Genomic DNA, 72,089 nt, shown 5'->3' on the forward strand with positions numbered 1-72,089 from the left:
AGCAAGGATCTCATTCAGATTTCATGGAGAAATTAAAACGTTTACACACAAGCAAAAGCTGAGAGAGTTCAGCACCACAAAACCAGCTTTACAACAAATGCTAAAGGAACTTCTCTAGGAAAGAAACACAACAGAAGGAAAAGACCTACAATAATAAACCCAAAACAATTAAGAAAATGGGAATAGGAACATACATATCGATAATTACCTTAAATGTAAATGGACTAAATGCTCCCACCAAAAGACACAGATTGGCTGAATGGATACAAAAACAAGACCCATATATATGCTGTCTACAAGAGACCCACTTCAGACCTAAAGACACATACAGGCTGAAAGTAAGGGGATGGAAAGAGATATTCCATGCAAATGGAAATCAAAAGAAAGCTGGAGTAGCAATTCTCATATCAGACAAAATAGACTTTAAAATAAAGACTATTAGAAGAGACAAAGAAGTACACTACATAATGATCAAGGGATCAATCCAAGAAGAAGATATAACAATTGTAAATATTTATGCACCCAACATAGGAGTACCTCAAAACATAAGGCAAATACTAACAGCCATAAAAGGGGAAATCGACAGTAACACATTCATAATATGGGACTTTAACACTCCACTTTCACCAATGGACAGATCATCCAAAATGAAAATAAATAAGGAAACACAAGCTTTAAATGATACATTAAACAAGATGGACTTAATTGATATTTATAGGACATTCCATCCAAAACAACAGAATAGGGCTTCCCTGGTGGCGCAGTGGTTGAGAGCTCACCTGCTGATGCAGGGGACACAGGTTCATGCCCCGGTCCGGGAAGATCCCGCATGCCGCGGAGCGGCTGGGCCCGTGAGCCATGGCCGCTGAGCCTGTGCGTCTGGAGCCTGTGCTCTGCAATGGGAGAGGCCACAACAGTGAGAGGCCCATGTACCACAAAAAACAAAACAAACAAACAAACAAAACACAATACATATTTTTCTCAAATGTTCATGGAACAATCTCCAGGATACATCATATCTTAGGTCACAAAACAAGCCTTGGTAAATTTAAGAAAATTGAAATTGTATCAAGTATTTTTTCAGACCACAATGCTATGAGACTAGATATCAATTACAGGAAAAGATCTGTAAAAAATACAAACACATGGAAGCTAAACAATACACTACTTAATAACGAAGTGATCACTGAAGAAATCAAAGAGGAAATTAAAAAATACCTAGAAACAAATGACAATGGAGACATGATGACCCAAAACCTATGGAATGAAGCAAAAGCAGTTCTAAGAGGGAAGTTTATAGCAATACAATCCCACCTTAAGAAACAGGAAACATCTCGAGTAAACAACATGACCTTGAACCTAAAACAATTAGAGAAAGAAGAACCAAAAAACCCCAAAGTTAGCAGAAGGAAAGAAATCATAAAAATCAGATCAGAAATAAATGAAAAAGAAATGAAGGAAACGATAGCAAAGATCAATAAAACTAAAAGCTGGTTCTTTGAGAAGATAAACAAAATTGATAAACCATTAGCCAGACTCATCAAGAAAAAAAGGGAGAAGACTCAAATCAATAGAATTAGAAATGAAAAAGGAGAAGTAACAACTGACACTGCAGAAATACAAAAGATCATGAGAGATTACTACAAGGAGCTCTATGCCAATAAAATGGACAACCTGGAAGAATTGGACAAATTCTTAGAAATGCACAACCTGCCAAGACTGAATCAGGAAGAAATAGAAAATATGAATAGACCAATCACAAGCACTGAAATTGAAACTGAGATTAAAAATCTTCCAACAAACCAAAGCCCAGGACCAGATGGCTTCACATGCGAATTCTATCAAACATTTACAGAAGAGCTAACACCTATCCTTCTCATACTCTTCCAAAACATAGCAGAGGGAGGAACACTCCCAAACTCATTCTACAAAGCCACCATCACCTTGATACCAAAACCAGAAAAGGATGTCACAAAGAAAGAAAACTACAGGCCAATATCACTGATGAACATAGATGCAAAAATCCTCAACAAAATACTAGCAGACAGAATCCAACAGCACATTAAAGGATCATACACCATGATCAAGTGCAGTTCATTCCAGGAATGCGAGGATTCTTCAATATACGCAAATCAATCAACGTCATACACTATATTAACAAATTGAAGAAGAAAAACCATATGATCATCTTAATAGATGCAGAGAAAGCTTTCGACAAAATTCAACACCCATTTATAATAAAAACCCTGCAGAAAGTAGGCACAGAGGGAACTTTCCTCAACATAATAAAGGTCATATATGACAAACCCACAGCCAACATTGTCCTCAATGATGAAAAACTGAAACCATTTCCACTAAGATCAGGAACAAGACAAGGTTGCCCACTCTCACCACTCTTATTCAACCTAGTTTTGGAAGTTTTAGCCACAGCAGTCAGAGAAGAAAATGAAATAAAAGGAATCCAAATCGGAAAAGAAGAAGTAAAGCTGTCACTGTTTGCAGATGACATGATACTATACATAGAGAATCCTAAAGATGCTACCAGAAAACTACTAGAGCTAATCAATGAATTTGGTAAAGTAGCAGTGTACAAAATTAATGCACAGAAATCTCTGGCATTCCTGTATACTAATGATGAAAAATCTGAAAGTGAAATCAAGGAAACACTCTGATTTACCACTGCAACAAAAAGAATAAAATATCTAGGAATAAACCTACCTAAGGAGACAAAAGACCTGTATGCAGAAAGTTATAAGACACTGATGAAAGAAATTAAAGATGATACAAATAGATGGAGAGATATACCATGTTCCTGGATTGGAAGAATCAACATTGTGAAAATGACTCTACTACCCAAAGCAATCTACAGATTCAATGCAATCCCTATCAAACTACCACTGGCATTTTTCACAGAACTAGAACAAAAAATTTCACAATTTGTATGGAAACACAAAAGACCCTGAATAGCCAAAGCAATCTTGAGAACGAAAAATGGAGCTTGAGGAATCAGGTTCCCTGACTTCAGACTATACTACAAAGCTACAGTAAACAAGACAGTATGGTACTGCCACAAAAACAGAAAGGTAGATCAATGGAACAGGATAGAAAGCCCAGAGATAAACCCACACACATATGGTCACCTTATCTTTGATAAAGGAGGCAGGAATGTACAGTGGAGAAAAGACAGCCTCTTCAATAAGTGGTGCTGGGAAAACTGGACAGGTACATGTAAAAGTATGAGATTAGATCACTCCCTAACACCATACACAAAAATAAGTTCAAAATGGATTAAAGACCTAAATGTAAGGCCAGAAACTATCAAACTCTTAGAGGAAAACATAGGCAGCACAATCTATGACATAAATCACAGCAAGATCCTTTTAGACCCACCTCCTAGAGAAATGGAAATAAAAACAAAAATGAACAAATGGGACCTAATGAAACTTCAAAGCTTTTGCACAGCAAAGGAAACCATAAACAAGATGAAAAGACAACACTCAGAATGGGAGAATATATTTGCAAATGAAGCAGCTGACAAAGGATTAATCTCCAAAATTTATAAGCAGCTCATGCAGCTCAATAGCAAAAAAACAAACAACCCAATCTAAAAATAGTCAGAAGACCTAAATAGACATTTCTCCAAAGAAGATATACAGACTGCCAACAAACACATGAAAGAATGCTCAACATCATTAATCATTAGAGAAATGCAAATCAAAACTACAATGAGATATCATCTCACACCAGTCAGAATGGCCATCATCAAAAAATCTAGAAACAATAAATACTGGAGAGGGTGTGGAGAAAAGGGAACATTCTTGTACTGTTGGTGGGAATGTGAATTGATACAGCCACTATGGAGAACAGTATGGAGGTTCCTTAAAAAACTACAAATAGAACTACCATATGACCCAGCAATCCCACTACTGGGCATATACCCTGAGAAAGCCATAATTCAAAAAGAGTCATGTACCACAATGTTCATTGCAGCTCTATTTACAATAGCCCGGAGATGGAAACAACCTAAATGTCCATCATCCGATGAATGGATAAGGAAGATGTGGCACATATATACAATAGAATATTACTCAGCCATAAAATGAAATGAAATTGAGCTATTTGTAGTGAGTTGGTTGGACCTAGAGTCTGTCATACAGAGTGAAGTAAGTCAGAAAGAGAAAAACAAATACCGTATACTAATACATATATATGGAATCTAAAAAAAAAAAAAAGAATAAAATGGTTCTGAAGAACCTAGGGGCAGGACAGGAATAAAGATGCAGATATTCACAATGGACTTGAGGACACAGGGAGAGGGAAGGGTAAGCTGGGGTGAAGTGAGAGAGTGGCATGCACTTATATATACTACCAAATATAAAATAGATAGCTAGTGGGAAGCAGCTGCATAGCACAGGGAGATCAGCTCGGTGCTTTTTGACCACCTAGAGGGGTGGAATAGGGAGGGTGGGAGGGAGACACAAGGGAGAGGAGATATGGGGATGTATGTATACATAAAACTGATTCACTTTGTTATAAAGCAGAAACTAACACACCATTGAAAAGCAATTATACTCCAATAAAGATGTTAAGAAAAAAAAAAGGGTGAAGATGAAAGGAATTTTCCTAATGGCAGAAGGCACAGCAGAAGGTTTAGGAAGCCTGTGAGATGCAGAAGACTGGGTCAAACAATGGAGGCACATGGACAAGGGAACAGTATAGTAATGAGTCCTGGTGATGGACGACATAGGTAGTTGAGGTTCTAAAGGTGACTAATCAGAAGAGGGATGTGAACCATGATGGGATTAGTCCTGAGAAGGCCTTGAGAGACATCAGGTATGTTCATGATGGATGTTTTGAGCCCAAGGAATGAGTGAACACCTTCTCAGAAGACTTTGGCCAGAACCCCCAGTCACTCAAGGGCCTCTTCTCTCTCAACAGCAAAGCAGTGGTGCAGTCTAGGAAAGGACAGATCCTCGTGGACTAGGAGGCCAGGACCTATTACTTTCCTTAGTGAGCGTGGTGTGATACCTAAAGAACTTACATCATAAAAGTGATGGAGGGCTTCCCTGGTGGTGCAGTGGTTGAGAGTCTGCCTGCCAGTGCAGGGGACATGGGTTCGAGCCCTGGTCTGGGAAGATCCCACATGCCGCGGAGCAACTGGGCCCGTGAGCCACAACTACTGAGCCTGCGCGTCTGGAGCCTGTGTTCCGCAACAAGAGAGGCCACAATAGTGAGAGGCCCGCGCACCGTGATGAGGAGTGTCCCCCGCTTGCTGCGACTAGAGAAAGCCCTCGCACAGAAACGAAGAGCCAACACAGCCATAAATAAATAAATAAATAAATAAATAAAATTTTTTTTAAAAAGTGATGGAAAAACTAAACCATTGCAGGATGTTTTGTCCTTGTGTTAATGGATATATTATTTTCACTAATATAGGATACTAAAAGAATCTGTTATTGTTCTCTTCCCTTTCCCCCAAAAGTGACTAAAACTTGGTACTCTACCTCAGGCCTCTCCGCCTCAGAGAATCTGAGATTTGAAAGTAAAATCGGCTATGCATAAGCAATAACTCCCCCACAGGTTAAATCTGAGGTGAAGACACTTGGATGAACAGGATAAAGGCTGGTGCTGGGAAAGAAGACCAGTGAAAGAGAAGTTTCCTCAGGCAAGGTAGGCTCTAGGGGCTTGGGGAGATGCCATGAATGCAGGTAATATCCCTGATGGTAATGCCTTGTGGGATACCCATGGAGGCCAAGAACTGGTCAGAAAAGGTCTTTAGAGACCAAACATATGGTCCATGCATCCTCCCTAGGATTGCTGGAGAATGCATTTTGAGCTTGCAGAAAGCAACAGGGCTTGGTAGGTGGTGGAGGGAAAAATGTAAAGTAGCTTTTCCAGAAAAAGGAGCTACATGAACAGGGAGGGCCATTCCACCTCCCACATCTTTCTATATGCACGTAAGTATCCTTCTTCCCCCTTCCAAATTTGGAATCCAAGGAGTGAGAAGACAATTAAAACACGTGACTGAGATTTCATTTCTCACCTCCTTAGAGAGTAGGGGCACGGAGACTGATTTTATTTGAGTTAGAAAATTAAACCAAAATAACATTTCCTGTACTGATGTGTGAGAAGGAAATACTTATCACTTCCACATATAAAAAGTCCTTGCAAGTTATTTATGTTGGTTATTAGTCCAAATCCTCTCAATCTTCCAAAGTTGCTATCAAATCAGGATGTGCTGAAAGCCTACCATGTGCCAGGAGCAGTACATATATTACATGATTTAATCCTCACAACTTTTCCAAATAAAGAGCATCACCCTTATTTTTGAATTGAGGAAATGAACTCAGACAGATTAAGAAATTTGACCAAGCCCTCATAGATGGTAAGATGCTAGTCAGGACTTAAGTCTAAGGTTGTATAAATCCAAAATTCTTGTTCTTTTATTTCACCATGCTGCTACAAAAAACATACATGGAAGGTTTTTTTGTTTTTTGGTTTTTGGGTTTTTTTTTTTGCGGTTCACAGGCCTCTCACTGTTGTGGCCTCTCCCATTGTGGAGCACAGGCTCCGGACATGCAGGCTCAGCAGCCATGGCTCACGGGCCCAGCCGCTCCGTGGCATACGGGATCTTCCCGGACCGGGGCATGAACCTGTGTCCCCTGCATCGGCAGGCGGACTCTCAACCACTGCACCATCAGGGAAGCCCGGAAGTATTTTTTAATGCATAAAATGATATATAAATGAAGGCATCATTATTATGTTAAAGACTCTGGGGATCAGAGAACATAGGCATAGTATTCTCAGAGCTTTTTCTCATTTCCAGGCATAACAAGGGTACATGCGATTTTGAAGCAAATAACTTTGGGAGTAAGATGTAAAGAAATTATAATTCTCTCTTAAAATATTGTTTCATAATGGTCAAATGTGGTTTTATAAAGAGTCAGGTATTCAGACAGGCTGTCATTAGAGTAGCTTCAATTCTCTTTTAAAAGTGATCAGATCATTAGAGCAAGTAATAGAACCAAGGTTATGTAAAATTAAATTTACTAGTAAAAAATCAGTTTTTAACCCAAGCTAAAGGGGAAAAAAAGATAAAAGTCACTCACTTCTGATTGGAAGAAAGTTCAGGGAACTGTACGTTGATCCATGTGAGGGATACATGTAAGATCTATCGTTGTCCTTAATTCAGCACTGAAAAGAAGACCCTGACTTCAGAAAAGCTCATGAAATTGACATAACTTCAGTGAAAGTAAATCTGAGCCTCAGATAGGGATTTAAAACTGTGTTCCACTCAAGTCTGGAAGTTAAAATTTGGTGGTACTTAAAATCAGATTTTTATAATAAATGAATGTTAGTGTGTTTATACTTTATTAACTCAAATTATTGTGTAATTACTCAACAGATGGTTGAAAAACAACAATGTGCCGGAAGGGAGGTGAAGAGTTGGGAGAAAGGGCAGAATAAGGACAAGACTGAGACTCAAACAAGAAGAAGGGAGTCAGGGAACAGATTCCCAGATCATTCCATAGAGGAGGCCCATGGTCAAGACACAGTGTTTTAGGACCCAACTCTCACAACAGAGGTTCTGGAACTAGTTAGCAGCATGGTTTTCAATCAAGAAGGTAGGATGGAGTAACCAGGAGATTGCTGCACAGTAGATTCCCAAGCAAGAAATATTTGCTTTACAAGAGATCAATAAATATGACCCCCGCAAACAGAAGATTGGTTCAGTCTTAGGGTAATTGGTCCAGCTAGTCAAATAGTTGAAGTCAGGACTCCAGTTCTGGAAAGAGGGGGAGACAAGACAAGGACACTACTTAGACTGAATGAGAATGGAACCTGGGTTGATACCCAGACCTGGGGATTGGACCAAAAATGTAGAAAAGAATAACAGATGAGGATGTTTGGATGTTTGGTCTTCTGAGCTGGTCAAAACCCCAAAGTTCTTCCCTTGTGCACCAGATACCGAGTCTATGGATGGAAAAGAACGTAGTGGGACAGGGTAGGGAGCACTGTACAGAGGTAAAGAAGTTGAAATTGAGTGCAGTAGTCATTACTAGAACACCAGATTTATTCCAATCATCTCCCATCAGCCATGTCAAACATGAGGAGGGTAGAGAAAGGGAAGCTTTGTTGAAGGCTTTTAAGTCATGCACAGGCCCTGTGAAAATTAATTCCTTTTCCAGGGAAAATATGAGTTTATAGCCAGACTCAGCTTGGAATAGCTGGAAAGACAGAGGCTAACAAATATATCATACCAAATGAAATGAACACATTTTAAAACACCTATCACCCCTTCGGAAATTGCTCACATTAGGCACGATATTCATTTAAACTAAGCTGCGTTGTTTTCTCCCATTCAAATGTAAAAGTGTCCCAAGAGATTTAAAGGCAACCATTCAGCTGCTGTGACACAGCTGCTGTGTCGCTAAGCAGGTTAGCAAAGAGTTAGCTAAGAGAAGGGAAGGTTAAGAGGCACCTTGCAGAAGCCAATGTCAAAAGCCACTTATGTGGCCCAGGCTCCTGACTTCAATCCAGATGTCAAGTTCAGTTCATTACTGGGGATTCTCCCTGCCCTGTATCTTGTCCAAAATGGATTAGCACCTTCAGGGCATTATTATGCCCTCTTTACTTTCTTATCATATCATATTAACTTTCTTCCACAAAATAAAACTCTTGCTGACATAAATGTTTGATTAGAAGCTTTCATATATTCCAATATGAAATATTCCCTCTCAGCCAGGGCTCATGAAACATACATCAAACAAGTTCTTTGTGCAGCATAAAACAAATTTCAATACTCCTCTTCAAATAAAATAATAACAGCATTAGACTACTTCTAATTCCTATAATTGGCTTCTGGAGGCAGTTATTATAACACAAAGATATACATACATGCAAATTCGATTTTTCAATAAACCTAACCTGCCAGCCTGTGAATTCCAAAGACCAAGGATAATGATATTTTTGGCTTTTGCTCCAATTATCTTACTAGGAGACATTAGATTGGGGTAGTTTTCAGTCACCTTACTTGTAAAATTTTGCTAAACAATTCTTCATAATCCATTTTATTAATAATAACCTTAGCTTTTAATTACATTAAAAGCTGTGGTACTATGGTGTTCAGCCCCAGATCTTATCTCTTTTCTATCTGCACTCATTCTTAGGCAATCCCCTCCAGTGTCAGAACTTTAAACATCATCTGTGAGAATATTACTGAGAATATAAATATAAGATTTATATTGAAAGATTCCATTATGACTCCATTTTTAGCAATTGAATAGTGTCAGTCCCTCAGATAAGAAACAAAAAAGAAGGCATGTTTGAGAATAAAGATTTATTTAATAATTTATCTGGGAACTGATGGTTTGGGGGAACTAATGATATTGTCAAATGAAAATACCCAATAGAGTCTGGATATCTGGAGAGAGCCTGGACTAGCGATGTAATTTTGAGAGTCATCAGGAGATGATGAAAACCGTGGCTTTGGTGACATTACCAGGGAGTTTATGTCTCATGAAAAGAGAAGAACCAAGGTAGAAAACTCGGGAATACTAAAAAGTAAAGGGAGGGCAGAGGAAAGGCACACACTGTTATGCTATGAACGTTTTGATTCTAATGTTGAATCCTGACCCCCAAAGGTGATGGTTGGAAGAGTGGGGTCTTTGGGAGGTGATTGGGTCATGATGGTGGAACCTTCATGAATGGAATTAGCTTCCTTATCAAAGAGATCCCACAGAGATCCTTAGCCTCTTCTACTATGTAAGAATACAGCAGGAACATGCTGTCTAAGAACCAGGAAAATCACCCTCACCAGAACACAACCATGCTAGCACCTTGATCTTGGACTTTCCAGCCTCCAGAACTGTGAGAAATAAATTTCTGTTGTTTATAAGCCACCCAGTATATGGTATTCTGTTATAGCAGCCTAAACAGACTAAGAGAGAAATTGGTACCAAGAAGTGGGGTACTGTTGTAACAAATATCTAAAAATGTGGAAGCAGCTTTGGAACTAGGTAATGGGTAGAGGCTGGAAGAATTTTGAATTTCATGATAGCAGAAGTCTCCTTTGCCATGAACGGACTATTAAAGGCAATTCTGGTGAGAGCTCAGAAGGGAAAAAGGAGAGCTGTCAAGAAAGCCTCAACTTCTTAGAGAATACCTAAGGAATCATAAACAGAATGTTGATAGAAATATATGAACCATAAAGGCCATTTGGATGAGGTCTCAGATGGAAATGGGGAACATGTTATTGGAAACTGGAGGAAAGGTTATCCTTGTTATAAAATGGCAAAGAATTTAGTTGAATTGTGTTCATGTGCTGGTGTTTTATAGAAGGTAGAAATTGCAAGCTCTGAAATATTATCTTTAGCCAAAGAGATTTCTAAGCAAGGTTTGAAGGTGCGACTTGACTCCTACTGATTGCTTATAGTAAAACGTGAGAAGAGGGAAAATTACTTAAAGATGGAACTGTTAATCAAAAATGAAGCAGATAAAGCAGAAACTAATTTAAAAAAATGAAGCAGAGGGCTTCCCTGGTGGCGCAGTGGTTGAGAGTCCACCTGCCGATGCAGGGGACACGGGTTCGTGCCCCGGTCTGGGAAGATCCCACATGCTGCGGAGCGGCTGGGCCCGTGAGCCATGGCCGCTGAGCCTGTGCATCCGGAGCCTGCGCGTCCGGAGCCTGTGCTCCGCAACGGGAGAGGCCAAAACAGTGAGAGGCCCACGTACCGCAAAAAAAAAAAAAAAGAGGCAGAACTTAGACATTTGGGAAATTCTCAGCCTATCCATACTGCAAAAAATAAGAACACTGAGGGTGTGGGCAAGTGACCTTTTCTTTTCTTTTCTTTTTGACAAACATATCAACACAATTTATTTTCTCCTAGGTTTCAGCTCTTAAGAAGAATGACTGCCAAATAGATACTGAAACATTGCTTATTTTTCTATTTAGGTAAATATCACCACCCAAGTGACCTTTTCATAAGGAGATTAGTATTGATCAGTCAGCTCTATAGAAACCAGGTGTCATTCTTTGCAACAATGGAAGGATGACTCTGAAAGCAATTCAGAGATCTTCAGCGCTGCCACTTCCATCACAGGTCAGAGTGCACAGGCTTGGGTGCTGTGGATGCCTTCACCTAGGTTTCAAAGGGCCACCTGGCAGAGCCATGGGAATAGGACCCCAAACTGCCAGAGCTTCGGAGCCCCAGCAGAGAGCCATGGCATGTGTGGAGCCCCACCAAGTGGTGGGGGTGAAATTGCCACCCCCTGTGGGTCCGGAAGGCAGAACACTGAGTTCAAGAGGACAGTTCTTGAGACATGGTCTAATGGAATTTGCTCCATTAGATTTTGGACTTGCTTGGGACCTATCACTCCCTTCTTCTGTTAGAAGATAAACTGAGGCATATTAAAAATTTTCAGAGTTTATTTGAACAAAAATTAGTTGGAATCAGGTGGCACCAAACCAGAAGTAGTTAGAATCACTTCACCAACAGAAACTAGAGGGAAAACTTTTATAGAGAAGATGCAGAAGCAAAGCATAGCAATTATTTGATTGGCTACAGTTTAAGCAGTTGCCTTATTTGGGAAAGCCTAGTTGGCTGTTTGTGATTGGTAGTCCTTAGGTTTCAATTTCTTAACCCTGAGGCGTTACACATTTAAGTTTTGGTCCATTTATGTAGGCTACTATGGCATTAAAGCCACCTCAGTCTCATGGCTTCTTTAATTGATTTAATACTTCTTACCTATTTCCCTCTTTTTAAATAGGAATGTCTATCCTATCTCTGTCCCACCAGTGCATTTTGGAAGCATATACAGTAAGTCACCTACATAAGAAGCTTCAAGTTGCGAACTTTCAAAGATGTGAACGTGTGTTCGCATGTCCAATCATGTAAGTTAGTTCACGTGTCTGGCGTACATTGTCACGTGTGTGCATCCTCTACAAGTGGTTGCTGCAATGAAGCCTGCAGCAGCCGTTCAGAATGCAATCCAGTGCTACCGTGTCATCTATGATGAGGGAAAAAGAGCTACTACCCAGACATCACTAGATCGTTTTTCAAGAGTGTAGATAGAATTGAATGCCAGCCATCAACATCAGGCATGAGTGAAATTGCAGCTTGCCCTCCGTCTCCTGTTGCTGAGGATCCTCCAGCTCTACCATCTCCCACCTCCTCTCCCTCCTCCAGTCAGTAACTCTTCTTGCCTGTTCACTCGATGCCAGCCCCTGTATGCCAGCTGTTGTACTGTACTACCGTACTTTTCAAGGTATTGTACTGTAAGATTAAAAATGTTTTCTTTATTTTTTGTGGTTTTTTTAATGTATTATTTGTGTGAAAAGTATTATAAACCTGTTACAGTACAGTACTATATAGCTGATTGTGTTAGTTGGGTACCTAGGCTAACTTTGTTGGACTTAGCGAACTAATTAGACATACGAATGCGCTCTCGGAACGAAACTCATTTGCATGTAGGGGACTTACTGTAATTTGTTTGGTTTCACAGGTTCAGAGCTGGAGAGGAATTTTTCCTCTGGATAAACCTTACCTCAAGTCTCACCCCTATCTGATTTAGATGATATTTAAATGAGACTTTGGACTTTAGACTTGAGCGTTGATGCTGGAATAAGTTAAAACCTTTAGGGTTGTTGGGGTGAAATGAATGTATTTTGTACGTGAAAAGGACATGAATTTGGAGGGTCCAGGGGGAATATTCTACAGGCTGAACATTTGTATCCATCCCCCAAAATTCCTATGTTGAAACCTAATCCCCAGTGTGATGATGTTTGGAGGTGGGGCCTTTGGGAGGTGATTAGGACATGAGCATGGAGCTCTCAAGTGTTAATTCCTTCTGTTTCTCTATCTGGGGCTTTTTCCAGTGCCAGAAGAGCTTGTTTGATGTGTATGCAAGGTAGTCCAAGATGCCAGGTAACCCTCAACCAATGAGGGATGAGAGTTGTCGAATAAATAAGCCAGTTTCCTCTTCCACTGATGAGATAACACTGAAGTACATTCCACATGATTTCTCAGAAGATCCTCAGAATTGAGCCCCAGTTATCCACGCTGGTAACCCACTCATTCATGCTCTCTTCATTGGCTTTTCTACTTTTTCTCTCTCAGTTTCCCCACACCATCTCTTGTGATTTCTAGAATCACCTTCCAAATAAAATATGTGTAGTTATTTTACTGTCTCAAGGTCTGATTTGGGGTAAACCCAAACTAAAGAAAGTATCCTTCCTTCCTTAATATACAACTTAAGTATGTTTTAGGACTAGAAGTTAGAGAAAAGGAAAATATCCTGGGACAGATCCAGAAATAGGCAGGCCTGACACAGTACCTAAAAGCAGATAGCTTTAGTGATAGCTTCATCTTTGTATCAGATGCCTGCTTGTAGACAAAATCAGTTCTATTCAGATATAAGGATCTTAATCTCTGACTTTTTGTTTTTTAATTTGTAAAGTGTAAGCCACTGCTCTGCTTTGGGGAACCAGATGACTTTATGTTGACTTCTGTATGTCTCTGCTTCGATCATTTTAGGGGGCATGTCATTTTCTGAGGGACGTGTCATTGCTCTGATAAGCTTCTCCCAAGCCAATGGAAAATGGGGACCACTTTAAATTTTCATTAGCTTCGTGATGCTTCATCCTACTTGTCATCCTGCTTGCCTTCTATTAGAGGGCAATTACTTGATGAGTTCTTTTAGAGGAATGAAAATGCTAAATGGTGTTCACTTAGTGGTAACTTAAAAATCTGACCTCATTAGAGACCCAGAGATCCTGCTATAGGAGAAGCCCAGAGAGAGGTTGAATACACTTCATCAAGTGGAAAGAAGCTAGTTCCTGCTGGGATGGGCATTGTAAAATATTCCTAATGGCACCTTCTCTCAAAAAGTTGACATTTGTTAGCCTCAGAGTTCAAGTGAGTGATTCTCTCATTGATTTCTAGATTATTTGAACCACCTTCTACTGTTAAAGTGACAAGACTTCATTTCATAAATTCAAATGGCTAAACCATATCTTCATTCTATCCCTACTTCAAATAGACCTACTCTTAGGTTTGTGATGCCATGTTTACAACTCAGAATTTTTACTCATATGACTTTCTGTGGCTCTTCCAGAACACTGCTCATAGATTTTACTGTTGAAGTGATGTCTCTTCTCCTTTTAAAGCATAATAAATATAATAGCTAAACCAAGTGACAACAGAGAAATCAAGCAGAAAACTCTAAGAAGACTCCACACAATCTGCTCAGCTAGAATGAAGACATTGCTCTACCAAGTTGGACAGATTCTATAAGCCATTAGCATGTTTAAACTTTGGGGAAACTCATTTCAGCATTTGCTGCTTGCTTAAACTTGCCTAAGAGACTCAAAATGAAAAGATCACACACAATGAATAGCCACCCCAGTTGGCAAGTAGGTATTATGCACCCAGAAGAGGAAATAAAATCAGGGTTGGACCCATAGAATAAGCTTTATGAGCAAGGTGTATATCAGTAGGGAGACTTCCTTATGGAGACAGCACTCATGATACTACACAAAGAAGAGAAATTATATTAACCATGTGTCTTTCCAACCTGTCTGCTCCTCCCAGAATTTCCAGTCAACGAAACATGAGAAGGATCATCCCACTGGGGGCAGGATTTCTGAACTGGAGTCTCATTCTGAATGTTATTATTTTTTAAGGCAGTGATCCAAAAATTGAAAGTTAGAGTAGACTAGTGATTGTACCAATAGCTCAAGCCAAGCTAGAGAGGAGGAAGTGACTGCACATCTGCTCTGACTTTAATGCCAACTTTCCTTCCTGACACTAAGTTCTCAGAGAGCAGAGAGTGGGAGTGCCTAAATCGGGTACCATATAAATTAGTCAGCTAGTTACAAATAAACTCATCCAATCTGATATAACTACACTTTATTAGAAAATAATGAGAATAAATTAGAAGTGGCATTCTGTCCTGTACATATTTTATTCACTCTCATGAGTCTTTAATATTTTAAATATTGCATAGATATAATTAAAATTTTTAACTCATTTGAAAAATATAGTTTCCTCTATTTATTAGATAAATCTGCTTCATTAAGAAGCTAAGGAGGAAAAAAGTTGTGTCATGTTTCTTTCCAAGAATGAGCCAAAGTGGGGCTTTCTACCTTGCTACTCTCTAGCTATACTAGAACCATGGACAAGTAGCTTACCCTCTCTAGGTCTCAAGTGCCTTAGTTTAAGGAGAGGAGATTTTCCTAGATCATTTGTACAGACTCTTGCAGCTATAACATTCAATAATTATTCAATGATCACAATTTTTTTTTATTTTGACATCCAATTTTAGGTTATTTCATTTTATTCCAAGTCAGAGGCTTTTTGTTTTTTGTTTTTTGAATAAAACTAGGAATATAGAATTGTTAATTTAGAAATACTCTGCCCAGGATCATCTCCATTTGGTTGGTTGTTTGTTTCTTTGTTTTATTGGCATATAGTTGCTTTACAATGTTGTGTTAGTTTCTGCTGTAAAGCGAAGTGAATCAGCTCTATGTATACATATATCCCCTCTTTTTTGGATTTCCTTCCCATTTAGCTCACCACAGAGCACTTAGTAGCTTTCCCTGTGCTATACAGCTGGTTCTCATTTGTTATCTATTTTTGATACAGAACAACCATTCAGATTTTCTAGCTAGTTATAATTCAAGAGTCATAACTCTTAGCCATATTTGTGCCACCATATGCCTGGCATCCTGCAAAGTGCTTTACACATATTAGCTCATTTGATCTGCATGCCAGCTCTGTGAAGAAATCAATTCAGAAAAATAAAAAACTCACCCATTATCTGGCTTTAGAAAGTGACTGAGGCAGGAATGGCTGGCTCAAAGCCCATGCTCTTCAGCATTGCATTATAGTAACTTAATTAAGGGAAAGAAGAAAATCCTTACATTGGGCACAGCCTTTCAGTAGAAAAAAGGTGTGGGTTGGCATTTCCTGAGGAGCCAAGAAGTACTTACAGGTGTGCAGTAAAATCAAGACCGACATCCTCGAGATGAACGACTGGTGTTCTCCCCATTCACAAAAATCCAATGGCGTCTGTAAACAATTCATTTGAAATAGTCATTTAAGATATGAACTATTTGAAAAAGACAAGCAGTTTTACCTGGTACATGAAGATTTATTTTGATTTCATTATAACTTCAGGAATGCACAGTTGTATTAAATGATTTCAGATTTTCTTTGAGAATGATAAAAGCATAGGTTGATTTATTTTTTTTTAATCTTATTTATTTTTGGCTGCATTGGGTCTTCGTTGCTACACGTGGGCCCTCTCTAGCTGCAGCAAGCGGGGGCCACTCTTCGCTGTGGTGCATGGGCTTCTCATTGAGGTGGCTTCTCTTGCTGTGGAGCACAGGCTCTAGGCGTGCAGGCTTCAGTAGTTGTGGCACACGGGCCCAGTAGTTGTGGTGCGTGGGTGCTAGAATGCAGGCTCTGTCTTCAAGGTCCCTTGTAAAATATTTTCTGTTAATTTCTTTACTTGAGTCCTTATGCCTCAGTTTTTGTTGAATAATAAATTATCTGTCATTGTAAACAAACAAACAAACAAAAAATTACATAGTAAGTGATGCAAAGACTTGAACTCAGATCTTCAGAATGCGAGTGCAGCCTCAATCTCGTGGGCAAGAAACAATACCTAATTTTTAAGAATGACTTTAAACAGTATTAGGATTTTTTTAATGTCCAACATTAACTTGGAGTAACATTCAGGCACTAGTTAGGAAAAATGTGCAATTGTTTTTCACACATATATTAAATACACAAGTATATTAAATATCTAACATGTTCCAGGTCCAAATCTAGGCATAAGAGAGAGGATTATACAAAATTAGTAATGTAGTTATTGCTACTGTGGAGCTCAAAATCTAGTAAAAGAGAAAGACAAATAACTCCAATGAAATATATGCGTTGTAACACTATGAGCAACAATGACTACAGAGGAGAGAGCAACTGCATGTGCTCAGAGATGAAGAAACTCTCACAGAAGAAGAGATATTTAGGTTGAAACTAGAAGAATAAATAAAATCTTGCTAGATAAAGTGGGAAAGGAGGCTTTCCAGACAAAGGGAACAGTGTGTGAAAATGCTTGGATACAAGAAAAAAAGAAACGTAGGTTCAGAGAATTTCAAGTGGTTTATTGTAATTGAAAAATGGAGTTTATGTTTGAGGGAAAGTAAATGCTGAATGAATCTGAAAAGAATAGAATGTGGCCATCTAGTCCTAAATTTTTTATGCCACACTAAGGAATTTGGACTTGATATGCAATGAGCCATTGCATTTTAACCAAGAAAGAGACATAATCTGTTGTATAAGAGCACAATAATTTCGGTGGCAAGGTGGAGGTAGGACAAGAATGAGGTGGGAAGATCAGTTAGGAGGATACAGCAATTTTCCAGCTGGTGCTGAAGAGGACTTGGGTTACAGTAGGACTTGGGTTAACTTGGGTAACACTGTAACCCAGTAGGACTCGGGTTACAGTGTCAGTGGGTTGAAACAGTAGACTTAGAGATGCTTTGAATAGAAATCTCTTTTGTAAACTCCCTAGATGGCATAGTCACCATCTCCTCTCCAGAGTCGGAACACTTTGTTCATTCTACAGTGATTATATTTGATTAGATGTAAATTTCAATTTCTAGAGCTGTGATTTCATCAAGGACAGGAAATATGTCTTAATTTCATGTTCCCACAGCAACAAACATAATATCTGGAACTAACAAGAACTCAGTAAGTTGTTGATAAATGCTTACTGATGTGTTCAGAAAAATTATTGAGAAATTGTATATGTATAATGATTACTCTTATGTATCTATTTGGTTAGACTATAGTACCTAGTTATGGAATGGAATTTTAATATACTGTTGTTGTACAGGTATTTTGTAGATGTGGTAAACATCTACAGTCTGTTGACTCTAAGTAAAGGAGATTTCCTCAACAATGAGGATAATGAGGTGGGCTTCATTCAATCAGTTGGAAGATCATAAAAGCCTTAAAAAAAAAAAACTAATTTCCTTGAGAAAGAAGAAATTCTGCCTTGAGACTGCCATCATCCAGTCCTGCCCAAGATGCTGCCAGCCTCCCAGCGTGCCCTACAAATTTCAGACTTACCAGCCCCCACTTGCATAAGCGAATTCATATTTATCAAATTTCATCTATATATTGATAGGTTTACAATTAAACCTTTTGGTTGAAGGAGAGGAGGGGAAGTTAGAAGAGAATTGAACCAGTGTTTGAAACTTAGCTAAATGCCACTTATCAAAATAAGGACCACCAGGAGAAAACCAGTTCAGGTTGAAACAGTGACTTCTCTTCTAGACATGTTGAATTTCAGATATATGGAAAATTCCAGCAGATATGTAGAGGAGACAGATGGAAATAAGAATCTTCAGTTCGTAAGAGAAATTATTATAGTCAAAATATACTATTCAGCCAGAATAAATATAGTTTCTGGCTGCCTAAAAAGCACATACACACACATTCACAGTCAGGTTGAAATTTACACACCATAACTCATATATAGAAAAGAAAAATCTAGCTCCAGTTATTGTCTGAACATAACTTACATTCTAACCTATTCCACTCAAAATATAAAACTTGTAAAATAGCTCAGTGTTAACCTTGCTTAGTAAAATAACTCAGCATCTTCCCATTTAAAGCAATTTCTTCTTGGGTAAATATCTCCTCTAGCCAGAGTTGAAACTCCCCGTCAGGGCTGTTCCGCCTTCCACTAACTTTTCCTTCCCTAAGTTTGCTTATCACCAGGACAATCAGATGGGAGACGAATGAGTGTTGTTTCTGTGTCCCACAAGCTGCCCTTGAGGTTGTCACTGACCTTCACTGAGATGTCCTCTTCCTGCCTACTTACTGGATACTCTATGCTTTTGTGTGCTTATAAGTGAGCCAGATCTATTTGGGATAAATTTGAGCTAGATATATCTGGAATCGAATCTCACGTAAGTCACTTAGTAGCCGTAGACCTTTGGGAAAGCTGCTTAACTTGACTGATTTTACCTTACTAATCTGAAAATAGAGTTCTTTTCTACTTCCTAGAGTAAAAAGCAAATTAGAAAGCAACTGTCCATAGAAGGACCCCATGCCACCTGGAGGAATAGCCACACCCAGTGATAAAACTCTTATACATCAAACAAACAGTGCTCTCCTTATCAGAATCTCAGGTGATAATAAAACTAAGAGTTATTTTCCTCAGCTGAGCCTGTATATAAATACAAAGATTTTGGGCTTCTCTGGTGGTGCAGTGGTTGAGAGTCTGCCTGCCGATGCAGGGGACACAGGTTTGTGCCCCGGTCCGGGAAGATCCCACATGCCGTGGAGCGGCTGGGCCTGTGAGCCATGGCCGCTGAGCCTGCACATCCGGAGCCTGTGCTCCGCAACGGGAGAGGCCACAACAGTAAGAGGGCCATGTACCACAAAAAAACAAACAAACAAACAAACAAAAAAACCCCAAAGATTTAGACACTATACTGTTTAATATTGTACCTGTTGTTTTGTATATCATTCCTGATATGCAATGATGAAGAGAAAAAACTATAAGAAAATTTTCTCCTAGCATATAAAATTTTGTCCACAATCCCACAGGTTTAAGCAAAAAGACTGTACTTTTAGAAGACAAACACCTTTAGGATGAGTAGAAACAATAAGTAATCTAAAATGTTTCTTTAAAGGGCTTTGCCTGGGTGGTTCTCACTGGCAGGGGCTGACATCACTGGTGCTTATCCTCTAAGTAGACCAAATGAAGTCCAATCATTTAATAACAATAATATGTCCTCTTTGCCTCTTAGCTCTTCCATAGGTGGAGCCAGATTATTTACACCAGGAATCAGCAAGCCATGCAGGAGACATCTGTGACATGTGTCACGAGTTCACAGCAGTGATATCAAGGCAGCCACCCCCCCACCCCCCCACCCCCACCCCCCGCCTAGTGTTTACATAAGTCCAGACCAGAGGTGTCTGCTGATGATCAGCTGACACCTGTAGTTTCAAAACTGCTACAAAGGAAAGCAAGGAAATATCACAGAACCCAAAAGCAGGCTTTCTTAGGGAGAATGATTCCTACATGCAAAAAAAAAAAAAAAATCAAAAATTAGCAGAACTATGGTGGTGTAGCTGCTGCTACAATGGCTGCGTTCTGCCCTGCATCAGCATCAGTAGCTGCCAAGACATTTTGAAATGACTCATTTTTAGCAGTAAGGATGAGAATGGGGCTGGCTCTGGGGCTTGGAAGAACCAAAACCCACTGTGAGACACAACACAATGTCTACTGTGTTGACAATTAGTTAATACTGCCTTAGTTTTTCTTGCCCTCACCCCATTCATATTATTTAGACTAGAACCTCCCAAATGTAATTTGGAGCCTCCCATCCAAGCTTCTTGAAGGGAGGATCTCCCACAGTGATGAAAGCCCATTTATTTTCATATGTGAAAACACCATATATCTCCTATCAGAAAAACAATTGTTTGCATTTTTAAAAATAGTTTATTCTTGTTCTCTTATTCTCTTCTTCTCCACTGCATGCTTTGAGTTACTTTTTCCCCCCTCTCAAGCTGTCAGTATTATCAGCTCTCTCATATGAATACAACACTGTACCTGGCAGGTTACAGCAAGCAAGGCAAAGACCATAAGGGCAGTCAGCTACCTGACTTAGGCTATTGTATTTAGGGTCCAATTAAATTTGTGCTCTCATATGTTTTAGGTTGGTTGTAGATTATAACAATAAGAAATAAGAAAAACATTGTAAGTAAAAAGAGACATGAGCAAAAAACCTTAAAATACAGCACTAAGCTATTTATTTCAATCTCCTACTGTCAATAATACAATGAAAATTTCACTTTTCAAGCTGGCAAGAAAAAAAATTGAAATTCTCTGAATTGAATGCAATGAAATATGTACACTTGTACTCTTGGGAGTAAGAGTTCTTACAACCTTTTAGGAGGCCAATTCAGTATCATTATCATTATTATTTAGTATAATTAAGGGCCTTAATGCATTCTGATTCTTTGCCTCAACAATTCTACTTCTAGGAATTTACTCTAATAATCAAAGACATATATAAAAATTTATTTACATTATTTATAACCAGAAAAAAAATGTAGAAACAAATATCCAAAAGCAGGATAATGGTTAAGCAAATTATTGTATATCTGTATCATGGTCACTTTTTTTTTTTTTTTTTTTGTGGTACGCGGGCCTCCCACTGCCGCGGCCTCCTCTGTTGAGGAGCACAGGCTCCGGACGCGCAGGCCCAGCGGCCACGGCTCACGGGCCCAGCCGCTCCGCGGCATACGGGACCCTCCCGGACCGGGGCACGAACCTGTGTCCCCCCCGCACTGGCAGGCGGACTCCCAACCACCGCACCACCAGGGAGGCCCCATGATCACTTTTTAAAATCATCTTAAGGACTTCCCTGGTGGCACGGTGGTTGAGAGTCTGCCTGCCGATGCGGGGGACACGGGTTCGTGCCCCGGTCCGGGAAGATCCCACATGCTGCGGAGCGGCTGGGCCCGTGAGCCATGGTCGCTGAGCCTGCGCGTCCGGAGCCTGTGCTCCGCAACGGGAGAGGCCACAACAGTGAGAGGCCAACATACCGCAAAAAAAAAAATCTTAAAAAAATAAGAAAATGATCATAACATACTTGGTGAAAAATGTGACTATAAAACTATGTAAAATGTTTACTCCCCTCTGGGAATTAAATTCCTTTCTCAGAAGGCCTTTTGGTAATGTTTCATAAAAGTTACATTTATATGCATATGTACATATAAATATATATGCACACATGTAAAATTTATGTACATACATATATATTTATACCTTTTAATTCAGTAAATCAACTTCTGGTCACCTATCCTAAGGAACTAATCCCAACAGATACAAAGATCTTTAGTAATTATTAATGACTTAATACTAAAAACATTAGAAAAGAAAGATTAATGCTTAAGCAAACAATAATAGGAAGGAGCTATTACAGGGACAATGAAGATAATGCAATAATATAAGAAGTGTCTGTAATCTGAAGAAAAGGAGGCTGAAAAGATGTTTATAGAATATAATTACAACTAGGAAAAATATGCATGCAGAGAAAGCATGACAAGTTATAAATAACTGAAAACAAAGATGCTAATGTTAGGGTGAAAATACCTTTGGGTTTTTTCTTTTTTCTATTTTTCTCTCATTTATTGAAAATTTTCTAATAAATATAATAAAGTGCTTAGAAAAGCATGGAAAAGGGGAAGTGACAGAAGTTTAACTGAAACACAAAGGCGCAGCTCAGAACAACTGAGAAATGAGAATCCATGAGTCAGGAAAAAGCTCAGAAGGTAATTTCTCTGCTTCTGAAGGGAGCAATTGGATTTGAGGCTGAGTTAGTGAGGAGTATACCCAGAAAGAGGAGGATTCAGATGCCTCAAGAACTTGGGATCCTGAAAGAATACTAAGTTTGGCCTTGCAATGTGATGGTTTATTGTGGATGGGAGGAGGGGGGCAAATTAATGTTAACACTTTTAATGCATGCCAGTCTGAGTGAAGTGGTAGATTTTAACTTGTATCCAATATTTACAGGGTCCACATTCAAGCTCTGCTAATGGCAGGAAAAGAGCTACTCTCTGGAGTATATACAAAGTAGGAGGTTGACAAGAGATTCCAAAAGATATCTGAGAGCCAGAAAAAAAGCAAGAGACAATGTCATGGTAACCAAATTGGAAACTTTGAGCAGATGTGAGAAAAAATACCAATATTGTACCATGAAATACCTACTCCCAGATTATCAAAAGCAGAACCAAATCAGCTGATCCTACCGACCTAGTCCTAGCCAAAAGGGAAAAACCTGAATGGAGCATGGAAGAAGGTGAAGATGGGACCAAGAATTGCAATAAAACCTTTCATTCCAATCAAAACTATAGCTTTCCATTTATCGAGTTTTCACAGATGGCAAAGGCCTACCTTACATAATAGGCAGGATCCATCACAATAAAATAGCATTAAAAAGTTTCATGTCACAAAACAGAGCAAAGCAAATTATAGTTCCACCAAGCTGAGCGGGGACTTGGAAGTGCTTCCTTAACTTGATGTTTTACGGTAAAAACACTAAGCACTGAATTAGTTTAATCTGTTTTTCAGACAGAGAACATGATATCAAGCCAAGATGACAAAGAAGGAAACACAAAGGCCCCTGGCAGTCAGTACACTGAGACTCTACCAATAGGTAGGTACAGATATGAGTTTACCCAATGGCTACCTTTAACATTAGGTGTGAACAAGAGAGGTGAACAGATTGAGTTTGATGTGTTAAGTGCTGAAGGAGGAAGATGGGAGATGTGACATCAGCTGACCGTCTTCCACTCACTGTGGAAGAGCCAGATGTTCTTGATTTCCACACCAGCTTCAATTGCTGTTCCCAGCACCAGCTACAGGGGGTATGAGAAATTCCTAGGGTTGTCCAAACAGATGCCCATGATGATTGTTATCATGCTGCTAGGGTCAGGGGTCCCTGGCTGGGATGAGTCCAGCAGACCTTTGCAGAAGTCAAGAATGTTATAGAGGTCCCAGGCATCAGAGTCTGGCCTGGTCATCCTGGGCCTCACTAATCTCGTAGACACAAAGGACTGGCAGAAGATGTACTGGTTCCCTCTCTTCAGCTCATCCTCTAGGAAGGTGATGGCTGCCAAAGCCCAGCAGTCTTCCCTCCTCAGGACGTACAATATGTCGACCATGATCTTGGGTGTGATGAGGAGAAACTTACCCCTGGTGGCAAGCTGCTTGATGACTGGAAGATGCTCACAGAGGGCCCAAGGGTCAGGGAACAGGTACGGGGTCAAAGCTGACTGAATCTGGAGGTGCCTGAGGATCTTCTCCAGCTGCACCACTTCACTCTGAAGCCAGAGCTGAACTATGTCTTTGGAAAATCTGATCCTTGAAGTACTCCCTATTAACTGCTGAGACGGGTTGTCTGGTCCTTCAAACCCAGAGCTCACAAAGACCCCCAAATTAGAGTTGAAGCTCGGAACTGTCCAGGGAGTGTCGCTGCAAAGTGGCCAAAGCTTCTGAGGAAACAGATGCGCATAGCAGCTTCATCCTGGGAGCTGAGTAGAGGTGGGTCTTGCTCCAAGCCAGCCCTCTCCTGGGAAGCCTGCCGGGGTGAGTGCTGGCCCAGGGCAATGTCCTCAGGGAGCTGCAGGAACCTGTGAAGGTTTGGGCCCTTACAGCTCTGCAGCAGATCACGGAGATGGTGGGACAGGCCCAGGCCTGGCTCCTGAAGGTCTCCCACGGAGGGCAGCAGGTTCAGCAGCACAGACGGGGGACCCCACAGGCTAAGTGGACTCCGCCAGTGTGAGGTGAGGAGGCTGTGGTTGGTGTGGAGCCAGCCTAGGACCGCCTTGATGGTGGGCAGCAGGCCCTCTGCAGAGAGGATCTGCAACTTCTTTTCAATGGTCTGGAGATTGTTGCAAGACTGGCTGATGGAGGCCTTCTGCCCCAAGTAGGAGCCAGCGGGAGGCTCTGTCTCAGGAAACTGCTCACCCCATCCTCTGTGCCAGATGCATTGCTGGAGGCATCAGAAAACTGTGGCTGAAGACAGGGGCCAAGTACAAGCCATGTTTTACTGGGAGCTTGTGGTTCAACGTGGCTGGCAGGTTAGCAGAATTTCCTGTTTTTATGTGACCTAACAGATGACTGGGAGGTTGAGGTGTCTTCAACTTATCCACCAGTTGGGCAACTTGACCTTTGGATTTGGCCCCATGCTCCTGCATTGCTTCTGGATTCAGGGAGCCACTTTCCTCTTCATCAGTTGTGTCTGAATAAGTAGTTTCACTACTGATTTCTGAGCTGGCTTGTGAGCATAAGGATGTGTCTTCATCTTCATCTATCTCATCTGAGTCACAGCAAGAATGAAAACTGGCTTCCGAGTTGTAACCCTCACTGGAAACGTGAGATGACCTGGGGTTCTTCTGAGATTTGCTGTGGTGGGGCCCAGGGCAGGGGGCTAGAAGGTCTTGTCGCTCTTCCCCAGCTTCTATCTTCTGTTGGTCTTCCTTGTCCCTGGGGACATCCACCTCTGGAGTCAGCTTCCCTTTCCGGAGCTCAGCCTGGATGCAGGTAGTCACATGCTGAATTAAATGGGAGAAAAGGGTCAAGGTGAAGGTGACCACTGGCCTGTGCTGCTTCGAGCCTGTTGTCCTCAGGCTGTGCACACTCATGAGGCAAAGAACCACCATGTGGAAGATGAGGAGGTCTGGGAGGAACAGGTAGCCCCTTGGGGGCTTTCTCTGGAGGCGTGGCTCAGGTCGGTTGGGCACGGCCGATAGGAAAGGCAGAGACGGAAGTCTTCCAGAACCAGCTGGCACAGGGCCATGAGCCTGGTTGCTTTGAATTTCCGCTGAGGCTCTGAAGGTAGAGGAAGCTAACCAGCAGCCTTTTGTTATCCCAACCCTGCCTCTGGCTGGGAGATAGCTTCTTTCTCTGGTACCTTTTCAGCTGGCTGTACCTTTTTCCCGCATGATCATAGAATCCTTTGAGGTGCCAAGATGCCCCCTTTAAAAGGCACTTCCGAGCGGAGGCAGTGCTGGTAGAAGTATGTGGCTTCAATGTCATAGTACTTACTCCCTGTGAGAGCCCCCAGCTGGCTGAAGGGCATGCCCATGTGCAGGGCCACTGACATGGCTCGGTGTAACATCTCTCTGCCAAGTCCTTGGTGGCCAGGGCTGGGAACTCATTCTGAAAGTGGAACAAGTCTCCCAGGTACAGCTGACAGTGGTGGCAGGCCGTTCGCACCCAGGCCACCTCTTCTTCAGAGGCAGGACCTGCTTTCTTGCAGCCAATCAAGTGGATGGCACTGTGAGGCTAATCAGTGTAGCTTAGTAACCTCAGCTCATAGTGTGCTCCTGCAGGAACAGGAAGACATGGTCATAGAACCTGAGGCTGCCCTTCAGGTGAGCCCGCAAGGGGCCTTCCCACTGTTTGAAGGTGTCCACGAGTTTTCTTTTGGTCCTCAACAGCAGCATAGCAACGTCAGAGTACATTTTCCTCCATAACAGCTCTTCTGCTTTCCTCCCATAATCCACTGGGTGAAAGAACATGAGTTTAATGCAGACTTGCTGAACCACATCCCTGAGGGCCAGGACATGAGGCTTGAAAACCTCTTTGTGAGAATTTCCTTTTCCAAGGAGAAGGTCAAGACGCTGAGCTGCCAAGCAAACATCATGGTAGAGGAGTCTGGCCTTCAGGGCTTCTGCCTGGCTTCTCTCCATAAGGCTGGACTCTTTTCTCATGGTGCCTGTCTTCTGAGAAAAGACAAAAACTATGTATTAGTACCCACCCATAGAGACCAAAAATAATAACAATAATAGTCACCAGAGCAACACAGTGGGGATATATAAAGCCTTTTGACATGAAGCAGGAACTTTTGCTCACACTTCAGATCTCAGTTTAAACACCGTTGCATCCAGGAGGCCAACTCTAACTCCCCAAATTAGGTTAGATGTGTCCCCTTCACACTGAGCTGGCTTCCTTTGGGTTTCTGGGACTCAACTGGCTATGAGTTTTTCTTGACTGTATTTCTCCTACCATAGCACATCCATTATCTATCATTCTTGCTCCCAAACTGGACCACAAAGTTCTCTGAGGGAAAGGTTAGAGGTCAATTCACCATTTAGTTCCTAATACCAAACAATATCTAGTTCAAGCAGAGGCTCAGTAGAGAAAGGTGAATGGATGAAGGTTGTTCCAAAAGTCAGTTCCTCAATTATCATTTTCAATTCAACGATTATAATGTATCAAAGCACTCCATTATACTATTCAAAATACATGTCTAAGAGTGAAATAAAATGCAATGTAATCTCCTTAACTGCAAAAAAAAAAAAAGGAAAATAATTCCTTATCAAAATTTAAATTTAATCAAGCTTGTGGATTTTTTGGAGAATTCAACCTGGATTCTATGTAGTTAAAAGTATTTGTAGTATAAATATATCTAAAGAGATATAATACTTAAATATAAATATATTAAATAATGTTTAATACAAAAATTATTAAATTCCTTATCTCTCAATAGAATTTGCTTTTAGACTCTCGGGATGGAGGGAGAAGAGAAATACACCTTATAATATAAACAGAATTCAGACAAAAGAAAATGCAAAGGGCAAACACAAAATAAAAAATGTCTTGCTTCCTCATTCTAAAAGAAAAGCAAATTAAAGCAAACTACAAGGCAATAATTTAATTACATCAGTGTAGTAAAACATATTTTAAATTATAATACACGATGCTCAAAGCCATGGTGAAACTTGTATAGACTTACACAGCTGGAAGCATTAAAAGTTTTAAACATATTTGTGTTTGCAAAACCATTTATGTCCATATTCTTTATCCAGCAACCTTATTCATAGGAATGATGCCTAAGGAAATAAATTTAACAAAAGCAAAAAGCTACATTAATTGGTCCATTCCAAATGTATCTTTAATAAAGGAAAGGAAGGGCAGGAGGGAGGGAGGGAGGAAGGAAGGAAATTAAAATTAACCTAAATATTCTATGATCAATGAATTGCTCATGCATGTCTACATGTATGATAGAAAGTCATTATGTCCATTAAAGATAATAATTATATAGACATAAAAATAATAATTACTTGGAAAGAATGGAATATGAAACAGTACATAAACTGGAAAATTACATCTTCAAAAACTAAAATGTAATGTGTAAAAATTAAGAGGTTAGCATGATAATGACTGTGGTTTCCCCCCCAAAGTTCCTTAATACTGCTATTGTCAGTCATTCTAATACAACTTGTTAGTTGGTACAATTTATGAATCTACATTTTTGTATGACTAGCATTTAAAAAGAGGAAAAATAATAATAATTCAGTAACTAGAATAAATAGCATTAAAATGTCAAGTACATAAAACTCATTGAATACATAGAGTATCCATAGGGCTAGAATAGCATATGAAATACCTATGATCTGTTACTAGGATGTGAAAAGTTGAATGAGGGATGGGGGGTAGAGTAAGAGAAGGAATTTGGGCAGGAGTGCAAGGAAACAGCCAGAACACAGAAGTTGAACCAGCAGTTGCCAGGGCTTTCAAAATCTCCATCGACCAACATGAGGCTTTTCCTGGAATGGTACATAAATGGTTAGCCTGGCCTTTCTCAGTCCTGAGAAAGATGACTGAAGGAAGAGAGAGAACCTACTGAAAAAAACACCTGGAGAAGAGAGATCTAGGTTAGATTCAAAGCCACACACACACTTTATGTAAAGGAAATTTCACTCCCTAACAAGCCTAAGAGCCAGAAGCCAGACGTTCCAAGCAAGGGAGAGAAAAAAATCTAATAACCCAAATTTATTAGACTATTTTGGGAGACACAGATTCCATTTGAAAGCCAGATGGGAAGAGGAGTGGACTGAAGTCATTTTTACTGGCCTCTTCTCCCTTTCCCTTAACCTCTAGCCACACCTATTGACTTCCAATGACAACACCCTGCTGCACCCCTTCCAGGATGGCTGTGGAAAACCCGTTGCCCAAAATAATAGGCCTACAGTCACCCAGGTTTGGACAAAGCTCACAAATAGGCTTTAAGTCAACTCCCAAACCCCCAAGTTTGCCAGCTCTGATACAAGGACAGGCATAAATCTATGAAATGAAAACGGAATGATTTTCTCACAGTTAAACATTTCCAGACTGAACAATTCCTAGGAATGGTCCATTCTCTCTGAATGAACATAAATGTGAGCTGGCTCCTGGCTGCACTTCACTCCAACACTAATATAAGGCCCACATAATCACTTACTTCCCAGACCTCTGTCTTCCTTGGAGGACATTTGGATAAATTTCCCAGCAGGCTTCCCGATACAAGGCAACTCGGTACAGCTGTTCCCATTGCTGCCAGGAACCAGTCACAAGCAATTCTGTGACATTTGGACTAAAACTCCTGAAGTCCAGAAGCTTATCTATGAGAAGAAAAACATTAAATCCCCTCCTTGAGATGGACCAAAGGAGACTCTCCTGTGTACCATGCATCTGAACTCACCGGTAAGCTCTGACCGCCAGAGCTTACTCCTGCTCAGCCTGCTGGTTCCCCAGGCTTGAATCCCACACGATAAGCTCTCAAATCCTCTGGAATCTATTACTTTGTTGACACACATGGATTGACTCTGCATAATTGGCATCAGCTAGGTACACTCTGGCCAAGAAGACTGACTAAAGCTGCTTCCTCAGACAGGTAACACAGGACCAGATATAACCCTGATAGATTTGGAAAATCCATAGCCCTAAGCCATACAGAAAACTAGGTCTGGGTAAAATGTATCTCTGTGAACCAAGAGTTATACATATCTTGCATGAAAAGGATGATTAAAAGAGGCCTTCCTCCATAAAGACAGAACCATAGCTGTTTCCTCGTCTTCATTCAGTCCAATATAGTCATAAAAAGTGGTTCTCTAGAGCCTTGTATTATCACAGGACTCAAGAAATCCTAGAAACATAGCCTCGGGGAGAAAAAAAAAAAAAACTCTTGAGCAAAGAGACTGAATATAAACATGTCTTGTCCCCCTTCCCTCCCCCCAACCCTTGGTCATCCTCTGCATAGCCTAGAGTAATAGAGACTTCAATTCCTAAAGAAAAAGGGTGATCCGCAGCCGGTATGGAATTATATACTGCTTAGTTCACCAGATTTGGGATGGCTTTGGTGTCCTTTATCAAAACTCCATTCCAAACACTTAACTAAACTGCTCAGAACCTTCCTTTAACTTCAAAGTACCATGAAGAAAATACACCAAAAAAGTTAATCCACTGACAAAATTAGATGAAATGGGAAAATTCCTGCAAAAAACAAACTACAAAAATTTACTCAAGAAAAAGTTTGAAAATCTGAGTAGATCTATAATAAGCATAAAATTGAATTAATAATTTTTTTTCAATTCTTTTATTGAAGTATAGTTTTGTTTTGTTTTGTTTTGGCTGCACGGCACACGGGATCTTAGTTCCCCGACCAGGGATCAAACCTGTTCCCCTTGCAGTGGAAGCACAGAGTCCTAACCACAGGACCGCCAGGGAATTCCCTGAATTAATAATTTTAAAACTTCCCAAAAAGTATAGCCCAGGCTCAAATGACTTCACTGATTAAGTCTATCAAGGCTTTAAAGAAGAATAAATACCAATTCTTCACAAGCTCTTCTAAAAATAGAAGAGGAGAGAATATTTCCCAACTCATTCTATGAGGTCAGTATTACCCTAATACAAAATCAGACAAAGACATCACAATAAAACTACAGATGAATATTTCTTATAAATTTTGATGTAAAACTTCTCAACAAAATACTAGAAACCCAAATCTAAAACATATAAAAAAGATTATATACCATTACTAAGTGAGATTTATCCCAGGAAAGCAAATTGCTTTAACATCTGAAAATAAATTAATGTAACACACCACATCAATATAATAGAGGGAAAGAAAATATATTATCATCTCAATAATGCAGAGAAAGCATTTGACTAAATCCAACACTCTTTCATGATAAAAACACTCAGCAAATTTGGAATACAGGGAAACTTCCTCAGTCTTATAAAGGGCAAAACCCCACAGCTATCATCATACTTAATAGTGAAAGACTGGATGCTTTCCCTCTAAGAGCAGGAACAAAACAAGGCTGTCCACTTTTTCCACTTCTCTTCAACATTGTACTGGAGGTTCTAGCCAGGGCAATTGGGAAAGAAAAATAAAAGGCAGATTGAAAAGAAAAGGTTAAAACTATTCCTATTTGTAGATGACATGATCTTATATATAGGAAGCCCTAGGAGACCCACAAAAATTATTAGAACTAATAAATTAATTCAGCAAGGTTGCAGGATAAAAGATCAATATACAAAAATCAATTGCACTTCTATACACTAGCAATGAACAATTCAAAATGAAATTTTAAAAACAAATGTCATTTACAATGGCATCAAAAATATATATACATATATATATACATACATATATATTTGTATATATATATACATATACACACACACGGGAATAAAGTTAACAGAAGTGCAAAACATACTCAAAAATTATAAAACATTGTTGAAAGAAATTGAAGACAAATAAATGGAAAGACATTCATATTTATGATTCAGAGGACTTAACATTATAAGGTGAAAATACTCCCCAAATTGATCTATAGAGCCAATGCAATTTTTATCAAAATCCCAGAAAACTTTTTAAATAATAATTCCTTTCCCAAAATACATGTGGAAATACAAGGGACCAAGAATAACTAAAACATCTTGAAAAAGAAGAACAAAGTTGAAGCACACTTCCTGATTTCAAACTCAAATCAAAGCTATGGTAATCAAGACAGTGTGGTAACAAAGACAGACATATAGATCAATGAAACATACGAATTCAGAAACAAACTCTTAAATTTGTGTTTAATTGATTTTCAACAAATGTGCTAAAGCAATTCAGTAGGGAGATAATCATTTTTTCAACAAATGGTGGTGGAGAAACTAGATATCCTCATGTGCAGAAGAGTGAAGTTGGACCCCCTGGTTCATAGACTGAATCTCAGAGCTAAAACTATGAAACTCTAAGAAGAAAACATAGGAGTAAATGTTTGTGACCTTGGGTTATACAGACTTCTTAGACACAACACCAGAAAGCAAGAGACCAAACTAAACCTCTTAGGAGGAATATTTTCATGAACTTAAATGTTCATTTTACATTTTTATGCTAAAAGGGGATTACTTATCATCACCTGAATAGAAAGTTTAAAAAAGAAGGAATTTCCTTCTGATAGTGACACTCAGTTGTCCTATGTTCTAGCTGTTAATGTGACTTTAGAAAGGATTTGTGTATGCCTGAGTGGTGTCTTCCGGAATCTTCAGGGAAGCAGGTGTTCTGCACAGTTTGGAACTACCATTTCTAGCACTTTCCAGAAATTATCTGGTACTGTGAAATATAACAATACATATTAAAAGAATCAGATATTTGCTTCAGTTTGTCTCTAAGCAATTAAACATAAAGAAGAAAAAAAAACATCAGAGACAAGTTATATAATTTAAAAATTGGTTTCAAGCACTAAACAGAACAGTACATCTCTTCCATAAATACCAAATATCCTATGTTTAGGATGAAGACATGGAAATATTTGTTTTTAATTTGTCCATGCTTACCACTGGTGGATGTTTCCTGCTGTTAAAAAACATATAATAGTTGAAGGCAAAGCAGTAAACCTTTTAGAAAAAAATTATTTTCATGCCCTCAAGGTAGAGAAGAAAAAATTTTTAAACAGAACTCAAAATTAAATACATGCTGACCAAAAAAAAGAAAAGATTGGTATATTCAATTGCATTAAAATTAAGAACTTCAATTCAAAAAAAATTTAATGTACTAAAAATTCTATTAGTAAAGGGTGTTTGCAGCATGCATAATAATAAATGACTAATATCAAGAATATTGTTTTTTAGTCTATGAGTTAAAAAGGAAAAAGTCTAATCAGGCACTTCAAAAATAAAGGACACTCAAACAGACCTTTGGAAAGAGGCTCAATTTCATTAGTAACCAGAGAATTGCAAATTAAAATCACAGGAAGTACAGAGCACATCCTCCACAATGGCAAAAACTTTTAAAGTTTGACAACATCAAGTATTTGCAAGGATACAAGATAAGAAACACTTTCATACGTGGCTGATATAATTACTTTGAAAATAGTTTGGCCTGATGTGGTATAGCTGATCATTCACATACCTTACAATCCAGCACCTCCATTTTTAGATTTAAATGGTGGGAAATCTCTTGCACCTGTGTGCCAGTTGACATATTAAAAAATATTTCTAGCAGCATGGTTTTTAATAGATAAAAACAAAAACAAACCAAGCAAAAACTGGAAATAATCTGATTGTATATCAATAGTAAGTTGAATAAATAAATTGTAATACATACAGCAGTACATGTTTTTACCATACAGTGGTAAAAATAGATGAAACATGCTGCATACATCCATATGGATGTATTACACATAGTGTTGAACAAAAGCAGTAAGCCATAGAAAAATGTATAAAATATGATGGTGTTTATACCCAGGCCCAAAATAGACAAAATTAAGTAAAGTATTGCCTATGGATACATACTGAGATAGTAAAAACATAAAAGTAAAGGAGTGATTATCACAAAAAGCTAAGATTGCATTTTGGACTGGGCAATTGTTGGGAAGACGGCTAAATCAGGAGGTGTATTCATTGGGGGTAAGGTGTTTTTAAACACTAATGATATCTAGTTCTTCTATGAGATTATGTGGGATGGATATGTATACACACACACACACATATACATGTGCGTATATATATATATATATAAAACATATTATACTTGTGTGTAAACTGCACAATTTTAAAAATCTTAAAATGTAATTCATCATATAAAAAAGACACACCACTATGTATACCACAGATTTTTATTATTATGCTTTTAGGGAATTGCTAGATTGACTCTTGTGGCTAACTTGAATAATAAATGTCATTAAACATTAACTGATTTTGTTTTCTATTAAATAGATTGATTGAATCTAATCAAGATGTTCAAAATGATCAAAACAATTTTCTGTGTAGAGTAGGAACTAGAAAAACAAAAATAAAGAAAGAAAACAAAAGAGTAGAATCACCTCTCGAATAATCTATCAAAACACAAATGATTCCCAGATAGTTGAGATAAATGAGTGGTCAGTCACTTGTACAATTAAGACAGTATGATGTGTAAGATCCCGTTTAGTCTAAGTCTAATATGTTTAAAAAATAATTATACCACAAATCTTCTAGGCACCAAACACTGCCTATTGCTAGTTATAGTGTACTGACAAATTCTTATTTTGATTTTATTTTCTCCCATCATGAGTCATGAAATTCAAGCTGCAATTAAAGATTAGCTCTCTAGTGTAAAACGATAATTTTTTTTCATCTATTACTACAAACCATATTTCCTATTGAAAGCAATGTGGCTTTATGAGACAGCCCTTATAAAAGAGTTTAATAATTACTAATTTTACACCTAATTCTCAGAAGTAAGGTGCCATTTCTTGGTAACTATGTTCTAGAATAAAACTGTTGGAAATAATGTGTACCTATAGGTATATCACAGGGAAATCTTACATGATAATAAACTTTGGAGGAAGTCTCTAAGATAGATATTTGTAAAGAAAATATCTCAAGTCAAGATCACAGAAATGTGAGATGGTTCCACTGTGTCTGTGAGCCACTATTTTCTGCCCCACAACCCTTGTTTTAAGAACATGGACGAATTGGAAAATATCCAGGAAAGTGTTTGAGATGATTAGGGATATAGACATCATCATCTTAAAGTTTACAGGAAAAGAAAAAAGCCTGCATGGTCTAAGGACATTTATCCTAAATAAGAGAGAAGAGAACACTAAGAGGAAACCATATAGATGTCTTCAAATATTCAAAAGACTATGATAATGAGATATACACCTTTTTCTGTATGGCACAAAGGGAAGTCAGTGTATCTTTATGTAGATGTTAAAAAGACAGGTTTCAATTCAAGAAAAAAATAAAAGGAGAACTTTTAATTAAAGCTATCCAAAAATGTCAATAAATGGGATGACAGAGAAGGTGGTAATCTAGCCATGGAAGGGGTTTAATCAAAAACTCATAGACCATCACGCACCCTGTAGATGAGTTTTTCTTTTGTGTGGTAGATTGACTTAAATGACTGCCAATGTTCCTTTTTAAATCAAAGATTCTCAAGTTTCCTCCCATGATGATTCATTAACCTATTTTCAGAAGTTGCTTACCAAAATGCTATGGGTTTATATGAAAACTAAAGTCATGTTATCTGAACATTCATTTTAGCCAAATAAGTTAGAAAATAAGTGCTTTTCCTTCATTTGATTATTTTGATTGCCCTCGATGGTTTAATCATCATTACCAAATTTGGACAGGGTTAATCTGGAACACAACCTGTGGCTTTTAAATAAGAGCTGCCGTAGTTTTAAAATAGTCCAGATGAACAAAGGAAATTGCTATTTCAGTTCAAAGGAGAACTGACACTATCAAGTACCAGCGTGTTGATGGAAGAATGTGTACAATCATTGTCTAAAAGCAAACACTTCAGTCAAAGAGAACTGCAAGGACAGACCTCTTCTCTTTTTACAGTATAAAATCTGAACTTTCCTGTCAGTGACAAGGTTAAAGCAGTACACCACCCACTCGAAAATGAATCAGACACAAAGAGGCAGATTCTCCCAGAACTTAAAGTACTTCTGAAAGCTGCCTTAACTATTTCACAATACAGGGAAACAACAACAAAAAAAGCAAAGTACCCAAAAAATGCTTTTGTAGGTATAAAAAGTTAATACATTTAATGCTATTACTCATGTTGGGACAATGGAAAGCATTCCAAATGTCCAACATTAGGGGATAATTAATAAATTATAGTTTATCCAAGTAATGTAATATTACAGTATTCTGAAATCATTACACTCATTATGTGTCATAACTATAAACCTTAAAATGACCGGTGCTAGGTAGACAATAAAACATCACAAATCTACAGGTGTGTTATGTTTAAAAAGTACATAAAAATATTAGAAGGCCAGACAAGATAGCAATCTACCACAGGATGCTGGCTCTGCACCTGTGCTTGACCCTAGAGAAGCTGCACAAAGAAGGAGATGGGTGGATCTCAGAACATCATGGAGATGACATGATCTTATACATCAAATAACTATTAAAACTAATAAATGAATTCAGTAAAGTTTAGGATACAAAATCAACATACAAAAATCAGTTGTGTTTCTATACACTAACAACAAACTATCCAAAAGAGGCATTAAGAAGATAATCCCATTTACAATAACAACAAAAAAGTAAAATAAAATATTTAGAAATAAATTTAACCAAGGACATGAAAGATATGTTTGTTGAAGACTATAAAACACTGATGAAAGAAATCAAAGAAGATACAAATAAATGGAAAGATAGCTCATGTTCATTGATTGGAAGATTTAATATTGTCAAAATGTCCACTCTACCCAAAACAATCTATAGATTCAATGCAACCCCCATCAAGATTCCAATGGAATTTTTATAGAAATAGAAAAACCAATCCTAAATTCATATGGAACCAGAAAAGACCCGAAAATAGCTAAAGAAATCTTACGCAAGAACAAAAAATTTGGAGACATCACATCTCCTGACTTTATACTACAAAACTATAGTAAGCAAAGCAGTATGGCACTGACATTAAAATAGACATATGGACCAATGGAACAGCAAAGAGATCACATAAACCCACACATATACAGTCCACTAATTTTTGACAAAGACACAAAGAATATACAATGGAGAAAGGATAGTTTATTCAATAAATGGTGTTGGGAAAACTGAATATCTACCTGCAAAAGAATGAAATTGGATTTTTATCTTACACCACATACAAAAATGAACTCAAAGTGGATTAAAGACTTAAATAGAAGACCTGAATCCATAAAACTCCTAGAAGAAAATATAGGGATTAAGCTCCTTGACGCTGATCTTGGTGATTAATTTTTATATCTGACACCAAAAGCACAGGCAAGAAAAGCTAAAATGAACAAGTGGAACTATGTCAAACTAAAAACCTCCTCACGGCAATGAAACAATTAACAAATTGAAAGGGCAGCCTATTGAATGGGAGAACATAGTTACAAATCAATATTTGAGGGGTTAATATCCAAAATATGTAAGGAACTCATACAACTCAATATCAAAAAATCCCAATAACTCAACTTAAAAATGTGCAAAAAACCCTAAATAGACATTTTTCTAAAGAAGACATATAAATGGTCTATAGGTATATGAAAAGATGCTCAAATCACTAATCATCTGGGAAAGGCAAATCAAAACCACAGTGAGATATCACCTCACACCTGTTAGAATGGCTATTATCAAAAGGCAAAAGACAACAAGTATCAGTAATAATATGGAGAAAAGGGAACACTTGTGCACTGTTGGTAAGAATGTAAATTGGTACAACCATTATGGAAAACAGAAAGGAAGTTTCTCAAAAATAGAAGTACCATATGATCCAGCAATCTCACTCTGGGTATATATCCAGAGAAAATAAAATATTTCAAAGAGACATCTGTGCTCCCATGTTTACTGCAACATTGCCCACAATAGCCAAGATGTGAAACAACCTAAGTGTTCACCAACAGATGAACAGGTAAAGAAAATTTGGTATGTATATACAATTGATTATTATTCTGCCTTTAAGAAAGGAAATCCTGCCATTTGTGACAAAATGGATGAGACTGGAGGACATTATGCTAAATGAAATAATCGAGACAAATATTGCATGATCTCGCTTATATATGTAATCTTAAAAAAAAGAAGTTGACGGCTTCCCTGGTGGCACAGTTGTTGAGAGTCCGCCTGCCGATGCAGGGGACGCAGGTCCGTGCCCCGGTCTGGGAGGAACCCACATGCCGTGGAGCGGCTGGGCCCGTGAGCCATGGCCGCTGAGCCTGCGCGTCCGGAGCCTGTGCTCCGCAACGGAAGAGGCCACAACAGTGAGAGGCCCGCGTACCACAAAAAAAAAAAAAAAAAGAGTTCTTAGTAGAGAAACAGTAAGACAAACTTATACAAAACGTAGTACATAACAAACAACTTTATGCCTCAGATGTACAATCTAAAAGTTGAAGGTCCCAGCAGTGCCATCCTGAACTTGGAATGTATAGTCTTCAGAGGTGGTTTCTGGCACAACATTTTGATCTTCCTCTTCCTCCACAGAGAAATACTTCTCAATCAGGTTTAATGAAGCTTTGTACACAGACTCATTTTAATGGTTTTGTAGAGCTTAAATTTTGTCCAAACCTCCACATTCTTCAATCATTATACTAAGTTTCTCAGTTTTGCCTAGTTTCTCAGCAGCCTGAAAGATATTTGAAAAGGCATCCAGAATAACAAGAATAATTTTGGTATCTTTCACAGTTAGGAGATTCATCAACGGCTCTATTATGCCACAACGAACAAGGTATATAATCTGCTCAACTGTTCCACCACATGTATAGTTGGTCACAGCCCATACAACTTCCTTTTGTGTCTTAAAGTCTGCCTTAGAGGGAATGCCAACAAGGAATGGGACTAACCCATGATTTACAACTTGTGTCTGGTCTTGCGGCCAGCCTTGATGTTTGACATTGTCCACGTAGCTTCCTTCTGAATATTAGTTTGTTAGCAGTGTTCCTGCATCTATTACAACCTGAGTCTGTTCATCTGTCTCATTGACAATATTCCCTATGGCTCTTTGTGCAGCAGTCACGATTGGCAATTCAGTAGCTCCTAAAAGCTTCACAAGTTTGGGTACAACCTCAGTTTTCACAACCATTTCAATCGGTACATTTGGACCATCAGTAAGGTAGGAAATAGCCCAGCAGATATCAGCTAATACTTCTGGATCATCATGATGCAGGAGACGACCTAAAGGAGGAAGAATTTGCTCAACAGCATCTAAGGGGGGCGCAGGATTCTTGCTGCAACAAAGATTTGAAGTGTCCAGGTAAGATTATGTAAGTAACCACATCCTAAAGATGACATATCAGGAACCGCCAGAAGTGCCAACAGCAGGTCAACTGCACCATACTTGATAACCGGGTCTTGGAAAACTGAACCATCACCTGCAATGTTTCCCAGGGCCCATATAGCCTTGTTTACCGATGTGAGTGTGGGGAGATGCCAACAGAGAAACGAATGCTGGGATAGCACCTCCATCTACCACAACCTTGGTCTGTTCTGATGTCTCGGAAGCAATGTTACTGAGGGCCCAAGCAGATTCAAACTGAATGGGACTACAATCAGTTCTGCCCAAGAAGGACACAAATTTTGGAATCAAACCAGCCCAGCTTATGTTGTCTGTGGGGCGCTGTTTCTTCCTAGAAAGCACTTTCCTAGCAGCTTGAGTAGCTTGGAGCTGGCTTTCCAAATTTTTGCTATTTATGCCTTTGACAGTGTTATCAACAGACCAATTCACAGTGCCCAGGTTGTTGCGGTTTTCCTGCGTGGAGAAGTAGCGTCATCAGGAAAGGAGCTGACATTTCTCCTTTCAGCATCTGGTCATCCTTCTTAGCTTTCCTCAGCTCCACATTAATAACTTCTATTTGGTGCTGCCTCATTTCTGTACTGCCTTTCCCTTTGTTCTTGAATCTGTTAAGGCAGGCAGCTGGCGAATTAGCATTCTCATTGGTGGACATGGTTATGAGACAAAGGGAGAAAGCTACACAGACAGCTTAAGCTTCCACAGGAGGTGGTATGGGGTGCACAGGCTGTGGGTCGGTTGCCCTCAAAACATCCACCACGGTCAGCCCAAGGATGGTGTCAACTGGTAACTTCTTAGAAATGTAAATACTCTTCTCCATCGCAAACTTACTGTACCAGAAAGTCTGGGGAGTTGGGCCCAGCATTCTATGTTTTAACAAACATGACTGATGATTCTGATGCACACTAAAGTTATAGAATCACAGGTCTAGGTGATTTTATCCATGACAAGCAATCATCGGGAAAGAACTGTGCCCTGAGGGAGACAGACAGTGGGTCGCTGAGAGGCAAGGCAAAATCAAGTGTTGGGGAGGAAGGAATGTAAAGAGGGCATGGTCTAGCCCAGGTGGCAACATCAGAGGCTCCCCACCCTACCGTATCTCCCTGGAACCTACTCCCTAAATTCAACAGGAGGAGCACAAGTTCTATAGAAGAAAGACAACAAACCCAACACTTCTTCTTCTTGGTAGAAGAAGCCAAATTAATGGATTGGTTAAAATAAGAATTTTAAGTAAAATAAAAGTTTAATAAAATATTTATCCACAAAGAAACAAAACAGAATGTTACAAACAAGAACCAGGAACAGAATCCTAAGGAGCCAGAATCTGGAGATTCTGAGTATGAAAAATACAGTCGTTGAAATAAAAAACTCAAAAGGGGAGTTGAAAAGCACAAAGGATAGCGCTATGAAGAAAGTACCATAAAAATATAGGTGGAGTGAATGAGATCTGAATGATACCATTTATATAAAGTAAAAGCACAGATAAAACAGCACAATATATATTTCCAAAATGTGTGTATGTATACAACTCAATGAACATAGATTAAAGAATAGAATAACTAAGGGGATGTGAAATTGGAGTAGGGTTGAAAATGAAGAAGAAAGATAAAATAAAATGAGAAAGGCCTTGAACAGACCACTGATGTCCTCTGCTATGACAGAAAATATGATAAACTCAGGTCTCTGCCTCTGAGGACCAAAAATAAGATCCTTTTTAAAAGAACCCTATTTTTAAAAGTTGTAATGGAATACACAAGATAATAATAGTTGTGTTAGTATAGGATAAGTTTATGGGCATTTGTCCATAATTTAAAAACATTGTAATTTTTTCATTTTATAATAATATCTAATCTAAAAATGAATGCTTTCCTCTAGGAAGTAATTTGTATGCTGAGATACTCTGACTTTAATCAATTTATACATTTGCAATATTGAACTGAATTTTTTTGCAGTTTGAATCACATGAAAAACAGTACCTTCAACCATGCAATGCCATTTTAAGACATTAATCCTCAAGATAACAATACAGACTTTCCAGTCAGTAAATGTCATCCAAAAAGAGAAAATTTGTCTTCATTTAAATTATCTAAGCTTCTGAAACTTGTGTGTCAGTTGCTTTGTTTTATTCATAAAAAATTCCTTTTCTAGTGTTCAACCAGGTTAATGATGAACAGCCTTTACATAGTAAAATCAAATTGCCTGACATTTCTCTCTAGACATATGCGAAAATTAGAACTGTCCCAATCTGCATTCTTGACAGCACATTACTTTTGAATACTGCATTTAAATCTTGTGTTATTGTGCCAATATATTTTTGAGATGAAATTCACATAACAGAATTAGCCATTTCAAAGTATAATTTGGTAGCATTTAGTATATTCACAATGGCATGAAACCATCACTGCTATCATTTCAAAATATTTTCATCATCACACAACATTGTAAATCAACTATACTCCAATATAAAATAAAAATTTAAAAAAATTTTCATCACCCCGAAGGAGATTCTGTACCAATTTAAATAGTCACTTTCCAGTTCCCCTCCTCCCCTGCCTCTGGCAACCACTTTCAGTCTTTCTTTCTGTCTCTCTGCATTTCCCTATACTGGATATTTCATATAAATGGAATCATACAGTATGTTAGTGGGGTTTTGTTGTTGTTGTTGTTGTTTTTGTGGTACGCGGGCCTCTCACTGCTGTGGCCTCTCCCGTTGCGGAGCACAGGCTCCGGAGGCGCAGGCTAAGCAGCCATGGCTCACGGGCCCAGCCGCTCCGCGGCATGTGGGATCTTCCCGGACCGGGGCACGAACCCGTGTCCCCTGCATTGGCAGGCGGACTCTCAACCACTGCGCCACCAGGGAAGCCCCACATTTTGTCTTTAATCTCTCTAACATAGCTCCTGTCAAACTGTTTCACTTTTTCTTGTTTACCTGCCTGTCCCCATTATTAGACTATGAGTTTTTTATGAGCTATATTCATCTCTCAATCACAAGCACTAGTTCTGAAACTTGGTACATCACGAGTTCCCAAAGAGTAAAGGGATTAATGGATGGATGGATGGATGGATGGATGGATGAAAAGATGAGGGAAGGACATAGAGTGAAGGAGACAAAATGCAGGGTGAAAGATAGGGATCAAACCAGAACAGTGCTATAGAGGTAAAGGACAGAAAGAATTTTAAAACCTACCATGTAAAAAAACAATCAAAAACCAAGAACAACCAACCCTACAATTTCTCTCATCACCTCTAAAATGTAATAAATCTAAAGCGAAGGGTTTGAAGGTTAACTATCTCAAAAGTACCTCATGAGATCATTGTTTATGTGTGATTCCTGGTAGTTCTAAATATATCCAGAATTTCAGAATCCAAACTCTTCTCACTTCTGATATTTTGATTCAAGACACCATCAACTCTCACCTGTGTTGTTGCAAATTTCTCCTGAATGATTTCTCTGCTTCCACCCTTGGCTTTCTATAGCCCATTGTGCAAAACAGCAGCCAGAACGATCCTTTGTGAACAGAAGTCAGGTCTTGCCATTCCTGTGCTCAAATCCTTCAGTGATTTCCCTCCTCACTCAGAGTGAAGCCAAAGTCTTTAAAACGGAACACAGTGTCCTACATGACTTCCCACGCTCCTCTACCATCCACCCCAAAATATTGCTTCTCCATCCCCTTCTCCTTCTCCTTTCCCCACTGCTGTCTCTACTGTAGCCACACAGACCTCCGTGTTATTTCTCCAACATTCCAAGCGTGCTTCTGTTTCAGGAACTCTGTACCTGGAGTTTCCTCAGCCTGGAATTCTCTCTCCCCTGATATCCACCTGGCTCGCTCCCTCATCTTCTTTGCTCAGTTGGCAACTTCTCCTGAGGACTTCTCAGTGAAGCCTTGCCTTCCACCCTATTTAAAGTGGTAACCCATCCAGCACTCCCTCTGATCCTTCCCTGTTATTTTTCTCCATAGCATGTGTCCTTATCTGACATACTTTATTTATTTTTCTTTTTCTTAAACTTTTTATTTTATATTGGAGTATAGTTGATTAGCAATGTTGTGTTAGTTTCAGGTATACAGCCAAGTGATTCAGTTACACGTACACATGTATCTACTCTTTTTCAAATTCTTTTCCCATTTAGGTTGTTACAGAATATTGAGCAGAGTTCCCTGTGCTATACAGTAGGTCCTTGTTGGTTACCCAATTTACATATAGCTGACACACCTTATATTTGTCCATTTCAGGCCCCACATCTGCAAATCCTACTCATCCTTCAAAACCCTCCAGAATTTTACTATAGGTCCTCCCCAACAATGGTGACCCCCAACATTCGCTCCTGTTTCTGCAATCTACCAGACTTGATTATGCACCATATCACTTTTTACGGACAGTTGACTATTTCACACTGTTACACTAAGTGACCAGGTTTTCACTTGTTTTTACCCCTCAGCAAAGCTGCCAGCCTCTTGAAAGCAAACACCATCACGTGATTCTTTTGTATAGCCTCTCTTGCCACTCAATGCAGTCCTAAACAGATAACATGGTTTGGTTTCAATAAATATTTTAAGGAACGAACAGGTAATATCAATAATACTAGTTACCGTTTGTAGACTTATTACCACATGGCAGGCACAGTAACCCAGGAGACAATGTGGCATTATTACCGTTTTGCAGGTGAGAATTGAGTAGCTGGCCCGAGATCTTCGGTCTGTAGGACACAAAGTAGAGGATCTAAACCGAGGTCTGTTTAACTCCACTGTCCGCCTTCTACTCCTCCCCCATCCCTTCTCCAAAATTAATAACTTCTATTCATTAAGCACTACTATGAACAGGCACAATGCCAGACACTTTACACATGTTTTCTCACTTCACCCTCAGAACAACACCATGGGGTAGATATTATCAACTTTGTTCTACAAATGAGAAAACTGTAGCTCAGAGTGTTAAGCACCTTGGCTAAGAACCTATCCTGATAAGTGACAGTATCACAGTGTTGACCAGTCCACTTACTTAAAATGATCATATTAATTGTGCAGGTGCTGCTTTGCAATTCAGACAAAGAACAGTTGGAATGAACAATTATACCCTGAATTCTCTGAGTTTTGTTGGAGCTTATGTAGCTCTTATCCAATGTAAATTGGATATAAATGTAAATTCCAATGATCCCAGAAATTACCTCACTTTGTAGACTATTCCTCTCTCTTAATCTTTTATCAAGTCCTGGTATTTAACTTCTGCAACAGGAGAAAAGTGAATCAACAGTCTCAAAAGGGATTTTCATAATCCCATTTGTTTTGGCCAGGTTTAATTTTAAACTAGAATGTGTGTTTCCTTCTCTCATTTGTATGTTTGTGAGTATTGTGTGTGTGTGTATGTGAGAGACAGAGAGAGAGAGAGGAAGAGAGAGAGGCAGAGACAGAGACAGAGAGAAGGACAAAGGACAGAGAGAGGGAGGAAGGGTTAGGTCTTCCTCAATTCCCTAATTCCCAGAGTCTGAAAAAATACAACAGCTAGACCTTGCAAAACCCCTGGATTACCAGTCATAGTCAAGGAGCACCCCAAGAGGTATCGCTAACCTCCAAGAAGCTCTCTGAAGCCTGCCTTTGAGTGATTGAGGGATTGGGGGACAAAATTCAAATTCTGCCCTTAAGAAATCAGAACACTAGTCTTCAAAAGGAGAAGCCATTGAGAATAGAAAAATAAATTTTAAAATGAAAGGAAGATTTATTGAGCAGGGAACAATGACTCCAAGAAAGAGAGAGAACAGAGAGCCTAAGTCACATCTCTCAAACGCGGGGCTCAATTGCATGGCTGTTAATTCAAACCAGTGAATTTTCCTCCATTGAAAGGATTAGTAAAACGATAGCTCATTTCTCAAGTGCTGCCTATGGCCAAGTTGTGGTGTTTTTTGGGTTTGAGGGGTGTGTGTGTGTCTGTGTGTGTGTGTCTGTGTCTGTGTGTGTGTGTGTCCATGTGTGTGTGTCCGTGTCTTGTGTGTCTGTGTGTGTCCGTGTCTGTGTGTGTCTGTGTGTATCTGTGTGTGTCCGTGTGTGTGTCTGTGTGTGTTCATGTCTGTGTGTGTCTGGTGTTGTGTCTGTGTGTATCTATGTGTGTGTGTCCGTGTGTGTGTCTGTGTCTGTGTCCGTGTGTCCATGTCTGTGTGTGTGTCTGTGTCTGTGTGTCTGGTGTGTGTGTCTATCTGTGTGTGTGTCCGTGTGTGTGTGTCTGTGTGTATGTGTGTATGTGTGTTTAGGAACAGCTTCAGCACAGCACTTTGGTCATTATCAAACTACTCCTTTCATAGTATCACAGAGAAGTAATACGGCTTATGGGTTTACACAAAGCTCCAGAGGCCTTAGGGCCCCTCCCATCTATTCCTTCAGCCCCGTTTGTCTGCACACAGCCACCCCCTCTGCCTGCCAGTGTGAGACTGCCAGTTGGGACAGAAACAGGAGGATTTCTGAGCCTCAAAAACCTCTGAAGCTTTATCCTCAGCTTAAGTAGAAAGTAGTTATATAAGACCTCTTGAATTAGAAAAAATAATTTGTGCTTTAGTATTCAAATTATAAGTACATGGAACAACCTGTTTTTCAGATCTGATTCTTTAGAATCAGTTATGTGATTCTTGAGAATCAGTTATTTAAAATTATAACTAGAAATACAAATACAATAAGAGAGAGAGAAGAAAAGTAGAGGAATGAGGGAAGGCAAGAGATTATAAAAAGGGGAGGAGAGGTAGAGAAAAGTTTTCCCTGTTAGAAGCCAGGTTGTACTTTTTTATGTTGTTCACTCCTGCCATCTAGTGGTTGTCATGTAGTAATGCTTAAGTCAGATCTCTGAAATCACAAAACAATAGAACTTTAAAAAAAATAAATTTATTCATTTATTTTTGGCTGCATTGGGTCTTCATTGCTGTGCGTGGACTTTCTCTAGTTGCGGCGAGCGGGGGCTACTCTTCGTTGCAGTGCACGGGCTTCTCACTGTGGTGGCTTCTCTTGTTGCAGAGCATAGGCTCTAGGTGCACGGCTCAGTAGTTGTGGCACGCGGGCTCTAGAACACAGGCTCAGTAGTAGAGGTGCACGGGCTTAGTTGCTCCACAGCATGTGGGATCTTCCCCGACCAGGGCTCAAACCCGTGTCCCCTGCATTGGCAGGCGGATTCTTAACCACTGTGCCACCAGGGAAGTCCCAACAATAGAACTCTTGAAATAAAGATGTGATGAGTCATTCACCAGACCTCCGTAACAAGTTCCATCCCTTCCTCTGGTCTAGACATGATTGTGAATGGTCCCTATCTATTAATGTCCACAGCATTTCAATACAGAGCCAAGGCTCCAAAGATTAAACAAATTCTAAGAAGTTCCATGATCTCACTTACCCAGTGTCCCAACATTGGACAAGTTCCCAGAAAACTTACATCCTGGAATTCTAGCATTTCAACAAGTTCCTTTTTCTAAATATTGAATGACCCAATATAACTCCATTCCTTGCAAGATATTATTAAGCCCAAGAGAAAATATTCTAATAAAATAGAACTATAGTCTCTAGGCACTGATTCAATAATCAAAAACATCCCTTGCCTTTTTTAGGCTTGATGGACAGAGTACCTCGATTGTAACATGATATAGTCTCTACTTTTAAATTTTTTTCAAGTTTTCTTTTTAATGAACTTGCTTCAAAATTGTTTTCTCAGAGACAAGACTTTTCCATTGCAGGGGAGGAAAAATAATTGTCCTCTACCCTTAGAGGTTCTTGGCTGAGACACACACACACACACCCATAATAAAAGACAGATTAACAAAAGAAAAACTAACAGAAGTTTAATAACATGTGTACCTCCTGTACACATGGGAGCTACTCAGGAAAACTGAATAACTCCCCAAAATGGCCCAAGCTACTACCTTAAATACCACCTTCAGCTAAAGACAAAAGAAGACCTTGGGGTTGGGGGTAGTTATGGGAGGTTACTAGGAAAAGCACAGCAAACAAGGGTAAACTTGTTATACAGATTTAAATTTTTTTTTGTTTTTTGTCAAAAGCTTTTTCTGCATCTATTGAGATGATCATATGGCTTTTATTCTTCAATTTTTTAATTTTTTTATTTTTATTTTTATTTTTTTCTGCTTTATAACAAATTTAATCAGTTATACATATACATATGTTCCCATATCCCCTCCCTTTTGCGTCTCCCTCCCACCCTCCCTATCCCACCCCTCCAGGCGGTCACAAAGCACCAAGCTGATCTCCCTGTGCTATGCGGCTGCTTCCCACTAGCCATCTACCTTACATTTGGTAGTGTATATATGTCCATGCCGCTCTTTCGCTTTGTCACAGCTTACCCTTCCCCCTCCCCATATCCTCAAGTCCATTCTCTAGTAGGTCTGTGACAGATTTAAATTGTTGCCTTCTCCTTTGATAAGAGTTTCTGGAGATTTAGAATCACACTCTCTTCCTGGTAGAAAGAGGAAGACATTCTTAAAATGGACATTTCCCTTAGAAATGTAAATGTCTCTTACAAAAGATAACTTCTACTCAGTTTTCCGAGCTTCACCTGTGTCTGCTGTTTCTTAAAAATAACCAACTCAAAACAATCCATATGCCATAGAGGCATGTTTCGGGGTGGCATATTTTCCTCCCCTTCACCATATCAGTGGTCATCAGGCCATTGTAGGAGGTTCTGCTGCAAATTCATATGTGCAGACTCAGCTGCTCTGTTGGAGGTTTGCAGTAGCTCTGTGAAGACAGTAGTACATTGCAGAAATGGCTGAAGGGCTGTGAGATAAAAGTTTTACAAGAGTTGGATACCTGCAGTGAGGGGCCTGATCTTTGCAAACAAGGTACCAGAAACACTGTTTCTCCATTTTTTAAGGGGGAAAAAACACAAGGAAAGCCAATCTGAGAAGTAATGAGCTGCAAGCATGACCAATTCACTTTCTGGAAGAGAGTTTTGAAAAGGGATAAACCATTCCCATGTGGATGATGAGCACAGAGCTGGAAAGTGACAGGCTGCAACAGAGAAGCCCAAGGCACATTTTAAAAAAGAGAATCGGGTTGGGGGAGTGTTTGACCTAGACTTTGTCAACCAAGAAACCCAGAAGACTGCAGATAAGAAAAGACTTTATTTGGAGTTTTAGGAATTGCAATTTGAGAGACAGAGATTCAGATAAAATCAAACGAGTGCTCGGGGAAGGGAAAGAGTCAGGGGTTTATATAAAGGCAAATCCACAAGGCTGTTAAAGTTTCTGGCAAGAATTATGATTGACTCTGATGCGAGAAAGGAAATATTTGTTCTTAAGGGATAAGCTGTCATGAGTTATTTAGGATTAAGGGGTCCAATAAGTACCTTGAGTTTCTGGAATATTGGGCATCTGCCTGGATGACTGTGTTAAGACAATACGAGGTCAAAGTTCAGATTCCATCCAGCTGAGATGTGCACAAGTCACACTTCCTCAATGGCCTCCCAGCTCCATTTTAGAGAGCTCTCTCAGCAATACTGACTAATGGAAGCCTATCTGAGATATTAGGTTGTGGACATCAAAATTGGAAGACGTAAATGTATATATTCAGTACATTAGAAAGCAGGACAGGAAGGTTATTAATACTTCATAGGTGTTCCTATAAGACTTCACAGCTCACGGAGAGCTTCACATACACTTCCTCATTCAAGCCTCAAAGATAGCAAACTATGTTCTTATTTTATAGATGAGGAAAAATTGCCTTAGTGTCTTGCCCAAGGTCACACGGCTGGTCAGAACACTTATTCAAATACAGAAAAAGAAAAAGGAATATTTTAGGTATAAAATTCCTTTAAAAGATGTGGGAGGTAAGGCTGAGAGAGCTTGAGGAAAGACCTAAACTGATCAAGAGTTTTAATGAATTGTTATCATACTCTATTGCAGTAATTGCCTACTTTTGTGAGAGTTTTAAACCAAGTATTTTAGCTTGCAAAGCAAAAATGAAATAAAACAGACAACATGAAAGGAGAAAAAGTCAAGAATCTAGAAAATCTGTCTGATTAATATAAAACCTAGAAAAATGACACCTAAATAATCAAAATGTTTCTAAAACTATTGTTCTTTTTCCTACAAAGTCTACTTTTTAAAAAATGCACCATGTAAGAGCTATGAGCTGGGTTTTATTCGGTGTCTTAGTGAGGACTGTAGCCCAGGAGACAGCCTGTCAGATAGCTCCTAGGAACTTCTCTGAAGTGGTAGAGGAGAAGCCAGTACATATATATGTGAATTTTGGCTAGGGAGAACATGCAGTCAAGATCTCAGTGAAAGGTTATTGCTAGTCACGAAGATCAGATATCCCAGTCAATGATTTTAGTGCTTTTTTTTTTTAAATTTATTATTGGCTGTGTTGAGCCTTCGTTGCTGTGCACGGGCTTTCTCTGGTTGTGGAGAGCGGGTGCTACTCTTCATTGCGGTGCGCGGGCTTCTCATTGCGGTGGTTTCTCTTGTTGCGGAGCATAGGCTCTAGGCGCGTAGGCTTCAGTCGTTGCAGCACATGGGCCCTAGAGCACTTGGGCTTCAGTAGTTGTGGCGCATGAGCTCAGTAACTGTGTCTCATGGGCTTGGAGAGCGCAGGCTCAGTAGTTGTGGCTCACGGGTTTAGTTGCTTCGTGGCATGTGGGATCTTCCAGGACCAGGGATCGAACCTGTGTTCCCTGCATTGGCAGGCAGATTCTTAACCACTGCACCACAAGGGAAGTCCTTTAGTGCTTTTCTAGGTATGGCAAGATGCAAGAATCTGGGGTCTTTGAAATTCTTCCTTAGATATACATTTTAACCATCTAGGGGCTCATATATCCAGTACACAGAATACTTCATCCTGAATTCCTTTCAGGGTGTACTTGTAGATCAGCAATTGCAGTAGCTAAGGACTTGATCTTTGTAGAACCGGAATGGTGAGCAACATTCTTTCCTTACAAATCTAAATCTTGGCTGGGGGATATGAGGTAAGAGACAAAATGTCCATTTTAAGTGATAGCAATTGAAGGGGAGCAGAATAGACGACCCCAAAATATGTCACTTTGGCATCTGGGTTATTTTGAGCTGAAGGCAGTCAAGACCCGGCAGACTCAGGAAAAAACTTTCACTTCTCCCTTAACTACCTAAAAGACTTTAGACAGGAAGCCTAGACTAGAAAAAGAGCTATTACCAGAGGTAAATTTTTTTTCCAAAAGACCTATTTGTATAGCAGGGTAAACTTCTAATTACCAACCATCTGTTCTTCCTATCGTCTGTGAATTACCCTCCTCCCCTGTGAAGCCCCAGGCCCTTTCCCAATCCTTAGCTCAGGAAGGCATATAAGCCTCAATTGCCCAACTTGCCCTTGAGTCATATCTTCTGGACTCTTGCTTATACAAAATTAAATTTAATCTGTTCATCTGTACGTCTGTCTGTATGTATGTATGTATTTATAAAACAAGACTTTTCCTTCTCAAATATTAAACCACTCCAAATGGTGGAATTCTAAACTAGCAGAGGCCGAGCAATGAAAGAGAAAATTCATTTTTAACTAGTTATATTCATTCACCTGGTAACAGATTTAATATTTTTCTTCATTATTTTATCATAAAGTCAGAAGGCTTTTTTCATGTGCTAGTTGTAGAAGGAATGTAAGATATGCTTACTAGGGATAAAAGTGATTAGCCTCTATAGATGAGTTGAGCACTCCTGTGTACATGTTGGCAGATGTAATGAAGTTCAGGGAGAGTTCTAGAAAACCTGGATGAGAAAAGAAACAAGTTCCTGGAGATTTTGAAAGCAGTGGCAATGTTCTCAGCCACAACAATTAAAATATGATCTTAAGAGCAGCGTCAATCAGTCCCAAACTTCTAGCACAAGACTTGCAGTGCTAGATTCAGATTTTAATGCACTAGGCTTGTGGGTATGAGATATACTCAAATGTTGAGCCATCAGAGAAAGCCTCTAATGTGGCTATTACTGAAGGATAATGAAAAAAAATCCCTTCAAATAGCATTATTAAATGCATTTTTTTTTTAGTCTGGAGGTAAATCCTTGAGGATATTGTTTAAAACCTACTTTTGAAAGGATCCAATGAAAGTGTTTCCACATAAGTAATGCAACCACTGACCTGTGTTATTTAATGTGCTCTATCATAATTAATCTGAAATCCTTGCTCCCTTGATGTCTATGTAAACTGAACAGCAATGGAAATTGAAACTCTCACTTTATTATTCACAACCACATTCCATAGTTGTTATTCACAGATAAGCTTCTTCTGAGACCAAAAACAATTAAGTGTGCAGAGACTTAATTCTGCTGAGTATGTAACAGAAATAAAGAATCTACCCCAGAAATGAGCAAAATCCTACTACGGGCTCGGCTGCTCATTTTCTTTACATCAGAGGCTGAACCTTTTGCTCTTCAGCCTTCCAATCTACTAAATGAGAATGACTTGATGTACACAGTCTTCTGTACCTCAAACAGGACTTGACAGAATTAACTGTGAGCCCTGTAGACGGACACATGCCTTTCAGATGCTGATGTTACAGACACAGTTGTTCCCCTGTCCTGTGCTGCTTATCTCACTGGCCTGAGGGCTCCAGGAGTGAGCTTTGGATTTGAACCAGATTGGGGATTTAAAACCTCTAGCAATTACCAGCTGTGTGATTTGGAAAACTTTATTAGTCATCCCTGAGCCTCAATGTCTTCATCTGTAAAAAGAGGGTACTAATAGTGCACAGCTCCCTAGGTGACTGAGGGGAAGGAATAAGAGAATGTATGTAAAATGTGTCATTCAGAGCCTGGCACGTAGTACACCCTCAGAGCACATAAGCTGGATATTCCTCCCAGCACACGCGGGCTGGTGAGCCAAGCTTACTGCTCCTCCTGTGTGACTCATCTATGACTGCAAGCAGCCCTATCCCGCCACTCAGGATGCTTTGTTCCCCCCTCTCTTCCACACACCACTTGCTGTTCCCCAAATCATTGCTTACATCCTATTTCTTCCAAGAATCTTGAGATGGAGAGGCAGAGGCACCTGGAATACTCACCTCCCTCTATCCCTGTGCATCCTTTGGGGCTTTGTGAACAAGATAGTACGAACAAAGCAATAAACAAGTGGAGCCTGTAAAAAAATTACTGAACAGAAATCTCAATTAAATAGAGTCGAGAGACCAGAAGGGGGAGCTCTCGTGCCCCGCGATGACTGCAAAGATCAACAGAAGAAAAACTCTTCTTCCTTGGCGAGGATTCAGCCAATGAAAAGCCATGGACTCTGTTTACTTCAGCCCTCCCAACTTCCTTTTCTCCTCTACGAAAGGGTCCTCCTTCCTTGCTGCGTGGGGACTTGCGTGTCTCCTCATGGTCGCAATTCTCTGCTGATCTGGAATAAATCCATCTTTGCTGGAGAAATATCTGGCCGCCTCTTTATTTCAGGTCAACACTAGAACTGGAAAGTGGAAGGAATCTTGAAGTTTCAATAAAACTGAAACTGCCACATCTAGTAGAACATCATGCTTCTTACTTCCTGAAGCTTTCCCAGATAGCACCTAGCTTTTGTTGTTCAAAATATCTCAGCAACTCTTTGCCACTGTAATTGTTTGTGTATCTATTTGATGTTATTTCTTGTATTTTCATTTGCTTTTGCCTTTTTACTCTCATCAAACTGAAGTTTTGGGACTTCCCTGTTGGTCCAGTGGTTAAGAATCTGTCTTCCAATGCAGGGGACGCGGGTTTGATCCCTGGTTGGGGAACTAAGATCCCACATGCCACGGGGCAACTAAGCCCGCATGTCACAACTACTGAGCCCACATGTCACAACTACTGAGCCCACACGTCGCAACTACTGAGCCCATACAGCACAACTAGAGAGAAGTCCTCACACCACAACAAAGAGTCTGCAGCTAAAAATAAATATTTTTTTAAAAACTGAAGTTTTTTAAGGTAGTGTACACTATTCAAGAAAAACTATGGCCTAGAATAATTTATATGTTCTGCTATGTTCTTCCAAAGAAACTCGCAATTTCTCTACTAGAATAATTATCAACGTTTTATTGCTATTGCTTAAGTTACCCAAATGTCTGCCTCCCCGTCTTTCAAGGGTCCCCTTCCTCTAGTATATGTGACCCATATCCACTCCTGAATCAGCTCTCACTGCACCTTACATCTCTGCTTTACCTACTGCCAGAGCCATATTCAGCCTCATGCCAGTCCCCGTCTTCACCCCACCTTCCTTTCTTCCCCCAAGCACTAATGATCCCCAGCAGTAGAATTGGCCAGACCAGCTCTGAAAGTTTAGGAGCAGAAGACACCACAGAAGATAAACCAGCTTCAAATTTAAAGTGGGCTTTGGAGTCTCCCAAAGCCCATCTCCATAGGGAATTCTTTACTGGCCTTGACCCTCTGCAGTCTCTCCAGTACCGTTCAGCTTAGATGCCTATCTCCCCCCTCACCATCACCCTGCCGTTTATGTGCACATCTCCCAATTCCTCTGGGGTTTTTATTCAGAACAGTAGCATTTTAACTTTACTCCTCCAACCATCCAGGTCTGTCTCTGCAGACCCAGAAAGTTATTAGCAGGCTCTGCTAAACAAAGAAGCATCTACTTTGTTGGGGTTTTTCCAACTTTATTGAGATATAACTGACATACGTTGTGTAAGTTTAAGGCGTATAATGTGATGATTTGGTACATGTATATGTTGTGAAGTGATTAGCACCATAGGGCTAGTTAACACCTCCATTACCTGATATAATTACCATCATTATGTGTGTGTGGTGAGAACACTTAAGATTTACTCTCTTAGTAACTTTCAAGTATGTAATGCAGTGTTGTTAACTATAGTCACCGTGCTGCATATTAGATTCTCAGAACTTTTTCATCTTATAACTGATAATTTGTACCGTTTGACCAACATCTCCCCATTTCCCCTACCCATTCATCCCCTAGCAATCACCATTCTACTCTCTGTTTCTAGGAGTTCGTTTGTTTTTTTAAGATTCCAAACATAGGTGAGATCATACAGTATTTGTCTTTCTCTGTCTGACTTTTTATTTTACTTAGCATAATGTCCTCAAGATCCATATAAGTTGTCACAAAGAACAGGATTTCCTTCTTTCTCATGGCTGAATATTTCACCGTACAACCAGTGAGGCCTCTGTATCCATGTGTTCCACATCTGGGAATTCAGCTAACTGCAAACTTAAAATATCCAAAAAAAAAAAAAATCATTCTGAACTTCCAAAACACAAAACTCGAATTAGCTTTATGCTGGCAACTATTTACATAGCATTTACATTGTAAATGTTCCTTTCCAATCCATTCTTCAGACTGTTGCAAGATTCACTCACACACACACACACACACACACACACACACACACACCAGCTTGAAGCGCTTCAGTCATACCACACTGCTGCTTGCATGACTTGTCCATCACCTACACTCCGTCTTACCTTGTACCCTCCTACCCTCTACTGCCCTGTCCACAGTCATCTTCTTTCACTTCCCTAATGGGGTCACCGTCCCTTCTAGGACAGTTTTGCTATTCCCTCCTCTTGAAATGTTACTTCCTCTGAAAACCTTATCCAATGCTCCATATTAATATGTATCACCATGGTACTCTCATATATGCTTTTTTTAAAAAACAGCAATTATCACATTGTGGTCAATTAATTACTATTCACTTCCTCCTTAACAATCTAAGCATCTTGAGGTCAAGGACCCCCTGGGCCTTGTTTATCAAGGTAACCTCAGCCCCTATGCTAAAAAGGCAGCCAGTATTAGCTGACTTTTGAATGAAAAAGGAACCTCTTTACACTGTCCTCGTCTGCTACTGAGAAAGAAAAGATTACTGGCATATCTCTTTCACCACTACTAGGACTAAGTAGAAAGCAAGTTAAATATTCACTTTCCTGTTGCAACAATTACTTCATTTTGAAAGTATACGGACTCTCAATGAAGTTACATTGTAACTTGTCTAAAAAGATCTGGGGAGACCGTTTTCTGTTTTCCAGTATAAGATAGAGAAGTGCATAACGGAGAGGACACTGTGTTGTGTGGTAGCCAGAAAATGGGCTTCTAGCCTGAGCAATGTTGAGTCCTTAAAAGTGGTTTAAGGAGACGGTAAGCACTCAGGAGAGAACCAGGCTGCCTGCAGTCAAATCTGGATCTGCTGTTTACAGCTCTGTGACCACAGCAAGTTACTTAACGTCCCTAGGCCTCAGGTTCCTCATCTGTAAAATGAGATTAAAAACAGGATCTGGGGCGTCCCTGGTGGCACAGTGGTTGAGAGTCCGCCTGCTGATGCCGGGGACATGGGTTCGTGCCCCGGTCCGGGAAGATCCCACATGCCGCGGAGTGGCTGGACCCGTGAGCCATGGCCGCTGAGCCTGCGCGTCCGGAGCCTGTGCTCCTTAACGGGAGAGGCCACAACAGTGAGACGCCCGCGTACCGCAAAAACAAACAAACAAAAAAACAGGATCTACTTCATAGGGTAGCTGTGGGGACTGAAACAGTTAGTATATGTAAAGCACGTAGGCCAGGGTAACAGGCACGTAATGGCAAGGATTACAGTTTAATGGCTTGGGGCCTTTGCTGTGCTTTGGCACTGTGCCACGCACTTTGTGTACAGTAAGCGAAGCCTGTCAGTTGAGTAGACTGAACAAGACACTTTTTATGAGCCTTTTGAGTTCCACCATTTCAATGATTCTAAGCAAACTAATTTAGGCCACAGGTGATGACAACTTGTGATTTTATTTTCATCTCTAGTTTAAAAATGAGAAAAATTGACACTCTGGGGAGTTGGATGACTTGTTCAAGGCTACACGAGAGGGCCAAGTCCCAGACCCAGAGGTTCTGAATGCAAGACGGCTTTCTTCGTTCCAACTGCACTGCCTCTCTGCTATATCACCTAGTAATTCTGCTCCCTCGTGTCTGTACTGATTTTTTCTCAAGGCCCTTCCTGTGTGTTATCTCATTTGATGCTCACAACTCTTTTAGAAGAAACCTAATGGGAAGGCCATGCAGTAAAGTTCCAAGAGCCTGGGCTGGCTCATAGGCTCTGTGTGATTTACTGAATGGTTTTTTGTTTGTTTGTTTGTTTTGTTGTTGGGAAAGCCACTTAAGTGCTCTGATCCTCAGTCTCCTCAACTGTAAAATAAAATAATTGGGCTAGACATTCCTTATTGTTTCTTCTGAAACAAATATATATATATATATATCAGTCCTCAACCACATATTATCACTTCCTTAAATCATCAGTTAAGGACCAAGCCCTTCAGAATATTGCTTCCCGGGCAATATCACCAATTAACTAATCAAACAGAACAAGAACTGACCCACTCCTATATGGATCTGTTGTAAGGTGATTCCTTTGTTAACGATGTGGACTTCAAGTCCAAACCATTCCTATTCTTTCACTCTGTACAACTAATATCGAGGTCCACACATTCTATTTGTAAAGATCAGTGGCTGATGAGAACAGCAATCTGCTGCAACATTCTAAAAATAGCCCTTGGGGGCTTCCCTGGTAGCACAGCATTTAAGAATCCAATGCAGGGGACACGGGTTCGAGCCCTGGTCCGGGAAGATCCCACATGCCGCAGAGCACCTAAGCCTGTGCGCCACAACTAAGCCTGTGCTCTAGAACCTGCGAGCCACAACTACTGAGGCCTGCAAGCCTAGAGGCCGTGCTCCACAAAAAAGGGGGTCACTGCAATGAGAAGCCCGTGCACCGCAACAAAGAGTAGCCCCCACTTGATGCAACTAGAGAAAGCCCACGTGCAGCAACGAAGACCCAACACAGCCAAAAATAAATAAATAAATAAATTTATTTTTTAAATAAATAAATAAAAATAAAATAAAAATAGCCCTTGGGAAAGAAAAAGCCTGCCCTGAAATTTTAAGATTTACCACAAGAGGGCAGGGCTGATTCAATCCTGGACACCTCGTCTTTCTTTTTCTTTTCTTTTCCTTTTTGTTTTTCAAAAATATCATGATCCTTTTGCAAGAATAATGAAAATGTTCATATGCTTCAACCTGTAATTCATCTTATTGAAATGCTTCCATAAAGTTGGAGCCCTAAAGACATAAAAAACAATACACCAGAAAATGATCTTTGTAACATTTCCTACACTATCTTTTCAAAGTGGAAATAATTTAATTTTCTAACATTGTAGACTTAATTAATGAAATAAATGGTGTATCAAGCTAGTGGAATACACTGCAGCTCTTTTATGAATATTTAGAAGATTGGGTAGCAAGGTATTAACATACTTATGCTATATTAAGTGAAAAAGCAAAGAATATAAAATTTAATTTATTCTGGATTGAAGGTATGTAAAAATCATGATTGCATATTCAGTGGGAGCAGAATGAGGCATAGAAAAATGAGAGTCATACTTTTTTTAGGAAGGTAGAATTATAAGTAATTTCTTATTTGCAATGTTATCGTTACAGTGTTATATATACCATTTATTTTAATCCCTTTGTCTGTAACAGAATCAGTGTTGAATGTTCCACATTTTTAGGGTTTTCTTCAAGACCTTTTCTGCTGAATTGCCAAGTATGGCAGACACTGCTACTTTCTACTCAATCTCCATTCTTCCCTCCATCTTCATTAACCACACCCACAGTCTGGTCACAAAGAACCCTGTTAAATATGCTCACCATCCCCAGAATCTTTGCAACTAGGAGCAACCATGTATCCCAGTTCTGGAAAATAAGATGTAAGCAGAGGTCACTGCTTACATTGAGTTGAGGCTTCTGGGACAAGTCTTTAAAAAGCAATAGCCTCTGCTGGAATCCATCTTTTGTCCTTGTCCTTTGCCCCTAGCTTCCCCCAGTTCTAGTCTAGGATGCAGATGCCACGGCAGTAGGCAGAGCAGCCATTTTGTAGCCATGAGGATGAAAGAGACATGAAAAGGATAATGAAGCAGGAAGACAGAGGGAGCCCAGGTATCTAGTGGTGTCATGGAGCTGTCCTGCCTGTCCTGGACAATGGCCTCTGGACATGTTGTGCGAGCAAATTGAACACATTTGGGTAAGCCACTACAGTCAAGAGCGCTACATGCGGCCAAGCAAAACCATAATTGATATATCGTGAAAGGAAACTACAGAAATATGAAGTTATCCCAGTAACATGAAGAGTACCACAGTCAGCTTGAAGGACAGCAATGCACATGCAAGAAAGGTTGGAAGGGTATTTCTGGGAGACACCCCTCAAGGAGCCTCTTTATAAAGTACAGCTACCAGAAGACCTCCTTTATTTCACATTATGAACTGAGGCTGCAGAGTTTAAAATTTTTAAGATCTCAGAGGAGCTTCCTCCTTTGATTCAAATCTGGCTTGGTGCCAATCTTTCCATTTTTGGTGTAGTAGAAAAAGTGTGCCCCTTTAAAAAATCCACTCCTAGCTTTATAGTTGCACAAACACTCAAGCTACATTTAAAATAATGCTCCTTACAGTATTGTTATAATAACAAAAAAGCAACATTTAAATGTCCAATGAAGGAGTAAATAAATTATGGTATTATATACCCAAGCTTTGGGATAGTATACAACTTTTTGTAAGTTCTGACCTGTAGATACCTCTAAGGTTCATTGTTAACTTTAAAGAGCAAGTAGCCAAAATATGATCCCATTTATTGAAAATAAAAATAAATATATTAGGGCTTCCCTGGTGGCGCAGTGGTTGAGAGTCCGCCTGCCTATGCAGGGGACACGGGTTCGTGCCCCGGTCAGGGAAGATACCACATTGCCGTGGAGCGGCTAGGCCCGTGAGCCATGGCCGCTGAGCCCGTGCATCCGGAGCCTGTGCTCCGCAACGGGAGAGGCCAAAACAGTGAGAGGCCCGTGTACCGCAAATAAATAAATAAATAAATATATATATATATATATATATATATATATATTAGATATGTCTGTTAAAAAGCATAAAAAGAAGACTGAAATTATTCACCAGTCACAGTGGTTACCTCTGAGCTAGAAATGCTTTGTTTGCATTTCTATAGTTTGATTATGTACAGTTGTGACTTGTGTGGTTCAAGTCTTTTTCCTAGATACTTTCTGCACTCCCCTCAAATGAGCCTGTTTTGATAGTGTCTTCACCCACCCTGTTAAATATAAACACATTGTATATATTTATATAAAACTTGGTTTTGAACATGATGTCTTTGAGAAACATTTTTGAAAAGGAGAAAGCGTGTTTGTATCTGAAAAGCAACTAATCTAAAAAGTGGTGTGGATTTCAATAAAAACCACTGGAGCAAATACTCCTTGCTACTGTAGTCCTCATCCCCTAGTAGAAATTCTGGCGTAGAAGCTGGGTCGCAACACCACCCCTGAGTCTGAGCACTCACCTCCCTGCATCTCCAAAGGAAGACACTGGGTTAGGTTTTTTGCAGGCCGCCTCTTACGTAGAAGGGGAGTTTGCTAGCTGACGTCCTTGACACACTAGCTGAGTCTGCAGCAGCCAAGGTAATGAGATGCTGATCCATCCCCCTGAGCAGTGTGTCTCCATCAGCCTTCCCTCCGCAGTGCCTCGCTGCCTGCTTCAACAATCAAGGAAATCAATGCAAGTGTTGCACTAACCTTGCATGTTTTGTGTCATTAGTAATTTCTCTCGGTATTGCCTACCCTTTGAATCCTGAACCCAGGAGTTTTATAATTAACCTTGACTCAGAATAATACAGCAGTGCAAATGTCCTATGATATTACTGATTATTTAGGGATAAAGAGAGGGAAGAAGGGACAGACAGACTCCAGTATAATATAGATGCAGGTTCAAATCTGCTGCTTAACGCCTATGGTCCTCAGACAACTTAATCCCTTCATTTCCATATCTGTTAAGTGTGATATGGTGGGCTGAAAAGTGCTCCCCCAACAAAGAGATCCATGTCTTAATCCCTGGACTTAACGTTTGTTATTTATATGGCAAAATCTTTGCAGATATGATTAAGTTAAGGATTGTGAGATGGGAAGACTATCCAGGTGGGCTCTAAATGCAATCACATATATCCTTATAAGAGAGAGATTTGACACAGAAGAGGAAAAGACATTGTGACCGCAAAGGTAGAGCTTGGATGACGTATCCACAAGTCAATGAATGCCAGCGACCACCAGAAGCTAGAATAGGAAAGGCATGGATTCTCCCTCAGAGCCTCCTGAGGGAGTATGGCTAGTTCTACTGACACTGTGATTTTGGCTCAGTGAAACTGATTTCGGGCATCTGGCCTCTAGAACTTTGAGGGAATAGATTTCTGTTGTTTCAAGCCATCAAGTTTGTGGTAATTTTTGATAGCAGCCATAGGAAACTGATACAGTAGAGGACATGACAGTTATCTTGTACAGTGGCTGTGAGCATTTGTGATTATCTACGCAAAGTTTGCTGAACAGTGATGATCACATAGTAATCAATAAACTGCATTATTATTATTGTTGTTAGCTTTATTATTTCAATACATTTTTATTTATTTTATTTTATTTTTCTTTGCGGTACACGGGCCTCTCACTGTTGTGGCCTCTCCCGTTGCGGAGCACAGGCTCCAGACACGCAGGCTCAGTGGCCATGGCTCACGGGCCCAGCCACTCCGCGGCATGTGGGATCCTCCTGGACCGGGGCACGAACCCATGTCCCCTGCATCGGCAGGCGGACTCTCAACCACTGCGCCACCAGGGAAGCCCCCCTAAATACATTTTTAAACAAATAATTTCCATTGGGTAATCTGCCCACTCCCGGCCCAGCCCTACATATACTCAGACTGTGTCTGGAGAACTATAAACCGACTGTAGCAGAATCTGCGGAGGGAGGCCAGAGCTGTAAAGGAAGCACAGAACACTCAGCACTCAGCCATCTTCTTCGGTTTGAATACGTTGATGTCTCACCAGTACTGGGCAGATTATTTTCGTTTTGGTTTGGTTTGGTTTTCTTATTTGTTTGCTTAGATGTCTTGAATTGTTTCTATCTTTTCATTTTCTGTCTTCCCTTTGACAATTGTTATTCAGATGTTGGCTCTCCTGTATTAATACTCTGTGTTTTTTCTTTAGTTTTTCTCTTAATTTTTCAGTGTCTTTGTATTTTTGTTCTACATTCTGGGAAGTTCCTTGACTGCTTATTCCAGTCCTTCAAGTATTATATTTTTACAAACTCTTTGTTTGTTCCCCACATTCTATTCTTGTTTTGTAGGTGTGATGTCTCTTAAAATCAAAATTACTTAAAATTTTCTCTCTTACTACGAATTATCTCTGTTTCCTTAGAAGCCAATTTGTCTTTTTCTTTTTTCCTTCTTGATGCTTCTCTTCCATATTACTGGATCTCCTCAAAAGGCTGGCAAATTTTGGTTACCTGTTCATAGTTATGAATGATTGCTAACTGTTGCAAGAACCTGGCTGTCCTGTGGGTAAAAGAGCATATGGATGTAAACACTATGGAGGGGAGGTTAGGGTATGCAGGTAGGGAGCGGAAGGCAGGTCTCCCCAACCCTCCTACCCTCCAAATGCCAAGACAAGGAGAGCCTCCCCATCTGAGAGGCCTTATTCTTCCTAGGAATAGTACTCTGTTTCTTTGAAAAGTTCCTACCTGGTTTCAATCTGTGGCAAATGTCAGCACTACACACGCAGTAGTGGAGGAAGAGTGGGGGATGAACCAACAGGAGCTACTGGTCACCAGTTCTTAGAAACCCAGGTCAGTCATATGATTTCTGCCCCTCCTCCCAGCACTCAGTCTGATAGGTTTATCATGAAAAAATAGATTCAGTTTCCAGTAATTCCATCCTACATACATTGAGCTGAGTTCTTCCACACCAGCAGTGTGAGCCTACCCATTTTTAGTCTCCCAGAGCTTGATTAAAATGCTTGATGTGCTGATATCCCTACTCCAGTTCTTTGTACTCCTGAGACTGTGTTACCCTTTATACTTTTCTACCATCATTTCAGTGGATTTTTGAGGAAAAGGAGAGGTAAAGCCATGTGTTCAAATAACCACCTCGGTCATAAGCCAAGGTAGGACTTACCCTGTGGGCAATTGGGTTTACTGAGGTAAATCAATAAGGGTAACTAAATATGTATCTCTGGTTTAGTGTGGAGAAGAGAAAGTTCAGGGCATGAGGCCTGGGGAGACATGCTTATTATTTTCAAAGGATTGACATACATTTGTTCATCAATTCAGTAAATATTAGTTGAGAACTCCTAAAGGCCAGGAAAGATGTTGAGTATTTTTATACAGAAAATGAAAGACAATTCTTGTTCTCTGAGAACTGCAGCTTTGTTTCCACTGCAGCCAAGTAAGTTTACAGTGACATTACGTGAAGGTATCAAGGAAGGCTTCCAGAAGAAGTAACATTTGACTCTGGCCCATGAGGCATACACAGTGTATGTTATCCTGGAAAAGAAGGGGAAGGGTTGTGAAATAGAACAGAGGATGTGTGAAACTGCAGATACTTTATTGTACCTGAGGACAAATAAATGGGAGGAGCCGGAGAAATGGCTAAAAGTTGTCAGAAGTCAAACCTCGCTAGAGCGCCACACTAAGGAGTATAAACAAAGTCCTGATGGCGATAAGGTGATAACGGACACAAGTCGGGAAATAATATGATCAAACTTCCATTTTAGAGTGATTACCACAACCATATTTGTGGGACTGACTTGAAGGTGGGAGAGGGGTGAGATTTGATGATGCTAAGAAACTCTTGAAGTAACCTGCCTGAATGATAACGCAAGGCACAGGTAATAGTCACCTGACACTTTTATGGTTCCAACTAGAGTAACATGTATGAAAAACACTCACTACTGAGTAGAGACAAAGCAGCCATTCAGTGATGATAGGAGTGCACAAACCTTCTATTTTGCTCTCATAACCATCACACAAGGTGTTACTTAAAATGTACTACAGGGCTTCCCTGGTGGCGCAGTGGTTGAGAGTCCGCCTGCCGATGCTGGCGACATGGGTTCGTGCCCCAGTCCGGGAAGATCCCACATGCCGCCGAGCGGCTAGGCCCATGAGCCATGGCTGCTGAGCCTGTGCGTCCGGAGCCTGTGCTCCGCAGCGGGAGAGGCCACAACAGTGAGAGGCCCGCGTACCGCAAATAAATAAATAAATAAATAAATTAATTAATTAATTAAATTAAATGTACTACAGATGAAGAAGTTGAGGTTCAGGATGTTTAAGTGACTTATCTAAGGACTCACAGCTAATATGTGGCAGTCTGAAGCCAAATCCAAATTGGTCTGTTTCCCAAATTGGGCCCCCTGAACCACTGCTGCATACTGCTGTCTCTTGAAAACTCACCTGGGATCCAGACGTCCACTTGGCAGAGATGCAGATGTAATTCAAACGCATGAGTACAAACACCTTCCAAACCCTCAATTCTGTGATTCCACTGTTCTCCAAAATAGGGCAAAACTACAGAACCAGAGCTAATCCAGAGCGTATCTGACAGCAGGGAGTGAAAGAGGTGATGTGGGCACCGCAGGTCCCTGAGATTACTTGACTTCCATTGCCAGTAACAGGTAGCATCTACCCCATTATTTAGGATAATTAACTATGAGTCTCAAAGGACTATGTCCATTCCATCTCTTTTGCCTCTCTGATAGACATGAGGATGAGATTAGGAGAAATTACAAAATATCTCTATGAAAATGAGTTCCTCAGGCTGAGCTCCCGCTATAAATCCACCTTTAATTTTTTTTCTCTCCCATCCTCCAACACCTTGATAATGTCATCATTTTAATAAGATTTCTGAGGATAAAGATCTCTGGAGGAACTTGTATTAAGCAATTACCCCAGGGACCAGCAAATACAAGCTTCTGATATTTACTTAAAATTCTCAATTCTGTGGATATGTCAAGGTCTTTATAGACAGAACTGACTTTTTCAGGGTTGGTAAATTAGTGCTGTGTCCAGAATAATGATTTCCACAAGGGAAATGGTATGCTCTTATTTTCCATCCCTGTTCATTGGTGACAAGTGCCATTTCAAGTAATTTGCAAAATAAATTCTGAAAATTGTATGGAAATAATGTCTAGAATATCTTTTTCATGAAGTAAAAAATTCTCTCTGTGTCATGAATGTTGAAAAAAGAATAGGATCTATGGGATCTATGCTCAAGATGACAAGAATATCTTCTTCTTTGATGGATTTTGCTTCCAAGTGTTTAACAAGGAAGAGCATGAGAGAAGTACTTGTAATTTGAAAGTGGGGTGATCATGGAGATACCCAGGTGGATTCATATCACTTATAGCAAACTGATTAGGGAATAACAACTGACTTTGACTAATTCTGTGTCAAAAACTTTGCTTAATGGTGAAAAGAAGAAACTAACAATAAACTAATAATAAAAAAAAGAGGTCTTACCCACAAATTCCATTCCTAGGTATAAATCCAAAATGATGAAAGCAGGAACTCAAACAGATAGCTGTACAACCAAATGTTCATAGCAACATTATTCACCACAGCCAAAAGGTGGAAGCAACCCAAATGTTCATCAACAGATGACTGGATTACAAAATGTGGTATATACATATACTAGAATACTATTCAGCCATAAAAAAGGAATACAATTTTGATATATGCTACGACATAGAGGGACCTTGAAAATATTATGCTTGGTGAAAATAAGCCAGACACAGCAGGATAACTATTGTGTGATTCCACTTACATGAGGTACCTAGAATAGACAAATTCATAAAGACAGAAAGTAGAATAGAGCTTAACAGGTGCTGACGGAGGAGGGTGGGGGGAGTTTTTATTTAATGGGTACAGGGCAGTGATGATTGTTACATACTATAGATGTATTTCGTGCCACTGAATTATGCACTTACAAATGGTTAAAACGATAAATATTACGTTGTGTATATTTTACCATAATATTTTTTTTAAAAAGAGATCTTACCTATCTCACCCTAAAAAGATTTAGAGCCTACATAATGTGGAGGCAGTTGCACCAGGACTGTAAATGACAACAAAGTGAGGCACTGGAGGAGCAGTTTTCAACCTTTTTAAAATTAATGGACCCTTGAAGAATCTTCTGGAAGTTATGGTACTCCTCCTGGGTGGAGGGAAGGGGGAGCACCATTGTGTATAATTTGTGGGACAGGGATTGTGGTGCCCTGAAGTCTCCCCATTGACCTCTCTGAGACAGCAGTCATGTGAGCCTCAGCAAAACTCTAGAGCCAGCTGTTGAGTATGTCAGATGACTTTCACTAAAGGAAGGGGAAGATCACTGGCTCTTCAACTTCTCTAAAGGTCTAGAGAAACTCTGGAATCACAGATGGGACAAGAGAACAAAAGAACAACCATTAACAGTCCAAAAGCTCATTGACTCATGAGTGCAATCTCAGCTTGTGTAAACTAAGTGCCTTTCTCGTAACTTAGGATCACAAATAGTGAGCGGTAATAAAATCAGCATGAAGGATAAAGAATTAAACAGTATGACTTCATCTCATTAAAGTATAGAATCATGTTAATAATCTATTGCATTCATCTTTGGGCCATTTTTGAGACCCGTACACAGCTGCTTTTTTTTTAAGGAAAACTTAATAACATCCTTTCCGAATGAAGAGGTTTTCTTATCCGGTTGTAATTTGAAAAGGAACAACTAAAATTATACATTTGGAGTAATGTAGGAAATAAACACCCCTTCATTACTGGTCACAAAGTTCTATTTTTAGTTAATGCTTACTCTTCTCTCTGAAATTTCTAGGATTGGCGGCACATTTATGCATTTAGTAGAAATTGGTACTTTATAATCTTGGGATGAGAAGTGTAACCAATCTGAAAGTTTTAAATAATAATTTTCTATGTGTCTGGCTCTCAACTTATTAAATGTTCAGCTTCTATGTAGACTCATTCTTAACCAATCAAATCATGAAATCATTTGAATGCAGACTACTTCTACTGCATTTCTTTTAAACATACAAATCAGAGATGAAAAGAAAAAGAGAATAATAAAAAGTAAGGTGAATTTGTATTTAAACTTTTAAGATAAATAATGGACCCCTTTGAGATTTTTATGAATATAGAGTGCCACAAAGTCAATGACACATGTAATTAAGTCTACTCTAGCAACAGTCCTCAACCATTCCCAAATATAAATATAATGCTGTGTTTTATTCTAAGTTCATATTCATCCTACCATATGAATCTAACAAATCTAACAAATTCAGCCTGACAGACAATTTTTTGTAAAGACATCTGTTCCCTGAGGCACAACATCCCATTTTCATTGTCCTGCTGATCTCATTTTTTAAAAATCTCTGTGTAGTATTTTCCCTCCTGAATTAAGACACAGGCCATAGGAAAGATGGGCTAAGAAACATTTTGAAAGCTTTCCATCACACTCTGTTTAGACTTCAGTCAGGGTATAGTCAACCAAGACTTGCTTCATTTGTACTAGGACAAGAGTAACACTTTTTACTGTGACAATAACTAGAAATGAATGTGATTGTTTAAAGTTTTGTTTAAACCCTTTGTGTCTCTTTTATAAGCTATAATTGTAGTACGATCTGTAAATCTTCTTCAGAAAATCTCTCTCTTTAAAAGCCTATGGTTGGATAATTTGGTAAGTGGTAGAATTGAGCAGTGCTTTCCAAAAGGTAGCATGTGTATCACTGCTGATATGCAAGCTGATTTTACAGAAGCACAGTTAGATTTTTGTAGTAGTTATGTTTTTATTTTTATGGTTTTCTCATATCTATTGCAAGTAACACTGGATCCATGAACACATATCCAAGTAACTCTGAATGACCAGAGAGACCAGTTAGAACAATGTTGTGGAGACATAAAGGAAAAGACATGGGTTCGAGCCCTGTTCCGGGAAGATCCCACATGCCGCCGAGCAACTAAGCCCGTGTGCCACAACTACTGAGCCTGTGCTCTGGAGCCAGCGAGCCACAACTACTGGGCCCATGCACCGCAACTGCTGAAGCCCTCGCACCTAGAGGCCGTGCTCCACATAAAGAAAGCCACTGCAATGAGAAGCCCGTGCACCACAACAAAGACCCAACACAGCCAAAAATTAATTAATTAATTAATTATTTTTTTAAAAAAGCTATTAGAAGTGAGTGGCAGAGTAAAAGGAAAAATTTACCACACATGCATCACCTTCCCAGAAAGGGTTCATGTCCTTAACACATAAAGAGCTCCTCAAACTCAATAGAAATATTATTTAAATTTTATTATACAATCGTGAAAAATTCATGAGAACAGGTAATTCACACAATAAAAAACAGAAAGGAATAATAATATATGAAAATGCCAGAAGTTATTTATGACCATGAAAATATGACTTTAAGAAAATGAAGTACAGCTCTTTGCCCATCAGATAGTCAAAAAAACTGGTAATGTTGAGAGTTGGCAAGCGTGTGCATAAAAGGACACTTTTACATAATGTTAGTGGAAGAATAAATTGATGCAAAGAACATACCATCAGCAGGTAAATGACTTGTCTTTAAACTTGAACTAATGTACAGTCTTTTAAAATTATATTCACAAAAGCTATGTAAGGAGAAGGAAAATGGGATGTTATTAGGTTCAGTGTCTAACCCATCCTGCAAAGAGTGGGTACCACATCTACGAAAAATGCTCATCTCCCTCTGCACTCACCTCCCTCCTCCACAAAGCAATAAAAAAATCCACTAACTGATCTAATGTAGTGAAAAGGCCATGGCAAGCAGAGGAAGAATCTGAGATATACTGATACTTAGGAGATAAAATTTATAGAATTTAGTGACCTGGAATGTGAGAGGTGACAAGAGAGAAGCATACGTTATGACTCCAATTATGGCAGTTGTGGGAGCGGTGTCACTCCCTCAAATAAGAAACACAAAGAATGTTCGAGAATAAAGATAATTAGTTCTCCTTGCGACTTGACGGTTTTGGGGAACTAATGATACATTCAAATGAAAATACCCAATAGAGACTGGATCTCTGGAGAAGGTCTGGGCTAGTGATATATTTTTTAGAGTCATCAGGACATGATGAAAATCATGGCTTTGGTGACATTACCAGGGAGTTTATGTCTCATGAAAAGAGAAGAACCAAAGAAGGAACTTGGGGAATATTAAGGAGTGAAGGGAGGGTAGAGGAAGGAAGCACACTGCTATGGTTTGAATGTTTTTGTCCCCCAAAATTCATATGTTGAAACCCAACTCCCAAAGGTGATGGTATTAGGTGGTGGGGTCTTTGGGGAGTGATTAGGTCGTGAGAGGGAACGATTAGCCTCTTCTGCCATGGGAGGACAAACCAAGAACCTCCCTGCTATGAACGAGGACGAGGGTTCTCACCATGCTGACACATTGATCTTGGACTTTCTAGCCTCCAGAACTATGAGAAATTTCTGTTGTTTATAAGCCACTCTGTCTGAGATATTTTGTTATAGCAGCCTATACGGACCAAAATACGAATCATGGAGGTGACTCAGGGCGGCCTCATGGACCCGCACGCAGGCTCATACTGAGGGTGTGTCCTTCTCTCAGCCAACCGGCCTGGATATGCTCAGGCCTCGGTTCTGCCACCATGGTGGCCAGGTGGGAGCCTGAGCCTTTGCCTATAAACCCCTCATCACTGCTAGAAAAATAAGTGTGAATGAAGGTGAGCCAACACATCATCTTCTTTGTCTGACTTGGAGAATGTATCCTCATTTCCAGAGGGAGAGAGAGCCCTGCTCCTAAGGAAAAGTCTTGGAGCCCAGCAGCCACATGTGTTTGGGTTTTGAGTCCACAGATACCTTCTCCCCCAGACCCAGATGCAAAGAAACTGCATAAGAATAGTCATCTCTCTTTTCTCATATATTATTGAGCAATCTTTGCACTCTTGCATACACACACAAAAATAATCATATTAGTCCAATTGGATTAGTTCAATGCATATCATTTGTAAACCTCCTGGGAAAAGATGGGGAATACTTTCCTTTGTTTTCAGAAAATCTGATTGAAGCAGATCATGCATATGTTTACAAAGGATAAAGAGCCAGATTAATTTAAATAGGTGACGCTACAGGGAGCATTAGTCACGGACATCATTCATTAACAAAAGCCATCTGAAAAAATTAGAATGAAAAATCATCAGTGGGTAGTTGAAATTCATTAAAATACACACACTAATCTACAGTTCTTACATAGTAAATCCCAAAGTAAACTTATTTATAAAATCAAATCGTATGGTACTATCCTTTTATACTAAATCCCAGGGTAAATTTAGTTATAAAAATCAAACTCTAGTGTGAGAAAAATTATTAAATATATTAAAAAGTATAAATTTAGAAAATATGGAATGGCATGAGTAACAGAAATGAAATCAAATATTCTGACCATTCCTTTATCTATTTTCTGTTCTTCAAAATAAAAACCAATTTTTATGAATCCCACGTTCAGTATTTGCTGTAATTAAGTAATACCTCAAAACAAAAATGTGAGCTTTAGAACCACTGGGTCTATATATAGTCTGTTTTAATGAATTCCAACAAAACCATAACTATGGAATCTTGAATCTGCTGGGTCATTGGATAGGACTCTGAAATCTTTTAGTACCAGGGATGTTTGTTGTAATGCTCTTAATTATAACTGTACTTAATGTGTTTCAATTCTTCCTGAAAATTAAGATTATTCTTTATTTAGGAACATACTGAAATTCCATGCTCAATTATACAGTTTTTTTTTCTCAGAATACAGATATAGAATATCTTTAACCCTGTTAAACCAAGAAAATGCAATATTGCTAAATTTCAAGAAGGGAAGACAATGGATTTCCACCCGTGATGGATGACATTTAAAATCTCTGTGTCCTTTAGGCCTTCCAAATACATGCAGCTCACAACATGAAAGAACGGAATCAGGAAAGAAATAAAGACTAAGGGAAAGAATTGAGGCAGAATGACAGGCTCATTAAAATGTGCAGAAAGCATCTCAGACTCCCTCGAGAAAGCTGTTATCATGAAATAATCATGCTGACGAACATGGAAAGAGTGGACTCCGGCAGGGGCCTTCTGTTGCCCCCAAGAAGTTGGTGATTATATCCTGGAAATGTTGACCCCAGGAAAGCCTGGCTGCTTTGTTGCTTAATAGAGTTCACAGAAAATGCTTGTCTCCAAAATGAGATTTCTCCCGTATTCACTGTGCAGCCTAAGCGTCTTGACAGGATGAGCAGGGGGCCATTTCTCCTAATCAAGGGAGGGGTGGGAACCCCCTGGGGGAGGAAATTATAAGCAATCAAGCTCAACTTTTGCAGGAAGAGCTCTTGCCTTCTGCTCAGTTGTCAAGTGGTCATAAAAGAAGGGACAAGGGAAGCTGCTAGAATTTGGTAGAAATAGGATAACAGGTCAGACTGACCCATTTTGCTTAGCAATTATCCCATTTCTATCTCTGAGGCTATGAGAAATATTCCTTTGCTGCTTAAGCAGCCTATCTATGTAGACAGCTTAGCTTTTTAAATTGAAATCTTTGTTAGTCTTTCCATTTTCTCACTCTGTTGGTTCAAATCTTATGAATACTTTCATCTGAAAACACAAACAAGGCTTTCTGAATTGTTGCACTAAATGAAATGTTTTTCCTCTTGATGCAGCTGGACTGTGAGACAATGGAAAGGACGATGGGGGGGTGAAATGAAATAGTACCGTCCTCGGGTGAGGGGGCCCTTTGGAAAACTCCAATTCTGAGTTTCTAAACAGGGACAACAGTCCCAAATCCTAATGGTTTCTGGTTAAACATAATTTAATTTATATTTTTAAATGAAAAAGCAAGTAGCAAAAAAAAAAAAAAAGGCATACTCTGATTCCTTTAATATTTGCCAAACTATGTATCTGTATGTGTTCATACATATAAATGTAAATGCATTTAAAAGATCATAAAATGGGGCTTCCCTGGTGGCACAGTGGTTGAGAGTCCACCTGCCGATGCAGGGGACGCAGGTTCGTGCCCCGGTCCGGGAGGATCCCACATGCCGCGGAGCGGCTGGGCCCGTGAGCCATGGCTGCTGAGCCTGTGCGTCCGGAGCCTGTGCTCCGCAACGGGAGAGGCCACAACAGTGAGAGGCCCGCGTACAGCAAAAAAAAAAAAAGATCATAAAATGCTACTCTGCTATTAATAGTGACTACTTTTAGGATGGGGTCAGCTGGAGTGGAATTAGAGGCAGGAGTGAAGATAGACTAACTCTTTAATCCTGATTATAGTTCTTCCTTGCTTGAAATATTCCCACAGTAGTGTTTTCATGTATTACCTGTGAAAACTAATCAGTACTTTTTAAAAGATGGAAAAAATGTGGTTCATCCATGACAGAATCTGGGCATGGCTCTGATGTAGAATATTCTCAGACTCAAGGATTCCCCTATAACCAAGGGGATTTCTAAAATGAATATTCCCACCAGGGAGCTTCTGTCCCCATCCAAAGTTTCTCTGATGTTAAGTCAAAGATCCCTACATGCTTAAAGACCACAGGCCTTGGATATTTGTTTATCAAAATAATCACGTTTTCTCTGGAATCTCCCAAAATGTTCCCAAGGCAATATTACAAGAGATCTTCAAATGGTTCCTAACTCTGTAAATAACATGCCAACCCCAACAAAATATGACAATTTAGGACCAGCCTTGACGAGCTGATTGAGTTACTAACAGACTTGGTGCGATTTCCCTGTTGTGGGAAATACACCCTATGTATCAGAGACCCAGGAAAAGACTAACTTGAAGTGTCATGTTTCTTTATACCAAAACTTTTACAATCTTTGCTACAGGCCCAATATGAACAGTTCAGGACACATCCTGGGAACTGAGACACAGCACGTTTTCTAACATAAGACTAAAAAGATGCCTAACGAATCTCATATAACACTTGGAAATGCGAGTTAAGAAGCCAACTGAAAATATTTGTGATTGTGGGTTTTCGGCCTGAGAATTAAGCTCCGGATTTTAATGCACCCTGGAGTCAGTAACGTCCCACCAATGTTTTTGCTTGTTACAGGCCTGCCTTACACCAGCGATGCAGTGTTGGGTAACAAGTGAGTCTGGAAATGTTCATAACTAAAGCCAGGCGTCCAGGGTTTTCACATTGTCCTCTCATCAAGGGGCAGGTTCATACCACGCTTTGTGCGGCTTTTAGAAAAGAGGGCCAAGTTGACTCAAATGTCTAAAACCCTTTTAGCTGAATCAATTACACTAATATCTGACAATTATAAACTGAGTCTCATTTAACGTGCTTGGGTGCTCTCACTTAAAGGCAATCATTACTGAAAAGAATGAGTTGTATAAACCTGTTTCCCAGCACGTTGGTTGACAAGACTCCCCGCTGGCTAGAATGCAACCATCAGGCAGAGCTTTTTATATTTAATGTTGAAAAATTATCTTTTGTAAATGGCAGATTGAGGATTTTCACTGTCAATCTTGCTTTCCACTCAGCTGTATTTCCATTTCACAGAACATCTTGGATCTAGCTGAGGGAGGTCCCTAAAAATACAGAGCAAGAATAAATCCAAAAGGAGGATGGAAGTCTGTTAAGACCCTGTCTGCTAGATGAATCACCGGAAAATCTCCTTTTGGTGAAAA

The 72,089-nt window shown here is 39.7% G+C and overlaps 2 pseudogenes across 2 annotated transcripts; both read right to left on the bottom strand.

Annotated features, from left to right (window-relative positions):
• Nucleotides 1-23,363: 23,363 nt before the first annotated feature.
• On the bottom strand, nucleotides 23,364-26,285 carry LOC309792046 (nonsense-mediated mRNA decay factor SMG5-like; annotated as a pseudogene). The gene has a single exon. The product of its transcript is annotated as a nonsense-mediated mRNA decay factor SMG5-like (transcript).
• An 11,227-nt stretch (nucleotides 26,286-37,512) lies between these two features.
• On the bottom strand, nucleotides 37,513-39,277 carry LOC309792094 (importin subunit alpha-1-like; annotated as a pseudogene). Its single transcript has one exon. The product of its transcript is annotated as an importin subunit alpha-1-like (transcript).
• Nucleotides 39,278-72,089: the final 32,812 nt, after the last annotated feature.

This window comes from Mesoplodon mirus (assembly GCF_964341445.2).
Source record: "Mesoplodon mirus genome assembly, chromosome: 16".
NCBI classification, from domain to species: domain Eukaryota; kingdom Metazoa; phylum Chordata; class Mammalia; order Artiodactyla; family Ziphiidae; genus Mesoplodon; species Mesoplodon mirus.